The following is a 71778-nucleotide window of genomic DNA, read 5'->3' on the forward strand; positions in this document are numbered from 1 at the left end:
TTTGATGTGGATTACAAGATTTCTCAGCCTACATAAAAGTCCAATCTAGAAGCATGGGAAGACCTAAAGATACCTTGATGTGTATTTTCTTCACCTTTTTTAAGGCGAGAGTTATTCTGGATTTAAGAGTTACACCGTTGCAAGACAGAGGGGCCTATTCATCAACACTAAAATAATGTTTTTAAGGAATTTTCCTTAATTACCGTTATTTTAGTATTCATGAAGAGATTTAACACAGGAGCAGGGGCATATCTACACATTGGCCAGGATGGCAGTCGCCAGGTGTGCCGTCTGAGGGGGAGGGGGGGCGCCACACAGCGGTGCCATCCACGGCCAGGGGGTAGATATGCGCCTGTACATGTACACGCCGGTATAAGTACAGAAGGAAGAGTCCCTGCTGCGCTCTGAATCATCCCTCACACAGCGGCGATTATTCTCTTTCCTCCAGTCCGCCAGGGGGAGCCCAGTGGACACAGCAGACAGTTGGAGGAGGTGGGTCATGTGGTGCGAAAGAGACGCGCGTGTGTGGGCACCAGGTAGCTGCGTGCGGGAACAGGCGGCGGTCGGAGACCCGGGCATTGGTGAGGCTGGCACTGTGCTGCGAGGATCAGGCGTCCATATGGAAATTATGGTATTCATCAATTTCCGAAAATTGAGGTGGCGAATAGCAGGTGACACCTGTGTCAGCGTGTGCAGGTCCCCCGGCGTCTTCCTCCTGTGCTTTGTTCCCTCCTCTGGCTCCGGTGTCTGCTCGGACGCTGTGTTCTCCCAGTAGAACACAATAAAGTTTAGAAAAAATAAAATTTTTTTTTTTTTTTCTAAACTGTACTGTGGTCTGCTGGGAGAACACGTGTCCGAGCAGCCACCGGAGCCGCTGCAGCGGGCAGGCAAGCGCAGGACGGACACACACACACACAAAATTACCGCAGCTGTAGGAAGTGCTGCGCATGCGCTGGTTTTATGAATGTAACAGCACATGCGCAGCACTGATTACAGCTGCGTTAAGTTAGTGTAGATAGGGAAAAGTATCTATTTCCCGAAAAGCTGTCATCGCAAAAATTACAGCTTTTCGGAATAGATAGTTATGGAGAGGAGGAATGAGGAATTCCTCCAGTAATTAGGTAGCACTCCATGCGAGTTCTAAACCTACTTACCTCCAGAGAAATTTAAGTTATGATGAATAGGCCCCAGTGTTACTACAATTACAAATTACCTGTTTTATATTTTCTATCTTTTTTCCTATATATGAGAGCCTATATATCAGCGCTTGGTGGCCTTCCCCTACTTCTTGTATGTATGTTTAAAAGGTTTGGTGTTCCTAGCTGCTGAATCTGGAAGTGCAGGATACACTTCCAGTTTATACTATGGGCCGTATTCAATTTGAAGCGAAAAGTCTGTTTTCGCGTGGTTTTGGCGGAAACTTTTCGCAGATGACGTCATTTTCGCCTGTTTTGACTTTACTCCGTATTCAAATTGAAAGACTTTCCGCCTAGGCGGAAAGTCAATGCAATGTAATAGGCGGAAAAGTATCGCCTATGAATAGGAGGCGGAAAAAAGTGCAGAATTGGGGTTTTGGGGTGCAACATTGCGGGAACCCCCGTGCAGCCTTCAGACAGTCCCTCAAAGGTAAACTGTGTAAAAAAAAAAAACACTTAAGAACACCCCAGAAAAATCACTTTGAATTTGGGGGCAAAGAAAAAAAATGTTGGGGGACAAAGTTAAAAACTAGCGAACTTCACTCTGGGGGAGTCCCCAAGTATGCCCCAGGTATTTTTTTTTATTGCAGGGGCTTGCGGCAGGTGGATTTTTCATGATTTTTTCAACTTAACTTTAGCAACTTTAAAATATGTTGACCCCCATTTTCAAGTACCCCAAATTTGCTGGGATGTTATTTTCTGCAAAAAAACCTCCTAAATACTATTCTGCACCACTTATACAAAACCGCTATTTAGCAGCTATTGAGCCCGTTTAATAACAACAAATACCTTCAGCAAGCCAAATCGGGGAGTACCATAGCTAACCTCCACGTCAGAGTATCTTTAGGGGGGTCTCAGGCTGATTTCCCCAAATCTGACAGTACTTTCCGCTTGTTTAAGTTTCGCCGGGGCTCGTTTTCGCGTACTTTCAAATTGAATACGGGGAAAAGCGGGCACGCGCGCGATACTTTTCTGCCTACAAAACATGCGATGTAGGCGAAAAGTCTGGGAGGCGAAAAAGTATTGCGGGTCCGCTCAAATTGAATACGGCTCTAAAATGTTAATTTTCCATTTTAACTACTTACAGCTAATACTAAAGCTGCCCACACACATAGCGATATTTTACCCGATCTGGCCGATTCTGACACATTGGAACGACAAATCGTGTAAAATATGGCCAAATCCTCAGTAAATCGTGAGTCCCCACTCACGATCAAGATGCGATGCGTGTCCCCGCTGGTCGCCCATCGCATCTTCAGATCTGCCGTGCAGTAGGGCAGATCTGACAATCTAGGAGGCGATGCACTGTGAAAGTCTGACTGCAGGAGAGATCGTTTGAAGATTGGACACCAAATTGTGTGCAGATCGTGTGAAGAGCTGCCGGGGAGTTTCAAGGGAAATCGTACACAAATCGTACACATCGGCTGATCGTGTGCAGATCGCTATGTGTGTAGGCACCCTAAGACCAGCCTGCCTCATATTAAAGTAGACAAGGGCTGTTTAAGTTTGAGACTAGATAAGATGGTTGGATATTATGAATCCCTGTTACTAGGTAGATTTACATTTTTATTTTTTCTGCTATTGGTGTTTTTTAGCCTATAGGAATCTTGGTAGGTGTTGTTTAGCTGTGTTTATAATAGGGGGTACTGTACTTCAGCAGTCATCCACCTTTTTAGTTTGGTGGCATAAAAGCCATTATTTAATGTTATAATGTTGTTGTTGTTTTTAATAAATATTTGCTCTCGGGTGAGGCACAGCTAGGCGGAAGGCGCTGCAGATCAGCGTCCACATGTGACACAAGAAGTCGCTGTGGGGCACTTGCCCCTTCAAAATAAGATTAGGTGTCCTACTCAAGCGGGGGTGACCTGGGCTCTTCTGTGCGGGGGCGCTCAGTCTGTGCCTGAGCAAGGGGAGGTGGGTCCTTCGCAGTGCAGTTGCATCATTAGGAGGGGCATTTCAGTAGTCCCTCACCTTATGTATATTTGACTGGAGCTGATACGGCAGCATTTTCTTTGCCACCTCTCCGAAATATAATGCGGTCATAATTAATAAAAGCTGTGACCTTTTAATCCAAGCTCTTGTTGTCCATCTGGTTATTTCAATTAGAGTTGTAAGGGTTATCTCTCTAGGTTATTTGCAATAATGAATGGACGCGTTAAAGATTTTTTACTGTATAAAATGTATAATTTTTAATTGCCCTTGACCCCTTAAACGGTGCTTTGGTTGAGGCAATTCCAACATTTCTTGTATTGAGCAGAATTGGTGAGCAGCACATTTCATTAGGGTGTGCACCCAGAGATATCTAGATAACAGGTGCTGAGACTAGAAGCATATTTAGCGCTCACCAAGCGCTGTCTAACCTGTCTAGCACTATATTCCTGTCAGTTTGGGGCCCATCCATCAGCGATGAATTGCCGCGATCCCGCGACGCAGCAACCCGGCATTGCAGAAATCCAACATGTTGGATTTTCCTGATTTGACGATCGCAATCAAAAAATGATCGCGATCGTCAAATTGCCGACATTTAACGTGGAAAATGTCTGCGATCCGGCGACGGATCGCAGAACATCGATGGTGGGAGGTCGGCGTTTCCACCCGGAAATGACGGCACTTCCCATCGCTGGATCGCAAAATCCGGTCTCTGATGTATGGCCACCTTAACCCTCTCTCATCATTATGTCCTCCCAATCTGCCCCTTAATCATGTCCTGCTCAGTATCATCCTTTACTATCGCTTAAGGTGGCCATACATCAGAGATTGGATTTTGCGATCCGGCGATGCGATGGGAAGTGCCGGCGTTTACACCCTTAACCCTTTCTCATCATTATGTCCTCCCAATCTGCCCCTTAATCATGTCCTGCTCAGTATCATCCTTTACCATCGCTTAAGGTGGCCATACATCAGAGATCGGATTTTGCGATCCGGCGATGCGATGGGAAGTGCTGGCGTTTCCGGGTGGAAACTCCGACCTCCCACCATCGATGTTCTGCGATCCGTCGGCAATGTCGGCGATTTGACGATCGCGATAATTTTTTGTTGGATTTCTGCAATCCCGCGATGCCAGTTTGCCGCAATCGATCGCTGTTGGATGGGCCCCATTATCTGTGACCATATTGTGCCACACAGTAATGCACCAAAATCATATTAAAGCATCCGAATACTTAGCATAAGTCTGAGGATAAATAAGCACCTGTTTTTTTTATGGAATCTTGTGCAGTCAGATAAGGGTTAGGGTCAGGGTGGGTAGCTGTCAATAATTATGGCCCGCCTATCAGATCCTTTTTCACCCATATCCTCCACTGCTATCGCTATGCCTTGTCCCGTCCCCCCCACTCCTTTCTTCCAGCCCTGTCATCATGCCCCATGCACGTCACTCCGTGCCCGACCCCTCTGCTTCAGCGGCCCCTTACATGTCCGTCCGCGCTGCCTGGGCCTCCCCTGCCTGCGCACATGATCCGGTCCCCCTGCAGCCAGCCCTGCTGGCTCTCCATCTGTGCTAGCATCCTGGCTGACAATGGCCTCTGCACCGGCACAACAACAGCCCGCAACCTCCTCTTCCCGGGCTACTTGCAGCTCCACTGCCCCTGCCGTTAGCCCCGCCCCCTGTTATGCGGCAGCCATCTTCTCAGGCAGGAGCCTTTTCCAGTCCCCTGGCCCTATGCACACGCCCCCACTGGTCCAGGATCAGGGCAGCCCCCACTGCCTGCCTGCAGCTCTCCTGCCCTCTTTAGTACGGAGGCAGGGATGCCATGAGGTCTGTTGTGCCCCCCAGGTGTTGTTTATTCCACCCCCTGGACTGATTCTCCCACTCACTGCTCAGCAGATGGCTCCCGTTGCACAGTTTGCAGTCCGCCAGCCTCAACAGCAGATGGGCTGGTCCCCTTATTTTCCTGCACCAATACAGAGCCAGCACATTCTGCCACAGCACCTCCACCTCTGTTAGTGTCGTTTTGCAGGTATGAAGTTCCTGTTTTTTGCCCTCATTAAATACGAGTTTTTTTTGAGGTTTTCACCTTCATTCTGGGTCACCCACCACTTGTCTCTATTCCTTTTCTTTTCTAGCCACAGTTTCTTTGATTTATTGTATTTTTCTGACTATTAGACATCTCTTGCAGGTTGGACCGAGGTTACGAATCGGGTGTGGATTGTAGGCCACTCTTATGGAGCATACACACGGTCGGATGTGTCAGATGAACGATTGAACGATTTGACCAATGATTTGAACTATGAACGATTTTTGACTGCATTAAAATGAATGGAACCGTCCAAATCTGACTGCAAACACATCAGATATCGTTATCTGACCATTGGGAACGTTCATCGTTCAGAAGTGTCCGATTTTCCTTCAGATATGAACGATTGAACAATTTTTTAAATCGTTATCGTTCAGATCTGAAGAAAAATCTGACCACACCATTACATTTACTGGGCTAGTGTTCATCCCTTAGCAGCTCAGGTGCAGGGGAGGTCCGTTGGTTAGGAGTTCGGGGAATGAAATGGAAGAGTTTATAGACTTCCCTTTGGAAGCCCGAGGCTGCTTGGGGGTTACTGACTTGGTTAGTTATTCATTTAGGAGGTTACGACCTTAGTACATGTAAAGGTGTGGAGCTGATTAATGCCATTAAACGTGACCTTCAGACTCTGGCAACAAGGTGGCCATGTCTTACATTAGCTTGGTCTGATATGGTCCCTCAGCCTTTATGGAGGGGTACCCAACGGGGAGCAGCACTGGATGGGGTCCGTAAGAAGGTAAATGCAGAAGTGGCCCATTTTGTATCTAGTTTAGGAGGGTGTGCTATTAGACACCCCTGACTGCAATACGAGGAAGTTCATTTTTATAGGCCTGATGGGGTCCATCTTCAGGGTGAGGGGTTGGAGATTTTCATTAGGAATTTATTTTCCTTCCTGTAGTTTGGCTGTTGTGATGGCGGCAGGTGTTCTGTAAACCTGGCTGTAGTGGATGGCAGTGCTTCTCTGCGGCCTGTTGATGTGCAACAGTGATTGGGGGGCATTTCCCCTATGAGAGCGGCAAGTTGGTCATTGCCTCATAATGGCCCTGCTAAACAATGTCACCATTATCGGCATTGTGAGGCACATGGCCGCAATGACACGATTCAGTGCGAATCGCGTCATCGGCCACCTGGACCACCCACTTTACCAGGTAATTGGGCGGCGGTAGCAAGCTCCTGGGGACTTACCCACTCTTCCGGGCAAGCAAGATCACCACCCAATTTTTGGGAGCCTCCTGGCCTTTCCAGGAGAGTAGGAAAATATGCATAGTATTCAAAGCAACTGGAAGGTGTAATTTATATAGTACATGTACATCTCACTACACTGCTCTGTCCTCTTTGTGCAGAGATAATTAAGGTGAGAAGCAAAAAGGAGGACGCCACTGCTTTGCTACTTTTTGTGAGTCATTCAGTGATCCTGTCATCATCGGATTGCCAGCGGAATAGGCAATTTTGCTGATCAGCATTAAGGATATTGAATTAGAACCTCTATACACTCTTGCCTATACCTTCTAATATCCTGCCTATAAACCTCTAAGGATGACGCTATTTTGCGTACGCAGTCATATAGTAAATAAAGACTCCAGACCTTTTACCTGTGGTTCCAAAGCACAAAGTATTATTTCAAGTAGAAGTACAGTCGGTTACACGCTATGATCTAAGTACAATTTAGCGCAAAGAATTATACAGACCCAAGTACAGTTATACATACGCAGCGCTCTGCACCAGATGTAGGCTTCAGCAAGAAACCCCCGTCTATCAGCATTCAGCAAGAAGACTCAGACTGGGGTCACAACACACACGTTTATACTCTCACAGAAACAGACAACACAATAGAGAGGCTTGTCGCTGATGCCATTGGTTCCCAAGGAGGATCCATCTGTTGCAGAGCATTTAACAAGTTGATTCAAATAGACACAGTCCAGCCTCTAACAACTGGTTGTCTCTGGTTTCCTGTTCATGCACATCCTAACAGTTGGTCATATAATGTACATTTCGGTGCTTTAAGTCTCTGCGGTCCTTAAGTTGAGAATGCATGTTGCGATCTTCACACTGACGATACCAGAATACTGTTGAAAGAGTGCAGATCAGTATAATATCAAACATGACTTACTTATCATGTGTATTAAACCTTAGCTACCAAATAACCTTTATTTCACAGCAATTATAATAAATGAACAAACTTGAATCTTACACAGTAGATATTCACATAAAAGGTCTCATAAGCTTTAAAGTATAAGTATTTGGGGTTTGATATAAAGACGCTAGTTAACTTGGGGCAGATGCGTGCGCATGAAGCTAATAAACAGCGTTTTCATACAGGATCTTATGCATTCGCTAATATGCAACTAGTTAACAGCGCAATTGTGCGTATTAATGTGTGTATGAGAAATGGTGAAAGATGCAATCTCATGATGCTAATAGTAATATCGCCATATGTACTTAAGTGTGAGTTTACCTAAAATGGCGCTTGGGCGGCCATTCGCAAAATGGCATCTTGCGATCTCATTTTCTAAAATGACGTCTTGCGGCCAGTCGCAAGATGGCGTCTTTACGATCTAATTTTAAGCTGATCTTGTCTCAGCCAATTATTCAGCTTCGACAGCATGGAGATAGCGTCCAACATTAGGGTGACATGCATATGTTGAACCAACACTTACATAGTGACCTTATAACATGCACATCTATTTCATATAATATTTCATATAATACATTGCAATTTTACTGATACATATATTTTGCAAATCATTTTAATATTTGTTGATAATTTGCATCTGAAATATTGTTTACTTTTGTCACTAATTAACATAATGGACTAGATGCATCAAGCCAGGGGTGGCCAAGCCGCGGCTCTCAAGCAGCGTGCGGCTCTTTTGTTTAAAAAAAATGCGGCTCCCATCACTGGAACTGGGATCGCTGGTCTCTGAAGCGATCAGAGACAATTAAGAAGCCTATGATCGCTTCAGAGGCCAGCGTTCCCAGTGATGCTGACGTCACCCGCGCAATGCATGTGAGGAGCCTGCCAAGCACGCCGGCTGGAGTGAAACATTAGGGGCCGCTGCAGTGGCATGGGAGGCTGCAATGACACTTTAATGTGGGCTGGAATGTAGGAGCTGAAGTGTGCGTTATGTGGATCTGGCTTGGTTCGGTGTATTTTATGTGGATCTGGCTTGGGTCAGTGTATTTTATGTGAATCTGGCTTTTTCTTTCACTGCAACAGTTACCTCCATGGCGAATGTGTGCGTGAGCTAACAGCTTGAATTACTGTGAAGTCAGAATACTGTGACGTTTTGAAGAATCCTCCAAGAGTTGACACTGCATCAAGGTAAGAGCTGTGGTTGTTTCTTTTCTTTTATGTGGAAGTGGCTTTTCTTCAATGTATTTTATTTGGATCTGACTATTTCCAATGTATTTTATGTGGAAGTGTCTTTTTCCAATGTATTTTATGTGGAAGTGGCTTGTTGCAGTCTATTTTAAGCTGAAGTGGCTTTTTCAGTGTATTTTATGTGGATCTGGCTTATTTCTGTGTATTTTATGAGAATGTGGCTTTTTTCAATGTTTTCTATGTTGCTCTGGCTTTTTCTTTCACTTCAACAGTGAAAAATGTATATTGAGAAGATTATGTAAAATGTGTGTTTTCAATGTCCTGGGCTCGCCCCCAGCGTGACTAAAACGGGGTGTGACACAAGGTCATGCTCCTGCAAATGTCATACCAAAGGCGTGCGCACAAAAATTTATTTTCGTCCACGCCTACGGCGCACGCATGCTATCTGCTCTTTCGCTTGACTACATATATTTTTTGGCTCTTTGCCTCTGACTGGTTTCCCACCACTGCATCAAGCATTGCATTTTACAGCATGCATGCTGGCATAGATAACACCGGTATGCATGAACAAAATCGCAAAGGACAGCTCTCCCAGTAAGAGCTGCCCTTTGCGATAGCAGGACTCCCGGATTTATAACCCAGAAGTCCTTCTGCGCATGCGTCGAGTAACGCACACGCTGCAGGAGATGATGGGAGGGATCCGATTGGTTCCCTCAGGGGGAAGTGCAAATAGAAATAGAAACCCACTGGCTTCTATTGGGCAATGTATCGCACTCCGGAGCTTGGCGCATATGCGGTTAGCGGTAACATTTTCAGAGGTTTGACCGCAAAATCTGCAGTAATATATCCTGCCCCACATATTGAACGTTGTTTTCATTTTCTTACTTCTATGTTCTAGATGAACTATTATGTCTATATAAACATTTTTAAAATAAAACAATGTTTTCCAAAATTAATGTTAAGTCCCAGCGTTTTGGCCCTAGACATGGGAGCCGGTATCCCAAAGTCCTAAATATTTGCAGACATTGATGGAGCTCGTGAGTCTGCATTGTAAATCACAGTGCAGAAACGCTGCTATTTTTCATGCAAATTAATTGATGATAATAAGCAGCTTGTGCGGTGCCAGTTTTGACATCATACACATTATCGCGTTGAGCCGACATCAGATGGCAGTGTTTGGCACTCTTTGGCTTTATGCTAGGCTGATCTTTATGAGAGAAACGTACTGCAGGCACATCTAAGGGACTTCATTATTGTTTCTAATGAAACACTGTTCTGGATTTAGAAAATGCAATGAAAATATTAAACAATCTAATAATTATCACCCGAACACAATTTCCGAGGATTATTACATGAAAATGTTTGCATCTGAGACAAAGGCTAAATGTGCACTCGCTAAAAGAATTAATAAGCAAGTTTCACAGAAAACAAAGTACTAAGAAATAATTGTGCTTTCTTGTTCTATCCACTGTTTAAAAGGGCAAATAAACAAATTGACATCAAAGCGAAGAATTAAATAATGATGTTATAAGTATATCAAGCTATGAGCTATTGATTAAACGTACGGTCACTGGACCTGATTCAAAAATGTTGATGTTGAGGGGTCAGCGCCTGTGCAGAATGGATCCTGCGCTCAGCGTTTGGGGGGCGGAGCAGGGGTGTATCTGGTCTCTGCTCCCGGAAACAGGAGCGTGTCACCCACGTTTTCTGGGAGAGAGGAGGCCAGAGTCTGCGTCGGTGGACCCAGCATCCGGTCAGGCTGCGGGAAGGAGCAACCGATGATCACGATGCAGTGATCTGCGGTCAGGTGAGGCAGAGCCTCTCCTGTCACGCTTCAGAATACTCTATAGAGTTTTGACTATAAAACTTAGTAGAAAAATGTAAATAAAATATAAATGTCTTCTTTGTATTATTGTAATTTTTATAGTCAAAATTCCGGAGTAAAAAGTGTATGGCAGGTGAGGCACTGTCTCCCCTGTCTACCTTTTCAAAACACACCAAATTTCCAACACTATATACTGCTGCACCTTTGTATAATGCCCACATGAACCCTCGAGTTCATATATGTAGCTGTAAATCTTGCTCTGCTACTAACCAATGCCTCCCCAGCCATTTTCCTCACCGCACGTCACTGTTGCGATGGTGATCCCAGCTTGCGACATCGGGCGCAGTGCAGGAATTGCGAATGCAGCAGTGTCTGAGACTTGCGTGCGGCTCTGCAAATCCATCCATCTCTGAAACAGGGTCACTATTTGCACTTTAAAATTGACTTTTAGGTTTAGGTGATTAATAATATTTATATTTTGTTTTGTATAATAACATTTTGGTGAGAGAAGGTAGTTTCTTATGCTGGCCATACACGCTGCAATTATCGGGCGATCCGCCCGATATCGGCGAATCGCCGCGATAATTGTGGCGTGGGGGGCGACCGAGGGTTAAATATTGCTCGGTCGGGCATGCTGGATTGTCCAGCATGCCCGTCCGATGCGATATTTACCTGGTAACTGTCGGCCGCATCGGGCAGTGTATGCCCAGCGCGGCCGACAGACAGACTTCCTGTGTTCCTTCCTACGGAAGGAACAGGGAAATGTCTCCTCCCCCGGGGGCGGAGCGCAGATGTCGGGCTATACACTGTGAGATTTCTCTCACAGTGTATGCCGCGGACATCTGCGGCTGGCAGCCGGCCAGATAAAATGTCTGTCGGTCTGACAGACATTTTATCTTGCCGTGTATGCCCAGCATAACACAGTATCTGTGATTGTGCTCCTGCTTCCTCCGCTTCTTTGATTTCTCTCAGCCTCCTATTATACAAATGTGTGTTTACGAGCAAGTTAATTCCATCTGCAGTAGGGAAGAGAAGTGGTGCAGATAGAAGTCTTGGCAGTGTGAGGGTAGGAAGTTAGCGCAGACTTTACTTACTACAATGAGATCTGATTAGCGATGCCTTCTACATGGGTAGACGGTTGCACTCTAGCATAAAGCAACCAGTCAAAGCATAAAAGTCCAGTTGTCTGGTACAACTAATGTAGCCTCAGCTAGTTTTATTAAGTAGTAAAATAAATAAAACATCAAAGTAAGATCTATCCTGCCAGGTACTTATTAACATAAATCATCCATATCTATATGTGTAAGGACCAAGGGCAAAATTTACAAAGCGGTGCACTGAAAAGACCCTCTCTGCCTGTTGGGATCAGCAATGGATCAGCTCAAAAGCACAGTATTTACTAAAGGTAATTTTGACCTACAAACTGAGCTTGCCATTGAACGTCATTTGTTTTCCAAATGGCAGATCCCATCTGTTCTGTTTTTTTGGTAAAAATAAAATAAAGAAATGTAGAAAATGGTTGGGATTCCTCCTCAAACTTGATACCAGCAACAGCGCCTAAGCCTAGGTTGGAAGTGTAACATTTTGAGGGACAAAGAGCGTGTGTTCACCCTGTATTTTCCATGACTGGTGCCTCTATATTAGGGGAACACATAGCATGGGGTCCCCCTGCCACAGTGCCAACCAGCTATGGAGCTGTATACCCTAGGGCAGTGGTGGCGTAGTCCCACAGCAGCTGGAGTGCCAGGGTTCGCCACCACTGCCCTAGGGGGATAGGGCCCCCAAAATAATGTTTACCACCCCTCCTAGAAGAAACCAGCCACTTGCTGATAGCACTAGCGCTCTTCCCACACCTCTAAGCGATGATGGATGTGGTATTATAAATGGTGAAAAATTAGAAGAAATTAATTTTTTTCCTAGCATACTACAAGTCCCAGCAAGCCTTCTTATTCCCAATTTTAATGGCTGCCAGAGTAAGCCCTGACACGCACACAAGTGCCAGGGCCTGGTAGTCCTTAATACATTAGAGCAAATTTTATCTCTAGTGTTTGTGTGCAAAGCTGGGTACACACTAGACGATATCTTGAGCGATTTGGCCGATTCCGAGGCATCGGAATGACAAATAGTTCAAAGCGTACACTGTGTACACACGATGCAGACACGCAGGTCTTCCGTCGAGTCCTCAGATCTTTTGTACAAGCAGAACAATCGAAGCATATCGCTAGCAATGCAATGCTGCTGAATGCAGCATGGCCCCTGCGACCCCCCTGCCGACGCTCTGACGCTGCAGGCAGCAGCAAGTGTGTATGTACTTGCCGATGCCGGCAATCCCACAGAGTCTGTTGCGAACGATGTTGTGCTGAGTACACTTCGTCTAATGTGTACCCAGCATAAGTAAATGAGAAAATAAAACGGAATGAAAATAATTTCTCACTACCTATGGTCTTCACTGTACAGTCACTGTCATAAAGACGACACGGTACTGGGAGCAAACTCTCAGGTAGGTGTACAGGAAAGAGTAAAGTGTGGGCACAGTGCACTTCTGGAGGGGAGTCAGGTAAAAACAAGGAAGGAGTAGTGGAGACAGTGCTGGGAGACCAAGGAAAAGGAGTCAGGTGAGAGTGCAGGAAAGGAGTAGTGGGGACAGTGCTGGGAGACCAGGCAGAGGAACATCAGGTGAGAGAGAAGGGAAGATTAGTGGGGACTGTGCTGGGAGACCAGGCAGAGGGGAGTCAGGTGAGCGTGCAGTGAAGGAGTAGTGGGGACTGTGCTCGGAGACCAGGCAGAGTAGAGTGCAGGAAAGGAGTAGTGGGGACAGTGCTGAGAGACCAAGGCATAGGGGAGTCAGGTGAGAGTACAGGGAAGGAGTAGTTGGGACAGTGCTGGGAGACCAGGCAGAGGGGAGTCAGGTGAGAGTGCAGGGAAGGAGTAGTGGGGACAGTGCTGGGAGAGCAGGCAGAGGAGCATCAGGTGAGAGTGCAGGGAAGGAGTAGTGGGGACAGTGCTGGGAGAGCAGGCAGAGGGGAGTCAGGTGAGAGTGCAGGGAAGGAGTAGTGGGGACAGTGCTGGGAGAGCAGGCAGAGGAGAGTCAGGTGAGAGTGCAGGAAAGGAGTGGTAGGGACAGTGCTGGGAGACCAAGCAGAGGAGAGTCAGGTGAGAGTGCAGGAAAGGAGTAGTAGGGACAGTGCTGGGAGACCAGGCAGAGGAGAGTCAGGTGAGAGTGCAGGAAAGGAGTAGTGGGGACATTGCTAGGAGAGCAGGCAGAGGAGAGTCAGGTGAGAGTGCAAGGAAGGAGTAGTAGGGACATTGCTCGGAGACCAGGCAGAGGAGAGTGCAGGAAAGGAGTGGAGAGGACAGTGCTGGGAGACCAAGGAAAAGTGGAGTCAGGTGAGAGTACAGGGAAGGAGTAGTTGGGACAGTGCTGGGAGACCAGGCAGAGGGGAGTCAGGTGAGAGTGCAGGGAAGGAGTAGTAGGGACAGTGCTGGGAGACCAGGCAGAGGGGAGTCAGGTGAGAGTGCAGGGAAGGAGTAGTAGGGACAGTGCTGGGAGACCAGGCAGAGGAGAGTCAGGTGAGAGAGCATGGAAGGAGTAGTAGGGACAGTGCTGGGAGACCAGGCAGAGGGGAGTCAGGTGAGAGTGCAGGAAAGGAGTGGAGAGGACAGTGCTGGGAGACCAAGGAAAAGTGGAGTCAGGTGAGAGTACAGGGAAGGAGTAGTTGGGACAGTGCTGGGAGACCAGGCAGAAGGGAGTCAGGTGAGAGTGCAGGGAAGGAGTAGTGGGGACAGTGCTGGGAGAGCAGGCAGAGGAGCATCAGGTGAGAGAGCAGGGAAGGAGTAGTAGGGACAGTGCTGGGAGACCAGGCAGAGGAGAGTCAGGTGAGAGTGCAGGGAAGGGGTAGTGGGGACAGTGCTGGGAGACCAGGCAGAGGAGAGTCAGGTGAGAGTGCAGGAAAGGAGTAGTTGGGACAGTGCTGGGAGACCAGGCAGAGGGGAGTCAGGTGAGAGTGCAGGGAAGGGGTAGTGGGGACAGTGCTGGGAGACCAGGCAGAGGGGAGTCAGGTGAGAGTGCAGGGAAGGGGTAGTGGGGACAGTGCTGGGAGACCAGGCAGAGGGGAGTCAGGTGAGAGTGCAGGGAAGAAGTAGTGGGGACAGTGTTGGGGACCAGGCAGAGGGGAGTCAGGTGAGAGTGCAGGGAAGGAGTAGTGGGGACAGTGCTGGGGACGAGGCAACGGGGAGTCAGGTAACAGTGCAGGAAAGGAGTATCTACCCCTGAACACAACCATGATTGTGTGGCAGAGGACCCAAGGGGCGGTGTGTTACTGGTGCCCCCTGGCGTTACAGAGGTCCGGCCGTGCTTGGGAGGAGGGCCTGAGAAGGCATCTATGTGATATATAACGGTTGCCCGGAGTATTGGAGGTGTGCTTCTACAGGGAGGGAGAAAAGAATTACCACCTACCTGTGCCTAGGGCGGGAGCCTTGGCGCACTTAGGGCCTCATTTACTAACGAGTTTTATCACCAAAACGAGTGATAAATTTCACTGTGTATGATAAATGGTGCTCCAGCCAATCAGCTCCCAACTGTCATCTGTTAGAAAAATGACAGTTGGGAGCTGATTGGCTGGAGCACCATTTATCATACACAGTGAAATTTATCACTCGTTTTGGTGATAAAACTCGTTAGTAAATTGGGGCCTTGGGACGCTGCCGCCGGGGAGGGTAGTGCCGAGGAAGTGACCGGACCCCTTCCCCTCTTGTAAGTGAGCTGAAGAATCGTCTGAGGAGGGCTGCCAGCGCTGAGTGTACTGCTGCTTTTGGCAGACTGGGGAAGGAGGCTGTGGAAGAGTGGAAGCCGCCCTCTGTTCTGCCGCTGAGGACCGCTGGGAGGGCCGAAGGTCCCAGCAGTAAGACCCCACTCATCGTCGGCTGCCTGGAGCAGTGCCCGGAAACCGGAGGACCTTGTCAGCACTTTTCATTGATGTTTGGACGGGCAGCGAAGAAGACAACCTCCGCTGAAAAGAAGGCCGCAGCTGTTGGAGAGGGCCCGTCGAGGACTGCCCCTGCCCGGAGAAAGAGGGTGTGCATGTGCCTACTGGAGGAAAGACCAGGAGAAGACTGCCGCCGAGGACGGCTGGGAGGACCGAAGGTCCCAGCCTGAAGAAGACCCCACTCACCACGGGCTGTGCCTGAAGATACAGAAGACTGGCGTGGAGGATCTGTATACTGAGATCAAGGGAAGGAGCCCGCACCACGACTCTGCCTCCAGCATTGCCCGGAGGGACACCCTCCTGGAGGAAAAATGTAATCGTGGACGGCCCCTAGAGGAGATCCGGAAGCCGCAGGCAGAAAAGGGGACAGCCCCTAAGGAAAGATTCAAGGACCTTCAGCAGCAGCTGCTTTCGTACGGAGCCCCTTACTATTGGAGCTCCCTCGAGTAGTGCCTTCCTGGAAGCCATGACACGGAGCTCTGGTGCGATGCTCTGCATCCTGGAGCTCCACAGGATATCGGAGGAGGCTGAACAAGCCAGAGCAAGGGGTGAGATGCTCAAGCCTCCCTGTATATTTCTAACCTCTGCCTTGCCCGTAGCTACTCCCTGCCCACTGGTTGCCCTACCCTGTCACTAGTCAGGTCCTGTTGCCATGCCCTGCCTATGTCCCTGAGGCCCAGAGAGTAAAAGGGTTTTCACTGTCTATTTAGTCCTGCTTTCTGCCGGATAGTGGCTATTTTAGGTAGCTGGGTATTGTGGTGGTCGAGGAAGTCAGGGGGGAAGTTGGTCGTTTTTGGGGGTCAGGACAGTTCACAAGTGTGTGTTATTTAACTGTTTGTGGGAAGTTAGGGATAGCCTTGTACCCCTTGCTTGTTTGTGGTGTATTATTCTTCCTGTGAACCTCTAGCTCATGCTGGGAGGGGACGTGACTTGGTTAATTGTGTCAGATCATGTCTGTTGGAATTGTAATTATTGTAATGTTGGTTTTATTTAATGTAATTTTTATGTTTCCTTGCCGATGTCTCATTTGAATGCTAAATTCCTCTAAGCACTGTGTATTTTTACTGTTATACATTTTAAATGCTGGTTCTGTAATTCAATGTATATGAATGTAATGCTTCTTTAACCCTGTGTAACCCCGGCTGGCAACTTCTGTGGTAATAGCGTGTGGCGTATGTGTTTCCTGTATTTTTCTCAGCAAAGGCTCAACTATTAGCACAGTATTTCATTGCTATAACCTCCTGGTGCACTACTGATACAAACTTGGCCTACATGTTTTTCTCACGTTTCTCAGCGAAAGTTGGAATATTAGCACAGACTGTATTTCATTGCTATAACCTGCTGATGCACTACTGATACAAGCTTGACATGCAGGTTCCATGTTCTTTCTCATTTTTTAGTGAAAGTAAAGTTCTGCATAAAATTGTATTTCTTTTTGTTGACCCTCATTTGCCAGCTGGGGTCACCGGTAGAGGACAGGGAGGGGTTAAGTAATTATCTTGGTATTGAAATTTGCAAGATTTTATTCTGGTGGGGAAGGGGGGGTGGAAGGTGTGCTCGCCCTATGGGTGCGGTGGTTTTGTGAGTGTCTAGGAATTTGTACGTGGTTGCTGGCGTATCGGGTGTAATGTGGCGGGGGAGGGGGGGGGTGAGGTGAGGTATGAGAAAAAGAAGAGGCAGCCAAAGATGAGGGGGCCAAATAGTTTAATAGAGTAGTCAGTGCTTCACCTGTACAGTCCGGGGCACAAGGGGATGGTGTGGTGGTGGGTGTGGGAGAGACTGGGGAGGTTGGTGGACCCTTTCAGGGGGCTCCTTTTCCGTGCGGTTCAATTAACCAGCACATTACCCCTGCTGGACCTTTCGTCGACAGTCTTAGGGAGTCTCGGGTGGTGGTTGTGGGGGGGGGGTTGCAGGTGTAGCGGGTGGGGGTGTGCACCCTGGCGGCGTCCCGTGTGGTGGTCAGAGTCTCGAAGTCAGATACCTACCGGTAGGATTTGGGGTGTGATTGGTGCGGCCGTAGATGTATGAACGTTGCTGCAGGTTGTTGGTGCTTGAAGTGAGCTGCTGCGGTTTCAGAGGTAGGTTGCTGCTGATCGTGGAGGACACCTGGTCTGTTGAGGTCAGCGGCCGAGCGGTGTGTGTGGGGTGCTGGGTCCACTGTCGCTGTGGAGTCTGCTGCTGCCGGGCCACTCGAGCGGGTGGGGGTGCCGCTGTGGGAGCCGGAGGTGGGTGGACGAGTGGTGACCAACCCTGTGGCGAGGGGTGCTCCGTCCGTGACAGGCTGTATGAGGTGCACTCTAGGGGATGCGGTGCTATGCAGAGCCGGACAGTGTGGTGTACTCGGCGCGGCACCAGTGAGTGCGGGGGTGAGAGAGCTTGGGGCGGCTGTAGCCCCACCGATGGTCTATTTTATTCTGTCTATTATTTACATTTTATATCAACTGTTGTTTATCTATTTGCAATAATAAAACTGTGTTGTACCTTCCTTCCTGACTGGTCACTGTGTATGCAAAAGGGGGTATCACTAAGGCTTGCCTCTCTGTCATGGTGTGTCCTACCTCGAAAACGGGGAGATCTTCCACAAGGAAGCCTACCAAACACACCTGAACCTGGTGCTAGTGGTGCATCACTATAGAAACTTTCAGGGCATCACATGTATGCTACCTAACAGCATACTCACTGACTTTCTGGCTGCTCCTTCTGGGAGGGAGCAGCCAAATCGGCAGGATGGGAGGTGTGGCCGGGCAGGTGTCGGGCATTTGTAGGCGCGGTGGCGACACGCGATTGCATCATTTTGGGTCCGCCCCCGCTGCACAATGCTGATAATAAATCGCATCACATGCCCCCTCTGCTGCTGGGGTTTAACTATTAATAGCCGGGGGCGGGGTGGGGGGTTAGAGATCATCCTGCCTAAAAGTTGATTCGACCCTGGAGCTACAGTAAGAGCCAACTCCAAGCTCCAAGACCTGGAACTGGACGGGAGAGGAAGTAGAAATGTGTGCTGGAGCTTAGTTCCTGCAGCTGCTCTGCTTGCTGCCAGCTTCAAGTTTTGAAATGAACAATAAAAGTAGGTGAATGTCTCTATCCAACTATCATTGATTAGGAAGTCACATAAAATGCACTACATTTACTTTAAATAGCCACTAAATAAATAAAAATATCAAATAAAATGTATGTGTAGCCCGTAGCAAGAACATCTCTAAGGCTGGCACTGGATGTATGGAATGGCATAAAGCTGGAAAACTTGTATCACCACAAATGCCACCTTGTAGGATATCTTGAAAAAGTATTTTGCTCCCAGTTTTTTCCATAAATATTTGCAAATGCCTTTTACTGTTTTGCAAACAAATATTTGCCAATAAGCTGATCTCAGGACCCTCTGCAGAGCATTGTTGCAGTGAGAAAATCACAAAACATTGCCTAGTTGAAGCCTGCCCATATACGAGACCTATCAAGCAAAATAATACACCAACCAATTTTATAGAATAGAAACAAAAACATTTTATTGTAAATGCAACGATTATTATAAATCCTGGAACTGATGGTGGAACTTGCAGTTTCAGCGAACAGCCTGGAACTAATGGTGGAACTTGCTGTATCATTGCAAAGCCTGGACCTGATGTTTGAGATGGCACACAGCCTGGAGCCAATGGTGATGCTTGCTGTATCGGCGAAGAGCCCGGAACTGATGGTGGAGTTTGATGGTAGGCTGTCTATGTACTCTCCTGTCCACCCTCAGCTATGAGATCGATAAAGGTCTTGATGAAAAAATGGTGGTCAGTATGGAAGCGCAGCATCTTTGTGCTCATGAAATCAATAATATAGAGGCAACGGTTCCAAAAGTCTCCCTTCGAGCTTTCCACTAAGAATGGCTTCATCGGATAGGAGGTCTCACTACCCACGTAGGCGTAGGATATATAAAGACATGTGGATAGAAATGCCAGTAATTCTTGCTCACTGTCCAACTCTGATAGAACGAACTCTTGGCAGAGCATGTAGAGGAACACTACATTGGTCGGATTGATGAAATCTTCTTCCTGCCAGTATCCAGTGAGAGACATGTCTATGCTTGTCATCCATAGAATTATATCTGTAGGTGACAGATTGTTCAGCTGGTGACACCTTCTACAGATGAACTCTGCAAAACAACTCAGGAGCTGGCTGGTGGATACCAGCATCATTGTGCATTTTGGATTTGTGCACACTTTCTGGTCTTCAGCTGACTCAAAGACATTAGACGCAAGCTTCTTAGCAAAAGTATTGGGTGAGGCCTGTGTGAAGGTTGTTAAATCCACACAGGATAGAGAATGCTTCATACTTTCTCTGATGAGGTGGGTAACATTGGTTTCACCGTTTCTGCATTGTCTCCTTTTAGTCATAAATCGCCTTAAGCGCCAGATGAGCGAGTGTCTGTCAACTGATCTTCCAGTCTCGCTGTTCTCGACAGCAGCGCGATGGGTCCCATTTGATGCATCTTCCTCAGCCTGACCTGCCTTGCGGCAGCATCGGAATGGGATACAATTCCACATTCCTAATTTTAATCCATGGTACCTGCAAGCAGAAATGTCTGCAGGAAGCAAATTTGGATTCGGTCTGTGATCTGTGGTCGCTCTGACTGCAGCAGGCAATCAGATAGGCACGATCCGTTTTCAGCACTTTGTGAAAGAAGCTGCCCGTTTGTAGACTAGGCAGCAACTGAGTCCAGGAGGCTGTTGTCAGAGATGCTCTGCTTACAATGGGCATTGTGACACGGAATGATGACTGTGATGCGTTACTTATGCTAATGAGCTACTGATAACATCTAGGTAATTCAAAAAGTGATGTAATGTGCTGGTCAGGTAGCAGCAGAAAACTATAGTAAACCAATGTCGCACTGATTATCTATGTACAGTGTGTAAATATTAAGTGTCAAATAATTTTCTGACTACGGTAATGGTGCGTACACGCTAGACGATTTTTTAAACGATATTGCCGATAATGTCACATTGTTATGACAATCTTGTTTAATCGTCTAGTGTGGACGTGATATATTGTGAAGGATGAGCGAACGTGCAAGTGATTAACGATATCCCCATTCGTCTTTATTTGCAGTACAATCTGGGGATATATTGTTAGCGATGCCATGCTGCCGAATGCCTGGCCCTGCTCTGCCACCCCCATTCCCCCCCGCGTTCATCGTTGCCGGCATCAGAAAGTGTGTATGTATTTACCGATATGTGTGTACCCACCTTAAGTCTGTGGCCCCCAGGTAGCAAAATCCATTTCAGTAAAACATTATATTATAGTTTTTGAAACCCATTATAGCAATTACCTAAATCATTATCTCTGAGGCTCTGTGTGAGATTTTTATTTAATCCTAATAATTGAAACCCCTTATAACAAACCGCTATTAAACCAAGATCCCATGAAGGAGGAATCTATTTACATTTCACTGACCAATAGAAAATCTCATTTATGTTGGCAGAGATTTGTCCTGACTGTGTTCTGTGTCTGCTTTAGCTTATACAACTGGACCCTTTACTTTAGATATTGGCCAAAGGTGAAGGTAAGTAGTTCTGCTTGCCGGCTAAAACTGCATAATTACAGTGAGTTTTATGTCCAGACCATGCCGTGGCTTTGTCACCATAGTTGGGCAGCAAGATCACCCTTCAGCAGCGTCTGTTTTCACAGAGCCATAATTATACAGCCCTGATGTCTCCTCATCCAGGGGCACAGTTGTAGAGGTGCAAATGAAACTGTCTGCTCTTGGATAGCACCGCTTTTGCTTTTTAGATTCACATTTCCTTATTAGTTTTTTTATTGTTTGCATTCTCCTGAACTCAATACCAAGATGAAGGTTAAATGAATTATAACCAGTGCGTGGTAGATTTTACCTAGGAGCTTCTGGGCCACAACCCTTCCAGTAAAATCCACCACCCATAGTCAGTCACTAGTGAGCCCCCATTCTGTGCACTGGCAGGCTTGAGCATTCCCATTAAAACACTCTTTGTTAATCACAGTTCGGGCAGGCAATCCCAAGGGGAGGTGTTTCCTGGGATGGCAAAGGGAGGAGAGGGATGATGTGGACTGCAGACCCCCCAGCCAGACAGGTAAGGAGCCGCCGCTGGTTGTAGCCCCTGCTGTGTAATCTATTAAATAGCAAGTCGATTTGTTTGACTGTATCTTCACAATCACTACAGATATAATACACACATACGTAGGAATTGAGAAAGGGGTTCTGGATGATGACTTCTTGCATCTAAGAAGCTGTTCCTGTCCGTTGGCTTGTGATAGGCCGATTTAGAAAACTTATTTTCTTCTTCAGGGTCCTTAGGGGGTCCACAGTGTTGACCTTGGGGAATAGCTGAATCTGGATCCACGGGCACCACACAGTTAAAGCTTTAGCTCCCAGGATGCACTGGGTCCATCCTCCTCTATACCCAGCCCCCGAGCCAAAGGCACCTCAGTTTTAGTTAGTGCCCGGCCGGAGTCTGGTCACCGTTAGCACAGGGGGGGCTGATTAGCAGCCCGTAAGATTATTTTGTCAGTTTTTTTTAAATTTTACTTTTAAACTTGTCAGAGCGGCAGCATCGGACTGTCCATAGGACGTCCAAGCTACCGCTCCTCCACCTCTTCGGCGCAGCGACGCCAGTACAGATTTATGAACCTTGGCAGGACCCCAGAATCTGTGCTAGCCGGACTCTGCGGGTCCCCAGGACTGCTGTCGTATCGATGGGGACAGGTAAGGATCGCGAGTCACCGCTTTATGCAGTCTTTTGCCTCCAGTCTCTGGGGACAGACCGGAGGTGCTGGCAGTGGTGGCGGGCCCCCCCCATAACCCTGCGCATCCACTAGGCCACCAGGGAACTTTGCCGGCAGCTGGAGCCAGCGTCCCGGGGGTTAATAGCCAGCCATGAGAGGCAGCCTTCCCTGTTAGCGGCTCATCAGCTCAGCGCGCCTTTCCGCTTGGGTCTGGTATCGCTGAGCAGCTATTATCCTACAGCCACATCTCTGAGTTCTCCGGCGGCCATCTTTGGCGATAGGTGGCAACGCAGATCTCCCAGGCGCATGAGTGGACCGTCCCCCCTGGATACCTCTCCTCTGAAGGGACAGTGTATACAGCACTATAGCCCTCCCAGACACTGAATCTGGGCAGGATGATTGTAGTGGCAAGATGCAGTGAGTATTACTGTCTGCATGGTATGTGACTTTTGCTAGCGCTGACTGTCTGTGTTTTTTCTCTCTGTTTAAACGGTCAGTTTATGCCTATCCCTTTCTCTCCCCTACAGCCCTGACAGGTGTGTGTTGGAAGGGGTTTTCTTTGATCTCGTTTATATAAATTCAAGTATTTGTGAGGCCTGTCACATACAATTGCGTGCTACATGGTACCATATCTGTGGACCTGTGTGTTGCATGCTTGTAGGTTCACCAGTTGTGCGCTACTGAACTTCCCAAAATATATATATATAGCTGCAACATAAACAGCACTCACGAGACTTTAAATCATTTCAAAGAATGACCATAACATCAGTCTGCGTGTAATCAATGTTTCAGGTTTATTATATATATATATATATATATAAACAGGATAACAGCGGCACTCAAGGGACTTCCAACAATTAGACTCAGAACACAGTAGTGTGGTGGATTCAACGTTTCAATTAATGAAAAGAGAGAGAGAGACAGACACACACTGGATAAGTTGTGGATGGCATATATGTGTGTCTCAGATTTCTCAAATATGTCTTTTAAACCCCCAGGAAAAGTCTGTTCTGCCGAACAGATTGGGATATCTGCTTTGGTGAAAAGCCGGAATGGGTTCTGGGGGTGTGGATGTGAGGAGGGGGAGGGCTCCATCCACAGGCCACTCCAGGTGTTGGGCCTTTCAGCCTGGTTGCTCTGAGACACTGTTTTGATACAGACCTGTAAGTACTGTGGACGTGAACTTGTTTATAGTGTTCTGATAGTGAGGGAACCTACTGTCTAGTTAGAGCTGAGACGGGCTAGGATTTTGTTTGTGTTTTGTTTTATTTATGTGCCTGGTACAATAATGACTGGCTCTGACCAGCTTGCACGAGAACCCCAGAATTGTGTCCTGTTTCTCCGGCTGCGGTGTGTAAAGAGGGACCTTTATCCCGAGTCTGTCACAATTGGTGGAGAATGCGGGCAAGCACACACTGAAATTGCAGCAAGGAAACAATTTTCCTTTAAAATTTAAAGGAACAGACACGTAATTGTGGAATTCATGAAAGTGGCGTCAGCTGATGCTTAGAGAGGCCAGATTCAGCTTCCAACCTTCGCCTAAAGACAACATGGAGGACATTGTTAAGGCCTTGCTCCAAGCTACGGCAGCTCAGCAGGAAGCTACTAGGGCTCAGCAGAAAATTAACAAAATTCAGCAGGAAGCTACCAGAGCTCAGCAGGAATCCACCAATGTGCAACTATTGACCTTGGAGACAGCCCGGAGGCAACAACAAGTCACCTTCGAGGAAACCCGCCAGGCCTTTGCGGAAAACAACCAGGCCATAAAATAAGTAGTACAACACCTAGTAGCCCGGTCTGGAGATGCATCCACTGACCCTCCAACCACACTCGCTCCATATGCGCCAGTCAATTTTTACAGAAGATGACTCCAAGTGATGATGTGGATGCGTATCTCACTGCATTTGAGAGAACCGCAGAAAGGGAGAGTTGGCCCAAGGAACAGTGGGCAAGTCTTGTGGCACCCTTCCTGTCTGGAGAACCACAAAAGGCCTACTATGATTTGTGCCTGACTGATGCAAAGGACTATGTAAAGCTAAAACGGGAGATCCTAACTCGCTTGGGGGTCACCTCATTTGTTCATGCCCAACGAGTCCACCGATGGGACTTCCAAATGGAAAAGCCTCCACGCTCACAGATGAATGACCTCGTCCATCTAACACAAAATAACTACAACCCGAGATGCTGACAGGACCACAGATCAGGGAAAGAGTAGTGATGGGCCGGTATCTGCGATCGCTACCTGCAACTCTGCGCAAGTGGGTGAGCCATGCAGACCCTAAGTCCGCAGACCAGTTAGTTGAACTGGTGGTGAGGTACGTGGCGGCTGAGGAGCTGTTTAGTCTGCCCCACCGAGCCCCGATGGCGCATTGGCGAACTCTAATCGACACTGGTAAGACTGTTCCAGGGGAGAAGGGTGCTGAGCGATGGAATGTACTTAAAACTGAGGGTGTGGAACCTGGAGATAGGCCAGCCAGGCCAGGAAGGTTCCTACCCTGTAAAAGACTAGATAATAATGTGATTCAGTGTTTCCGATGTGGTGGTTTCGGCCATATTGCGGCTAACTGTTCTTTTACCTCTGAACCTATGCAATGTAATACTGCTCATGTCAACCGCAGGATGTCTTTCTTTGTACAGCCAGCCTGTACTGCTGACCAGCAGGCTGAGACAGATAAGCACGTGTGTACTCACTGTAGAAGGCAACCGAGTAGAGGCTCTGTTAGATTCTGGTAGCCTGGTTACACTTATGAAAGCTGAACTGGTGAACCCCTTGAAGCATAAGAGGAAAACTGTTGGTGTGACCTGCATATATGGGGATACTTGCTATTATGTTACTGCAGAAGTGAACATAGAAACACCATGTGGTTCAGTGATAGTCTCTGTAGGTTTGGTACAGGGCTTATTGTATTATGCAAAATTGGGGAGAGACTTTGCTCACTTCTGGAAGTTGTTGAAAAGCCGATTTTGCACAGAGGTAAATCACCCTGACCCATTTGAGAAGGTTACTGAGGTAGTAGCAGAGGAAGTTTCTTCAGGGTCAGATGTTCCCTTTTTCTAGTATGAGTGATGTGCCTCCCACTGAGGTGGGAAGTGTTATTGAGCCAGTTGATCGTCTGCCTGATTTAGAGGTCAGAAGAGAGGTCTTTGCCGTGGAGCAGTTAAATGACCCTACTCTGGTAAAAGCCAGGGAGAATGTCAAAGTGATCGATGGTAAACCCCTAGACCCCGATAGTCCTTTGTCATATTCTTACATGGCAGCATGTCAGGATTTTTTGTATCAGGTGACTAAGAAGGGGAAGATATTGTGGAACAATTAATAGTTCCCAAAGCATACAGAAGAACAGTGTTAGATCTGGCTCATGGTCATATAACGGCAGGTCACCTAGGGGTAGAGAAAACCACTGAGCGAATTTTGCAGAGGTTTTTCTGGCCCGGGGTCCATAAAGAAGTATCTGACTATTGTGCATCCTGCCCTGAATGTCGGTATCATGCTCCAAGACCACATTTTAAAAGTCCGCTAGTCCCATTGCCCATTATTGAGGTGCCATTTGAAAGAATAGCTATGGATTTGGTTGGACCCTTAATGAAGTCTGCCCAGGGCCATCAATATATTCTGGTGATAATGGATTACGCTACCAGGTACCCGGAAGCGATACCGTTGCGCAATACGTCACCCAAGACCATTGCTAGAGAGTTAGTCCATGTCTTTAGCAGGTTGGGAATACCTAAGAAAATACTGAATGACCAAGATACCCCATTTATGTCAAAAGTCATGAAAGAGTTGTGCCGCCTGTTCAAAATCGAACAGATAAGAACTTCGGTCTATCACCCCCAAACCGATGGGTTAATGGAGAGGTTTAACAAGACATTAAAACATATGCTAAGAAAAGTAGTCGACAAAGATGGTAGAGATTGGGATTACTTGTTGCCTTATTTGTTATTGGCCATAAGATAGGTTCCTCAATCCTCCACCGGGTTTTCACCTTTCGATTTGTTATATGGGAGACACCCAAAGGGGTTACTAGACATTGCCAAAGAGACGTGGGAGGGACAGTCCAGTCCGTATAAAACCGTTATTGAGAATGTTTCCCAAATGCAAGAAAAAATTGCTGCTGTGGTGCCGATAGTGGGAGAGCACTTTGAACAGACCCAACAGACACAGCAGAGGGTATACAACCGCAATGCTCGGTTACATGTCTTTGCTCCTGGGGACAGAGTGTTGGTGTTGGTTCCAACAGTAGAAAGTAAACTTTTGGCTAACTGGCAAGGACACTATGAAATTTTAGAAAAAGTGGGGCCGGTTAATTACAAAGTCTACCAGCCGGGGAAAAGAAAGCCAGAACAGATATATCATGTAAATCTTATAAAGCCCTGGAAGCATAGAGCAGCTCTGGCAGCTGTCCGAGCCCCTCCAGTAAACCCAGGGCCCTTGGTTTCCGAAGTGACAGTGGCAAAAGCCCTGTAAGCAGTTCAACAGCAGGAAGTTAAAGAATTTCTTATCAGAAATAGGGTGCTGTTTTCTTACATACCAGGGAAAACCTCGGTCATTAAACATGACATAATCACTGACCCAGGGGTTAAGGTTAACCTAAAGCCCTATAGGTTACCAGAAGCCCAAAGAGAATCAGTATCGAAAGAAATTAAAAAAATGTTACAGTTGGATGTAATTAAAGAATCGCATAGTGAGTGGTCAAGTGACATTGTGCTTATTTCAAAGCCCAACGGGCGTGTGCGTTTCTGCAATGACTTCCGGAAATTGAACACTGTGTCAAAGTTCGATGCCTACCCAATGCCTAGGGTGGATGAATTAATTGAAAGGCTAGGGACAGCCAGATATTTAACCACTCTTGACTTAACCAAAGGGTATTGGCAAGTGCCGTTAACTGAGAATGCCAAAGACAGCTTTGTCTGCACCAGAGGGGTTGTTTCAATATAAGATGTTGCCCTTTGGGCTACATGGGGCACCTGCTACCTTTCAAAGAATGATGTATAGGATTCTAAGGCCCCATAGACAGTATGCTGCTGCTTATCTAGATGATGTGGTCATTCATAGTCCTGATTGGCAGTCTCAGTTGCCTAGAATACAAGCAGTGTTGGACTCCATCTATAAGGCAGGTTTAACAGCGAACCCAAAAAAGTGTTGTCTAGGGATGGATGAAGTAAAGTATCTCGGATACACCATTGGCAGAGGTTTGATAAAGCCACAGCTTAATAAAATTGAGGCAATACAAAACTGGCCACGACCCCTGAATAAGAAGCAGGTGAGAGCCTTCTTAGGGATTACTGGGTATTATAGGAGGTTTATACCCAATTGTTCCACCATTGCAGTCCCACTGACTGACCTTACCAAAGGCAAACAGAAAGTCATGGTGGAATGGAGTCCTGAAGCAGAGAAAATTTTTTTTGAGGAGTTGAAAATAGCGTTGTGTTCCCAACCAGTTCTGATGACTCCTGATTTTGACAAGGAGTGTGTTGTGCAAACTGATGCATCAGAAGTAGGAATAGGAGCGGTCCTGTCCCAGAGCAAGGAAGGTGAGGAACACCCTATCTTTTACCTAAGCAGGAAATTAAATATACATGAGAGAAACTATGCTACAGTCGAGAAGGAAGCATTGGCCATAAAATGGGCATTGGAAACTCTCAGGTACTATTTGGTGGGAAGGAAATTCAGGCTGATCACTGACCATGCCCCGTTAAAGTGGATGTCAGAGAACAAAGAGACCAATGGGAGAATAACAAGGTGGTTCTTGGCATTACAAAACTTTACATTTTCGGTAGAACACAGGCCCGGAAGCCAGCTGGCCAATGCAGACACTTTGTCACGCGTTCATTGTTTGGGGGCTGCAGTTGTTCCGCCCCACAGGTCGAATCAAAGGGGGGGGATATGTGATAAAAGCACTGGAAAAGTTTTTGATGGTATATATGTGTGTCCCAGATTACTCACATATGTATTTTAAACCCCCAGGAAAAGTCTGTTCTGCCGAACAGATTGGGATGTCGGATTTGGTGAAAAGACGGAATGGGTGTGGATGCGAGGAGAGGGAGGGCTCCATCCACAGGCCACTCCAGGTGTTGGGCCTTTTGGCCTGGTAGCAGGCTCATTAGGGCTGGCATCTGGAAATGGCTAATATAAGCTGGGTTGTGTTGTGGCTGAGTGTGTCACACCTGGGAGACCAGGCCAGCAGGCTAGCTTGCTCTGAGACACTGTTTTGATACAGACCTGTAAGTACTGTGGACGTGAACTTGTTTATAGTGATCTAATAGTGAGGGAACCTACTGTCTAGTTAGAGCCCAGATGGGCTAGGATTTTGTTTGTGATTTGTTTTATTTATGTGCCTGGTACAATAAAGACTGGCTCCGACCAGCTTGAACGAGAACCCCAGAATTGTGTCCTGTTTCTCCGGCTGCGGTGTGTGTAAAGAGGGACCCCTATCCCGACTGTGTCACAAAATATATATATATTTATTAATTTAGTCAGCCATGTCTGATACGGAGGTTGAGTGTTGAGTGCTCCGCTGCTCCCACTCTGCTCTCCTGCAGGCGCTGCGCTGCAGGGGTCGGTAAGGATTATTTATCGAAGGATGGGCTGTGTGAGGTGCTATGAGCTACCTGGTCCCTCCAACCCCCCAACTTTGGGACAGGGACCCTCCTTGGGTGGTTTTTCAGGTGCTGGCCTCCATCGCGGATTGCCTTGTGGTCCCAGCTGTTCTCCCTCATATGGGGTTACCCCATACAGCCTTTCTTCCCTCTGAGTGTCCTGCAATTATTTCAGTCTACTCCTGGGCCTCTGACTGTTGCTCCCTATCAGGGGTTAACGCTCTATATGCAGTCTCCACCGGTGACTCAACAGTCTGTCATTCCTTTCCAGGGACTTCCACAAGCTGGTCAGCCACCTTGGGTGAATGTGTTCTCCATTTCAGTCCAGAGTTTGGCGGCCTCATCTTCGGCCTTTCAGACTATGCTGCGGAGTGAAAAGCCTCAGAAGGAGTCTAAGCGCCATGTTATGTCATCCCAGTCTATGCAACTGTCAGACACAGATGCGTCCTCGGATGATGGGGAAGTGCCTAAGGGCTCTGACTCTGATTTCCCTTGTTTGGGAAGTATAAACTAAGTCTCCTATTAATGTGCCAGCCTTGGTAAGGGTGGTTCGATCCATTCTTGATATAGAGGATGACGTTCCGGGCCCTATTTCCAAATACCCGACTTTCAAACAGGCAAAAGTGACTTCAGCAGTTTTTCCTCTCTCTGAGCAGTTGACAGACCACATGGCGGAGGCCTGGCAGCCGCAAAAACGTTTAGCTTCTAGTTATCCGTTTACTGCAGGTCATTGCAAAAAGTGGGAATCTCCGTTTGTGGTGGATTCTCACAGTACTCGATTAATCAAGAGTGCTACACTGCCTATGACTTCCAATTCATCCCTAAAGGATTACACGGACAGGAAGATGGAGACTTGCTTAAAATCAATCTATTCTCTCTCAGGGGCTGTGGCCCATCCGTCCCTCCTGGATGGCTAAGGCCATTGAGAGCTGGGCCAATGTGCTGGAGGATACCTTTCAAGATGAGGCTCCTGAGGTTCAGAGAGCTTTAGTGGGACAGATGAGAGATACCGCCGCCTTTATTATTAAGGTGGCTTTGGATGCCAGTCTACTGACTTCCAGAGTCTCGGCCGCAGCTGTGTCCGTCGGCCTCACTTTGTGGTTACCCTCCTCGTGGGCGGATGCTGATTCCAAGAAGGGCCTGGAGGCCTTGCCCTTCCAAGCCGGAGGATAAACCCTCAGCCTGATGGGACGGGCCTACCTCTGGGGGATCCCAGAGTGGGAGGCCGACTTCTTCAAATCGCCCAGTGCTGGTGCAATACCACTACGGATTAGTGTTGACAGTGCTGGGAGACCAGGCAGAGCGGAGTCAGGTGAGATTGCAGGGAAGTAGTAAGGACAGTGCTGGGAGACCAGGCAGAAGGGAGTCAGGTGACAGTGCAGAGAAGGAGTATTGGGGAGAGTGCTGGGAGACCAGGCAGAGGGGAGTCAGGTGAGCGTGCAGGGAAGGAGTAGTGGGGACAGTGCTGGGAGACCAGGCAGAGGAGTTTCAGGGGAGAGTGTAGGGGAGGAGTAGTAGGGACATTGCTGGGAGACCAGGCAGAGGGGAGTCAGGTGGCAGTGCAGGGAAGGAGTAGTAGGGACAGTGATGGGAGACCAGGCGGAGAGGAGTTTCAGGTGAGAGTGCAGGGAAGGAGTAGTAGGGACAGTGCTGGGAGACCAGGCAACGGGGAGTCAGGTGACAGTGCAGGAAATGAGTATCTACCCCTGAACACAACCATGGTTGTGTGGCAGAGGACCCAAGGGGCGGTGTGTTACTGGTGCCCCCTGGACTTACATAGGTCCAGACCGTGCCGGGGATATTTAACGATTACCGGGACTATTGGAGGTGTGCTCCTACGGAGAAGCTGAGGGACGTTTTCAGGACCCTCTGTTGTGGTGGGAGGAAAAGAATTGCCACCTACCTGTGCCTAGGGCGGGAGCCTCGGCGCACTCAGGGCGCTGCCGCCGGGGAAGTGACCGGTCCCTCTCCCCCCTTGTAAGTGGGCTGAAGAATCGTCTGAGGGCTGCAGGCGCTAAGTGTACTGCTGCTGTTGGCAGCCTGGGGAAGGAGGCTGCGAAAGAGAGGAAGCTGCCCTCTGTTCTGCCGCTGGGAGGCCCAAAGGTCCCAGCAGTTAGACCCCACTCATTGTCGGCTGCCTGGAGCAGTGCCTGCAAACTGGAGGAACACTTTTCATTGCTGTTTGGACAAGCAGTGAAGAAGACAGCCCCTGCTGAAAAGAAGGCCGCAGCTGTTGAAGAGGACCCGCCGAGGACTGCCCCTGCCGGAAGAAGAAGATTGTGCATGTGCATGCTGGAGGATGGACCCGGAGAAGACTGCAGCCGAGGGCGGCTGGGAGGACCGAAGGTCCCAGTCTCAAAAAGACCCCACTCTCCTTCTGCCTTTCTGAAAAAGCTGCTGAATGCGGTGAAACGCGTTAAGGACTTACAGATACATGCTCTATCACTTTTGATTCTCTGTTACACGGCTGGTACATCTATTGGATTGATCCCATTACCACGGACTTCCCTTTGCTCCACTTTCGGCTAGTGTCCGCACCGGGTCTGCAATCTAGTTCCAACGGGCACCCTCCAGCTGCGACTCAGCTCTGCATGCTCAAGTTGATGCCGCATTACATACCTGGAGAGGGAAACTCTGCTGCCGAGAGGCAGACAGCCATAGCGGTTATCCAGCAAGCAGGAGCTGTAACTTCACCGCGCTGCCGGTACGGACCAGCTGACAGCCTTACATCATAGACACGGTTGGTGATATATCATTTAAACACCGCACCATTTGCCTCACTTTGGAGCTTCTACTCACGGGTACCCTTACCGCTATGTATATACCAGCAGCTGCCATGTAACATCGACTTGTGGTCTGATGCTTCACTTTGGACACCAGTTGCCATCATACGTTTTGGAGTGAGACATTTTCCCATTGAGCAGATATTGCTACAATTTTGCCATCCTTCTCCATTTGTATCCACTGTGGATGTTTAGCATTTATCACCTATGCTTTAGACTACAGCGCTCATAGAGTGTTCATCATTTGTATCCATTTTATACAACTGACATTTCTTTTATCAATATTTTTACAAATATTTTTACATTTATTTACATTTTGAGTAGTATATTATATATCTTTAATAAATGCTTTCTTATGGTGAATATGTGTGTATAGCGCCGTTCCACCTATTTATATTCTTTCCTCAGGCTGTACCTGAAGACGCGGAAGACTGGCACAGCTGATCTGCATGCTGAGATCAAGGGAAGAGCCCGCACCGTCTCCAGCATTGCCTGGAGGGACACCCTCCTGGAGGAGAAACTTCATCGTGGACGGCCCCTAGATGAGATCTTGAAGCCGCGGGCAGAAGAGGGGACAGCCCCTATGGAAAGATTCAAGGACCTCTCAGCTACAGCAGCAGTAGCTGCTGCCGGATGCAGCCCTTTACCATTGGAGCACCCTCAAGTAGTGCTTTCCTGGAAGCCCCCGGTTAGTGGCCTTTTAGGTATCTGGGTGTTGTGGTGTTCGAGGGAGACAGGGGGGAAGTAGGAATCGTTTTTGGGGATCAGGACAGTTCACAAGTGTGTGTTTTCTTTCTCAGGGTCTATAGGGGGTCCACAGGGTTGACCTTGGGGTATAGGTTGGGAACCAAATCCGGGCACCACGCAGTTAAAGCTTTCAGCTTCCAGGATGCACTGGGTCCACTCTCCCTATAACCCCGCCTCCCCAAGCCAGAGGCACCTCAGTTTGAGTTGGTGCCCGGCCGGACTCGGTCACAGTTTGCGCAGGGGGGCTGATTAGCAGCCCCTAAACTTCATTTTATTTTATGGGTTAAAAGTATTTCTTTTACTTTTGGTGTCTTCAGAGCGGCAGCGTCGGACTGTCCATTAAGACGTCCAAGCTGCCGCTCCGTCCCCACGCTGGCGCCGCAACGCCAGTACAGATCTGAGGATCTCGGCGGGACCTCAGAGACTGTGCTTGCCCAGAGTCTACGGGCGCCGAGGACTGCTGCCGGATAGACTGGGAACAGGTAAGGCGCATTTATGCAGTCCATTGCCTCGCCAGAGGCGTTCACAGTGGCGGTGGGCCCCTCACATACCCCGCCTGTCCACTAGACTACCAGGGACTTAACGTTCGGCAGCTGGAAGCCGGCGTCCCGGGGGTTAATAGCCGACTAGGGGAGCAGCCTTCCCTGTTACAGCAGCTCCTCCCCTCAGCTCAGCGCACCTTTCCAGCGTATGGTCTGGCGTTCCTGAGCTGCTTCCTCCGTGGGCCACGCTTCCTCTGAGGTCTCCATGCAGCCATTTTATCTCTATGGTGCAGCAGAGAACTCTTAGGATGCCAGTTGGTCCAGTCTCCCTGCGTACCTCACCATTTGGGTCAGTGTACATAGCGCTTAAGGCTCCCCAGACACTGAATCTTGGCAGTTGAATGTAGTGACATTTGCAGTATATTATATGTGATGTTTATGTATATATATTTCTGCATTCTATGTGACTTATGCTAGCGCTGACTGTCTCTGCTTTTTCTCTTTCCTGTCAGTATATTTCTATTCCTTTTCTTTACAATCTGCCCTAATACAGGTGTACTTAGGGTGGTTCTGAGACCTCACATATATATAGTTGTCAATATTTGTGAGTTTGGTCACATACTGTTGCGTGCTGCACGTTGCCATATTTTAGGTGGAACCGTGTGTTGCATACGCTAATAGTGGGTCACTGCGGCTAATAGCGCTAATCAGAACCAGTATTGCGCTGCTTGATATTGCCACAATGATTGAAAGGTCAGATAGGTCTAACCAGGAAATAGAGCACGATACTGCACCCATTTTTACTATCCTGCAAGTCATGTGCTGCAGTTGTGAGTACGGAGGATTTGACTCGGGAAGGGTTATGTCTAAGGTACCATCAGGTGCTGGACCCCTTAAAGGACCCCCCTTGGGCGGTTTGTTTTTTCTCATGACCTGGCCTCTATTGCGGATCGCCTGGTGGCCTCCATAGTTGTAACCTACTTGGTGTTACTTCAACATGCTACCCTTCCGTCTCAGGGTATCTCGCAGTTCTTGCAGTTTACCCCTGTGACACAGACAATCGCTCCCTACCGGGGTTTTTCACAGTACATGCAACTCCCTCAGGTACCACAACAGTCTGTCATTTCCCTTGCAGGGATTACCATAACAGCCACCCTGGGTGGATGTCGTTTTTACGACACACAAAATGGCGTAATAAATGCCCTGTGGTTACTTCCCAGTCTGCACTGCTGTCTAATAGATCGTCAGCCAAGGGTGAACTGGATGATGTATCGGACTCCTATCCCTCTCACATGAGGGGGAACCTAAATCAAGTATTAATATCCCTGCTTTGGTAATGGCGGTCAAGTCCATCCTAGTTATAGAGGATGTCGAACCTGCACCTAAATCAAATCACCCTCAGTTAAAGCATTAAAGTGTCTTCGGCTGTGTTCTCCTTCTCTGACCAGCGGGTGGATCTCATGGCGGGAGGCTGGCTATCACTAGAGAAGAGGTATCACTAAAGAGTTTGGCCTCATGTTTCCCATTCTCTGAGGGTCATTACAAGTAATAGGAATCACCTACTGGGGTGGATTTTCATGTTACTCGTCTGATTAAGAGCACTACTACGCCTCCCATCCCTGCTCGGACGGATTGTTCGGATCCGTAGGTGGTAACTTTGCCTGAAATCAATATACTCGCTTTCAGGGCTGTTGCCCGTACAACCATGGCTATCGCATGGTTGACTAATGCTATTGAGTGCTGGGCTGATGCATTTGTAGAGCTTTTTCCCTCAAAAACTTCTGGGGATCAGATGTCTTTTGTTGCTCACATAAAAAATGCAGTTTCATATGTTGGAGTAACAACATTGGATGCCAGTTTCCTAACCTTGAGGGTTTCGACTGTGACTGTATCCGCCGCCATACCCTATGGCTTCGCTCATGGAATATCAGAGGTGGACTCCAAGATAGGCCTTAAAATGGATACCCTATATATGGGAGATTTTGTTTGGTCCTGACCTTGACAAGTTTGTAGCAACGTTGGCAGTATCACTAACTGTAAATTTCCACCTTCAGCTACTCCCACTACAAGGCCTCGGACTAAATCTATTAAGTCTTTTTGTCCTCAGGGACAGCTAAAGGCCAGTCTTTTTCTAGGCTATCGGCCTTCACGAGGGCCGCCATACCCGGTACCGAGCAGACCTGGACATCCAGATGCCCTGCTTCTAAACCTTCAGTCTGACAGGGCAGGTCTTCATCTGGGGGATCCCAGAGTGAGATACTGACTTTTTCAGTTCGCCCAGTGCTGGTGTCAAGTCACCACGCATGCTTGGGTAAAAGTTGAAGTCTCTCACGGGTACGCCCTCTCATTGCTCAGATGGCCTCCCCACATGTTTTGCTACACAGGCCCTTCTTCAGACCTGAACAAGGTCTTACAAATCCAGAAAGCTATACAGTCCTTGCGGTAAGCAGAGATAATTATGCCAGCCCCACTATCTCAGCGAGGGACTGATTATTCTTTCATTCTTGCGCAGAGGCCGAATGGTCCTCATTGGCCTATCCTTTATCTCAAATCCCTGAACCAATTCCTAAAGGTGCCTAGGTTCAGGAGGGAACCCCCTACACTCCATCATCCGAGCTATGGAACCTGGGGACTTTATGGTATCGCTGGATATTCAGGACGCGTACCTATAGAGCCCTCTCATCAACGTTAGCTCAGGTTTGCTGTGCCACAGCAACACTTCCAATTTTCGGGGTCTGCCCTTTGGACTGTCCACAGCCCCACCGGGATTTACCAGATTTATGGCTTTTATGACAGCCGACATGTTCAGGGTATCTGACTGCTCCAGTAGCTGGACGGCCTCCTGCTCTTAGCAGGATCACCAAGGTTCTTTAAAGCCATTTCCAGTTAACCATTGCTTTCCTTCACAAGTTCGAATGGTTAATCAACTGGGAAAAAGTCCTCCCTGAATCCCTCACAGGGTATGATTCATCTGGGAGCCCTGCTGGATTCTCAGAATCTGAGAATCCTTCTGACGTCAGACAAGATCTCCACTCTTCTCCTACGAGTGCGCGGGTACAGTATCTCCACAAGTCGACAAGTGTCATTACACTCTGTAATGCGGGTTCTGGAATCCAGGGTGTCTACCTTCGGAAGGGTGTAATATACTCAGTTCCATTCCAGGCCTTTGCAAAAACTGATCCTCTCCACATGGAACGGGTTTCTCCATCGGATCACTGTTCAGACGATGATGTTCTCTCCGGAGGTGCGTATGTCTCTATCTGGGTGGCTATGGCCATCTCATCTAGCGTAATCCTTTCAAAGGATGCCAGTCTATGGGGCGCAGTGACCGGTCCGCTCTACTTTCGGGGCAGTTGGACGTCTGTTGATTGTGCCCTGCCAATCAACTTATTGGAACTTCAAGCTGTTTTGGGCCCTCGCTCTGGCCTAACACATACTTCACGGTAAACCTGTAAAGGTTCAGTCCGACAATGTCACAACAGTGGCTTACATCTAGCAGACACTCGTAGTTGGGCAACAATGACAGGAATGTCACACATTTTGACTTAGACCAAGGGTCTCCTCCCGGCCATCTCTGCAGTGTTCATTCCTGGAGTTCTCCATTGGGAAGCGGATTTCCTCAGCTGGCACGACGTGCATTCTCTTCTCCAAGAGAGGTTTCAACTCCTGGTGAGCAGAGGGGGCCTTCCAGAGGTCGTCCTCATGGCCTCCTGACTCTATCACACACTGCCGGTGGTAGGGTCCAGTACTAGTGGTACTGAAGCAGCCTTCAGGGATGCGTTGTCAGTGAAGTGGTCCTTCCAATTTGTGTACCTGTTTCCTCCGGTCTCCCTTTTTCCTTGAGTTCTTCGGACGTTCGATCGAGACAGAAGTACTGTCCTGCTGGTGGCTCCAGATTGACCCAGACGTCACTGGTACTTAGATTTTCGGAGTCTCTCCATCGACACTCTGTTCCTGCTGCCTCAATATCCGGACCTGCTGTCTCATGGGTGCTTGCCTTTCCCTGGACCTGGATCGTTTGTCTTTGACTGCGTCCCTACTGTTGTCCTAAGGCTTCTCTGGCTCTGTCATCATCGGGATGTTTAGAGTGCATAGGCCAGCTTTTGCTGGGATCTACCACAGAATGTTTGATACATAATTCTTATGGTATTGTACCTGTAGCTACGATCCTCAGGTGTTTAGGATTTCCAGAAGTTCTGGCATTCCTTCCAACTGGCTTGGGTCTAGCCCTCCACCTGGCCTCCCTGATAGTGCGGGTCTCTGCACTGTCAGTATGGTTCAGATGTGGAATTGCTCCACTCTCGGGTATCCAGACCCTCCAGGGTGTTTTCTGGATTCTACCTCCCTTTATCCCCCCTAGGGGCTCCTTGGGATTTGGCAGTGGTTCTTCGTGCTCTCCTGGGGCCTCCATTTGAACCACTAGTTTTGATAGCCCTTACGTGGTTTATGGCTTAGACTCTTTCTTATGGCGTTTGCATCTGCCAGGAGAGTGTCGGAATTGGGAGCGTTCTCATGTGGCTTCCTCTTCTGGATATTTCGCCAAGACAGAGTTGTGAGTCGCACTTGCCCTGTGTTTCTTCCTAACGTGGTTTTTAAGTTCCATATTATTCAGGAACTTATTGTACCAACATTTCAGTCTCCAGTCCTCTCGGCTGGGGTGGCCTCATTGACTGACTGACTGGTCCGGCCTCTCAGGATTTACGCAGTCCGCTCAAGTTCCTTCAGGAAATCTGGCTTTTTATTTGTGGTCTATGGGTTTCACAGGAAAGGATTGTCGGCCAATAAACAGACATTGGCTAGATGGCTATGTATGACTATCTCTGGGGCCTACACATAGGAAGGCCTTTCTCTTGATGCTTACTCTACTCGGGCTGTTGGCCCCTCGTGGGAGGCTCGCTGTGGCGCCTCGACTGTTCTGCCTTGCAAGGTGGCCACATGGCCTTCTGTCCAGACCTTTTTAAGGTTCTATGCATTGGATTCGTTTGCCTCTCAGTATGCTTCCTTTTGGGCGTTGGATTCTCCTCTCTGCACAGGAGCGTCTCCACCCTTATAAGGACTGCTTTGTGACATTCCCAAGGTCAACCCTGTGGACCCCCTATGGACCCTGAAGAAGAAAATGAGAGATATGGTAAGAACTTACCCTTGTTATCTCTTTCTTCAAAGTCCATAGGGTCCACAGGGCACTCGCCCTGACACACCTGGCTTCATATGACCTGAGTTACTGGTCACGGGTTTCCCGTCTCCTTCTCTGTGAGTGTGATTCTTGAATGTTCCAGTCTTCTCTCTCTTTCTTTCTTCCTCCGGCCTTTGGCTACTTACAAACTGAGCTGCCTCTGGCTTGGGGGCGAGGTTATAGGGAGAGTGGACCCAGTGCATCCTGGGAGCTGAAAGCTTTAACTGCATGGTGCCCAGATTTGGTTCCCAACCTATACCCCTAGGTCAACCCTGTGGACTTCTAAGAAAGAGAGATAACAAGGGTAAGTTCTTACCATATTTCTCATTATTTAACTGTTTGTGGGAAGTTAGGGATAGCCATGTCCCCCTTGCTTGTTTGTGGTGTATTATTCTTCCTGTGAACCTCCAGCTCATGCTGGGAGGGGACGTGACTTGGTTAATTGCATCAGATCATGTCTGATGCAATTGTAATTATAATGTTGGTTTCTATTCAGGGTCCATATGGGGTCCACAGGGTTGACCTTGGGGTATAGCTGGATCTGGATCCACGGGCACCACGCAGTTAAAGCTTTTGCTGCTCCCAGGATGCACTTGGGTCCATCCTCCTTTATACCCCGAGCCACAGGCACCTCAGTTTTAGTTGGTGCCTGGCCGGAGTTGGCTCACAATGGCGCAGGGAGGCTGCATAAGCAGCCCTTAAGATTATTTTTATAAAGAAGAAATTTATTTTTACATCTTCAGAGCGGTAGCATGAGACTGTCCATCTGGACGTCCACGCTGCCGCTCCAACAACCTCGCTGGCGCTGCAACGCCAGTACTGATCTGGTTATCGCAGTGGGACCCCGGAGTCAGTACTAGCAGGGCTCCAGGACCTCCCACAGACTGCTGCCGGATTCGCCGGCGACAGGTAGCTGCAGGCAGCGCATTGCGTTGCCCGCGGGGAAAATGCAGTCTTTAGCCGCCGGTCTCTGGGGACAGACTGGCGGCGCTAGTTAGCGGCGGCGGGCTCCCCCTATCATGAATACCCCGCGTCTCCGCTAGACCACCAGGGAGTAAAGGCTGGAGCGGGAACCAGCGTCCCTGGGGTTAATTACTAGCCAGGGGAGTGCGCCTTTCCCTGTCTAGCGGCTCCTCCCCTCAGCTCAGCGCGCCTTTTCTCATGTGTATTGGCGTCGCTGAGCTGCTCCTCCTGCGGCCACTCCTCCTCTGAGCTCTCCGGCCGCCATCTTCTCTGGCAGCAACGCAGATCTGGTGCATGGACCGGTACCCCTGCGTACCTCTCCCCTGCTAAAGGACAGTGGGTGCTGATTCAGAGCCGGACGCTCTGAATCAGGGCCCTTCTACCTCAACTTGGAGCGGCCTTTTGGACGCTCGCATAGCTGTGGGTTACCACCCACAGCTTATGCGAGCGTCCATGATGATGGTCGCGATGGTCAAGACCATCGCGACCATCGGGCTTGAGACGAGACCCTGCGGTAGGGTCTCGCTGCCACAAGCCCTAGAGTAATTTTGGCTGTATCAGAGCCAAAATCACTCCCAGTGACATCACAAATGATGTCAGTGGGGCCGGACCCAGACGGTAGGTGTTCCCATGGGAACGCCTCCGTCTGGCAGGCACGCCCACCAAAGGGGGCATGCTGTCACTCACCATCGACAGCACGCCCCCTTTGGTGTGAGACCCCGAGCGACGGATTCCCCGTAGCTAGCCGGGTCTCGCGCACGCGCACGACGGAGCTCCCTCCATCGTGCGCATACGCACTTGGGCACCATCGACCCGCTTGCGACGCACAGCGCTCGCGAGCGGGTCAGAATCTGGCCCAGTGTTCACAGCGCTATAGCCCTCCCAGACAATGGATCTGGGAGGTTGATTGTAGCGAAAGGTGCAGTGAGTATTATCTTTCTTCATGGTATGTGACTTTTGCTAGTGCTGTCTGTCTGTGCTAATTTCTACTAACTGTCAGCTTATACCTATTCCTTTCCTTCTCCTACGGCCCGGCAGGTGTGTGGGGGAAGGGCGTTATTCTGTGAACCTCACTTATATAAAACAAGTATTTGTAAGGTCAGTCACATACAGTTGTGTGCTACACAGTACCATATTGTGGGCTGTTTGTGTTGCATACTTGTGAGTGTGCAGGTGTTATACGCCACACTTCTTCTTTGTGATACATATTTATTGAAAATGTATTATGTCATGTCTGATAAGGAGATTGAGCACTCCGTGGCTCCTGTGTTGTTTTCCTGCAGACGCTGTTCTGCAGGGGTTGATAGGGAGTATTTAACACAGGATGGTCTGTGCGGGCGGTCGCAGGATCCTCCTTGGGCGATGTTTCCCAGGTGCTGGCGTCAATCGCGAACCGTTTAGCGGTCCCGACTACAGTCTCTACTAAAGCGTTACCCCATCCTACCATTCCCCGGGTATTCCGCAGTTATTGCAGTCTCCTACCGGGTCTCAGACTGTGGGTCCTTATACGGGGTCTCCCCCAGTGACGCAGAAGTCCGTGGTACCCTTTCAGGGGTTTCCTCAGGCGGTTCCTCCACCCTGGGTGGATGTACTCTCCAGCTCTGATCAGAGTCTGGTGGCCTCGTCTTCGGCTTTTCAGTCAATGTTACAAAGTGACATGCCCCCGAAGGCATCCAAGTGCCCTGTAATGGCTTCACTGGCTGCCCAGTTAACGGACACGGACGTGTCTTCAGATGATGGAGAAGTACATGAGGACACTGACTCGGATGCCATGGCCCAGGAGGTGGAGACTAAGTTCTCCATTAATGTACCGGCATTGGTTAGGGCGGTGCGGGCCATCCTTCACATAGAGGATGATGCACCGGCTCCTAGGTCGAAGTATCCTAATTTAAAAAAAGCTAAGGTAACTTTGAATGTTTTTCCCCTGTCTGACCAATTGACGGATTATATGGCGGGGGCCTGGCAGTTGCCCAGTAAGAGATTCCAACCACAGAAACGGTTGGCATCCAATTATCCTTTTCCTGAGGCTCATTGCAGGAAATGGGAAACCCCACTTGCGGTGGATTCCCATGTCACCCGCTTAATTAAAAGCGGTACACTGCCATTACTGTCTATCTCCTCTCTGAAAGATCCCACGGACAGGTAGGTGGAAACTTGTTTAAAGTCTATCTACTCTGTCTCAGGGGCAGTGGCCCGTCCGTCCATGGCCATCTCTTGGGTGGCTAAAGCCGTTGAGTTCTGGGCTAACGCATTAGAGGATACTTTTCCAGACAATGCTCCGGATATCCAGAGAGCGTTAATAGGAAAGATGAGAGATGCAGCTTCCTATATTGGGGATGTGTCGTTAGATGCCAGTCTGCTGACCTTTAGGGTTTCGGCTGCAGCTGTGTCTGCTCATTGGTCCTTGTGGCTGAGGTCCTGGAGAGCAGACGCAGACTCTAAAAAGGGCCTGGAGGCCTTACCTTTTTATGGGGAGTTGCTATTTGGTCCAGACTTGGACAAAATAGTGGATATTCTGCCAAGTCAGCCATTCGGCTTCAGTACCTGCTAAGGTGAGGAGCTCTGTCTTTCGGTCCTTTCAGGTTCAGGGTAAGGCCAAAGGTCAGTCCTTCCCGAGGCAGTCGGCGACCAAGGCCGCCTCTAAGCCCAAGAAGCAGGTCTGGAGTGCTAGGCGCCCTTCTTCCAAGCAGGAAGATAAACCTTCTGCCTGATGGGAAGGGCCTCCCTCTGGGGGACCCCAGAGTGGGAGGCCGACTTCTTCAATTTGCTCAGTGCTGGCACAATACCACCACGGATACCTGGGTTCGAGAAGTGGTCTCCCACGCCCTGTCTTTTCGGCACAGACCGCCCCACCAGTTTTTCTGCAGGAGTCCTTCTCAGGACACAACCAAAGCTTTGCAGATTCAGGAAGCTATAGAGTCCTTGCTGAAAGCAGGGGTCATTGTTCCCATTCCTCAATCACAACGAGGGACGGGGTACTACTCTACTCTGTTTCTGCTGCAGAAACCAAATGGTTCTCATCGCCCTATCCTCAGTTTGAAGTCTCTGAACAAATTCCTCAGAGTTCCCAAGTTCAGGATGGAAACGTTCCGTTCCATTATTCTGGCGATGGAACCTGGGGAGTACATGGTCTTCCTGGATATCCAGGACGCCTACCTCCATGTTCCGATAGCACCTTCACACCAACGGTATATGAGGTTCGCTATCCTACAACATCACTACCAGTTTCGGGCGCTACCCTTTGGCCTCTCCACAGCACCAAGGGTATTCACCAAAGTGATGGTGATCATGGCCGCCTATCTTCGGAGCCAGAATGTACGGCTGCTGCCGTATCTAGACGACCTACTTTTGCTGGCGAGCTCTCCAGAGGTGCTGCTTCAACATCTCCACCTGACGATCACTTGTTTTCAAGCGCACGGGTGGTTGATTAATTGGAAAAAGTCCTCCCTAATTCCATCACAGCGGATGGTTCATTTGGGAGCCCTGCTAGATTCTCGTCAGCAAAGGAATTTCCTGACTTCGGAGAAGGCCTCCTCCCTACAGCTGCGGATACACAGTTGCCTGAGCAGTTGCCAACTGTCGGTCCATTCGGCAATGAGAGTTCTGGGGTCCATAGTGTAGGCATTCGACATGGTGGAGTTTGCCCAGTTCCATTCCAGGCCCCTGCAGGGGCTGATTCTATCGGAATGGAACGGGTTACCTCACCAGATCCGGTCTCAGATGCTTGTGTTGTCCCTGGAGGTTCGGCAGTCTTTAGCTTGGTGGCTTCAGACAGCTCATCTAGTCGAGGGGTGCCCCTTTTGGATCCCGGACTGGGTCCTGCTCACAACAGATGCCAGTCTCCGGGGTTGGGGGGCAGTGACAGGCTCGTTGTCACTTCAGGGACGTTGGACTGCGAAAGAAGCACTTCTCCCCATCAACATTCTGGAACTGCGGGCCGTGTACAGGGCCCTGCAGTCATCCGGCACCGCTCTTCAAGGAAGGGCGGTTCAAGTTCAATCCAACAACGCCACCACGGTGGCATGCATCAACCACCAGAGAGGAACTCTCAGTCGGGCTGCGATGTCGGAGGTGTCTCGCATCCTTCCTTGGGCAGAGTGCCACATTCCAGAAATCTCGGCTGTCTTCATCCACGGAGTCCTCAATTGGGAAGCGGACTTCCTCAGCCGTCACAACGTGCATCCCGGGGAATTGTCGCTTCACCCAGAGGTATTTTAACTACTCGTGGTCAGATGGGGGCTGCCGGAGCTGGACTTGATGGCCTCCCGTCACAATCACAAGTTGCCCGTGTACGGATCAAGGACAAGAGACGCAGGTGCAAGTCTGGTGGACCCGCTGTCGGTGAAATGGACGTTTCAACTGGTGTACCTATTTCCTCCGATATCCCTGCTGCCTTGGGTCCTGCGGAAATTCAAGCAGGACGGCGGCACGCTCGTGCTGGTGGCTCCAGCGTGGCCCAGACGTCCTTGGTACTCCGATCTGAGGAGCCTCTCCCTTGATGCTCCGTACCTTCTTCCTCAGCGTCAGGACCAATTGTCTCAAGGGCCCTGCGTTTTCCCGGATCTGGGTTGGCTGTCTTTGATGGCATGGCTCTTGAGACAGCCGTCTTATGGTCTCGGGGCTTCTCGGGTTTGATTATTAGTACCTTGCTCAGGGCCCGCAAGCCTGCTTCCGCACGGATTTACCACAGGGTGTGGCCCACTTTACTTTCAGTGGTGTGAGTCCAGAAACTATGATCCTCAGGTGTTCCGAGTTTCTAGGATTTTGATATTTCTTCAGTCAGGTTTGGACCTAGGTTTACGTCTTGCCTCCCTGAAGGTTCGTGTGTCCGCACTGTCTGTGTCGTGCCAACGAAGGATCTCTACACTACCAGATGTTCACACTTTTTTCCAAGGTGTTCTCCGAATCCAGCCTCCCTTTGTGCCTCCTATGGCTCCTTGGGACTTGGCGGTGCTTCTTCGGGTCCTGCAGGGTCCTCCTTTTGAGCCTCTTGAATCGGTGGAACTCAAGTGGTTAACGTTTAAGACTGTTTTTCTCCTGGCAATTGCTTCTGCCAGGAGGGTGTCAGAATTGGGGGCGCTTTCCTGTCGTCCCCTTTTTCTAATTTTTCACCAGGACAGAGCGGTGATTCGCACTCGTGCTGACTTTTTGCCTAAAGTGGTTTCTAAGTTCCACATTAATCAGGAACTTGTTGTGCCAGCTTTTCAGTCACCTAATCTTTCAGCTGGTGAGGCTTCCTTGGATGTAGTCCGTGCTCTGAGTTTGTGGACCGGACTACTTCTGTTAGCAGGTCTGATTCCTTGTTTGTCCTCTTTAGTTTTCACAGGAGGGGTTGGCCTGCCAACAAATAAACTTTAGCCCGTTGGCTTTGTTCTGTTATTTGTGAGGCTTTTGCACAGGAGGGTTTACCTGTTCCAGCCTCCGTTAAGGCTCATTCCACTCGGTCTGTGGGTCCTTCTTGGGCTGCTAGACGTGGTGCCTCTGCTGTTCAGCTATGTAAGGCGGCCACCTGGTCTTCCATTCAGACATTTTTGAGGTTCTATGCGTTTTACACCTTTGCCTCTCAGGATGCATCTTTCGGGCGCCGGGTTCTACTTTCTGCACAGGAGCGTCCCCGCCCTTAGTTGAACTGCTTTGGGACATCCCCAAGCTCAACCCTGTGGACCCCCTATGGACCCTGAAGTAGAAAACAAGAGATGTGGTAAGAACTTACCTTTGTTATCTCTGTTTCTACAAAGTCCATAGGGTCCACAGGGCTCCCGCCCTGACGCACCTGGCTTCATATGGGCTGTGTGGCTGGTCACCGGTTTTCCGTCTCCCATTTCTGTGAGTATGGTTTCTTGTGTGTTCCAGTCTTCCTTCTCTCTGTTTAGTCTCCTCCTCCGGCCTTGGCTGCTTACCAACTGAGGTGCCTGTGGCTCGGGGGCAGGGTATAGAGGAGGATGGACCCAAGTGCATCCTGGGAGCAGCAAAAGCTTTAACTGCGTGGTGCCCGTGGATCCAGATCCAGCTATACCCCAAGGTCAACCCTGTGGACCCTATGGACTTCGTAGAAACAGAGATAACAAAGGTAAGTTCTTACCATATCACTTGTTTTTATTTAATGGAATGTATATGTTTCCTTGCCTGTGCCTCATTTGAATGCTAGATTCCTGTAAGCACTGTGTATTTTTACTGTTATATATTTTTAAATGCTGGTTCTGTAACCCCGGCTGGCAACTTCTGTGGTAATAGCGTGTGGCATATGCATATGTGTTTCCTCTATTTTTCTCAGCAAAGGCTCAAGTATTAGCACAGTATTTCATTGCTATAACCTCCTGGTGCACTACTTATACAAGCTTGGCCTATATGTTTTTCCCACGTTTCTCAGCAAAAGTTGGAACATTAGCACAGACTGTATTTCATTGCTATAACCTGCTGGTGCACTACTGTTACAAGCTTGACCTGCAGGTTCCATGTTCTTTCTAATTGTTTAGTGAAAGTAAAGTTCTGCATAAATTGTATTTCTTTCTACTTCAGGGTCCATAGTGTTCCACAAGATACATTGGGTATAGGCCACTGGTTCTCAAACTCGGTCCTCAGGACCCCACACAGGTCACCCAGCAGGTGCACAGGTGTAATCATTACTCACTGACACATTTTAAAAGGTCCACAGGTGGAGCTAATTATTTAACTTGATTCAGTGTGGAGACCTGGAAAACATGCACTGTTTGGGGTCCTGAGGACCGAGTTTGAGAACCTGTGGTATAGTCGATGGCGGTAGAGTTAATTTTCATTTCCCAGGATGTACTGTTGTCCCTCTCCTATACCCCGCCCTCGAGCCAAGGCACCTTCAGTTTCGTAGGTGCCCGGCATGGAGTTGGGTCACTTTTCAGAGGGGGGCTGTTTAGAACAGCTCCTGCAGATTTTCTACGGCAGCAGACACTGCAGAATATGAGCAGATAGCACGGACAGTCCAGTAGGACATCGGTGCTATCGCTTCTTCACCCTGCCGGACCAAGACGCTGGTACTGCAAAACTTATCTCTGAGGTGCCCGGATGACTGCCGCCATCCACCTATACCCCCAAGGTATCCTGTATAACCCTATGGACTTCGTAGAAATAGAGATAACAAAGGTAAGTTCTTACCATATCTCTTATTTTTTTTGTTGACCCTCATTTGCCAGCTGAGGTCACCGGTAGAGGACAGAGAGGTTTAAGTAATTATCTTGGTATTGAAATTTGCAAGATTTTATTCTGTCTATTATATACATTTTACATCAACTGTTGTTTATCTATTTGCAATAATAAAATTGCGTTGTACCTTCCTTCCTGACTGGTCACTGTGTCTGCAAAAGGGGGTATCGCTAAGGCTTGTGTCTCTGTCACGGTGTGTCCTACCTCGACGACGGGGAGATCGGCCACAAGGAAGCCTACCAAACACACTTGAACCTGATGCTAGTGGTGCATCACTATAGAAACTTTCAGGGCATCACATGTATGATACCTAACAGCATACTTGCCGACTTTCTGGCTGCTCCTTCCAGAAGGGATCAGCCAGATCGGCAGGATGGGGGGGTCGAGGCCAGGTGGGTGATGGGCATTTGTGGACAGGACGGTGCCACGCGATTGCATTATTTTGGCCCCGCCCCCACTACACAATGTCGATAATACAGGCATTGTGAAGCGGGGCAGGGCCAAAATGAAGCGATTTAGTGTGAATCGCATCACCTGCCCCCTCCGCTGCTGGGGTTTAACTATTAATAGCGCGGTGGGAGGTCGGGGGATCAGCGGCTGCCGGGAGGCTTGCCTGCCTTTCTGGGGGGGCCGGGAGCTGCACCAGATTTTCGGAAGGCACCCCGCCAAATCGGGGGAGGGGGAAGGAGGAGGCAAGCATGCCTGACAGTTGATCTGACCTTGGAGCTACAGTAAGAGCCAACTCCAAAACCTGTAACTGGAGGGGAGAGGAAGTACAAATGTGTGCTGCAGCTTAGTTCCTGCAGCTGCTCTGCTTGCTGCCAGCTTCAGGTTTTGAAATGAACCATAAAAGTAGGTGAATGTCTCTATCCAACTATCATTGATGAGGAAGTCACATAAAATGTACTACATTTACTTTAAATAGCCACTAAATCTAAAAAAATAAAATAAAATGTATGTGTAGCCGTAGCAAGAACATCTCTAAGGCTGGCACTGGATGTATGGAATGGCATAAAGCCGGAAAACTTGTATCACCACAAATGCCACCTTGTAGGATATCTTGAAAAAGCCTTTTGCCCCAGTTTTTTTACATAAATATTTGCAAATGCCTTTTGCAAACAGATAATATTTGCCAATAAGCTGATCTCAGGACCCTCCGCAGAGCATTGTTGCAGTGAGAAAATCACAAAACATTGCCTAGTTCAGTGGTTCTCAAACTCGGTCCTCAGGACCCCACACAGGTCACGTTTTGCAGGTCACCCAGCAGGTGCACAGGTGTATTCATTACTCACTGACACATTTTAAAAGGTCCACAGGTGAAGCTAATTATTTCACTTGATTCAGTGTGGAGACATGCAAAACATACACCGTTTGGGATCCTGAGGACCGAGTTTGAGAACCTGTGGCCTAGTTGAATCCTGTATATATTCGAGACCTATCAAGCAAAATAATACACCAACCAATTTTAAAGAAAAGAAACAAAAACATTTTATTGTAAATGCAACGATTATTATGAATCCTGGAACTGATGGTGGAACTTGCAGTTTCAGCGAACAGCCTGGAACTAATGGTGGAACTTGCTGTGTCATTGCATAGCCTGGACCTGATGTTTGTGATGGCACACAGCCTGGAGCCAATGGTGACGCTTACTGTGTCGGCGAAGAGCCCGGAACTGATGGTGGAGTTTGATGGTAGGCTGTTTATGTGCTCTCCTGTCCACCCTCAGCTATGAGTTCGGCAAAGGTCTGGATGAAAAAATGATGGTCAGCATGGAAGCGCAGCATCTTTGTGCTCATGAAATCAATAATATAGAGGCAACGATTCCAAAAGTCTTCCTTCGAGCTTTCCACTAAGAATGGCTTCATTGAATAGGAGGTCTCACTACCCACGTAGGCATAGGATATATAAAGACATGTGGATAGAAATGCCAGTAATTTTTGCTCACTGTCCAACTCTGATAGAACAAACTCTTGGCAGAGCATGTAGAGGAACACTACATTGGTCGGATTGATGAAGCCTTCTTCCTGCCAGTATCCAGTGAGAGACATGTCTATGCTTGTCATCCATAGAATTATATCTGTAGGTGACAGATTGTTCAGCTGGTGACACCTTCTACAGATGAACTCTGCAAAACAACTCAGGAGCCCACTGGTGGATGCCAGCATCATTGTGCATTTTGGACTCGTGCACACTTTCTGGTCTTCAGCTGACTCAAAGACATTAGATACAGGCTTCTTAGCAAAAGTATTGGGTGAGGCCTGTGTGAAGGTTGTTAAATCCACACAGGATAGAGAATACTTCATACTTTCTCTGATGAGGTGGGTAACATTGGTTTCACCGTTTCTGCGTTGTCTCCTTTTGGTCATAAATCGCCTTAAGCGCCAGATGAGCGAGTGTCTGTCAACTGATCTTCCAGTCTCGCTGTTCTCGACAGCAGCGCGATGGGTCCCATTTGTTGCATCCTCCTCAGCCTGACCTGCCTTGCGGCAGCATCGGAATGTGATACAATTCCACATTCCTATTTTTAATCCATGGTACCTGCAAGCAGAAATATCTGCAGGAAGCAAATTTGGATTCGGTCTGTGATCTGTGGTCGCTCTGACTGCAGCAGGCAATCAGATAGGCACGATCCGTTTTCAGCACTTTGTGAAAGAAGCTGCCCGTTTGTAGACTAGGCAGCAACTGAGTCCAGGAGGCTGTTGTCAGAGATGCATCTGCATACAATGGGCATTGTGACACGGAATGATGACTGTGATGCGTTATTTATGCTAATAAGCTACTGATTACATCACTTTTTGAATTACCTAGATGTTATGTGCTGGTCAGGTAGCAGCAGAAAACTATAGTAAACCAATCTATCACTGATTATCTATGTACAGTGTGTAAATATTAAGTGTCAAATAATTTTCTGACTACGGTAATGGTGCATACACGCTAGACGTTTTTTTAAACGATATTGCCGATAATGTCACATCGTTATGACAATTTTGTTTAATCGTCTAGTGTGTACGTGATATATTGTTAACGATGAGCGATCCTGCGAGTCATTAACGATATCCCCAGTAGTGTTTATTTGCAGTACAATCTGGGGATGTATTGTTAGCTATGCCATGCATGGCCCTGCTCCCCCCTGCTGTCGTTCATCGTTCCTGGCATCAGCAAGTGTGTATGCATTTACCGATATGCGTGTACCCACCTTAAGTCTGTGGTACCCAGGTAGCAAAATCCATTTGAGTAAAACATTAAATTATAGTTTTTGAAATCCAATATAGCAATTACCTAAATCATTATCTGTGAGGCTCTGGGCCTGATTCAGACCCGGTCGCCAGCGCTGAGCGCTCGCAACCTGGTCGATGGTGGCCTACAGTGCATGCACATGACTGAGTCGGCTCCATCGTGCGCATGCGCGAGACCCGGCTAGCGACGTTGACTCCGTCGCTTCGGGTCTCGCACCAAAGGGGGCGAGCTGTCGATGTTGAGTGACAGCTCGCCCCGTGTGGTGGGCGGGCCAAGGGGGGGTGGCTGCCCAAACGGAGGTGTTCCCATGAGAAGGCCTGCCGTTTGGGGGCGACCCCCACTGACATCACAAGTGAGACCATCATCCTGGCTGCTCGCAATTGCTGTGGGTGGTCACCCACAGTTATGCGAGCAGCCAAGAGGCCCCAAAAAAAAGGCCCGCCCTGATTCAGAGCGAGCAGCTCTGAATCAGGCCCTCTGTGTGAGATTTTTATTTAACTCCTTATAACAAACCGCTATTAAACCAAGATCCCATGAAGGGGGAATCTATTTACATTTCACTGACCAATAGAAAATCTCATGTGGCAGAGATTTGTCCTGACTGTGGGCCTGATTCAGACCCGCTCGCGAGCGCATTGTGCTCGTAAGCGGGTCGATGGCCGGGCAGTGCGCACGCGCCACGTACTCGAGCCCTAGAGCGAGTGAGAACTTTACTCGCTCGGGGCTCGCAGCAAAACGGGGCAGCTGTCGATGTTGACCGATAGCTCGCCCTGTTTTGTAGGCGGGACGGGGGGGGGGGGTGTCTTGCCAAACTGACATCATTCGTGTTGTCCGTAGTGAACTTCCTGCTCTATTAGAGCAGGAAGTTCACTGGGGCTTGCGACGGATGAGACCCTACCACAAGGGTCTCGTCGCAAGCCTGATGGTCGCGATATTAGCGACCATCGCCTGGCCGCCTGCTAAAGCTGTGGGTGGTCACCCACAGCTTAGCGAGCGGCCAGGAGGCCGGTTTAAAAAAAAAAAGCGGCCGCCCTGATTCAGAGCGAGCGCTCGCTCTTTGCGAGTGCCTCTGAATCAGACCCAGTGTTATCTGTCTCTACTTTAGCTTATACAACTGGACCCTTTACCTTAGATATTGGCCAAAGGTGAAGGTAAGTAGCTCTGCTTGCCGGCTAAAACTGCATAATTACAGTGAGTTTTATGTCCAGACCATGCCGTGGCTTTGTCACCATAGTTGGGCAGCAAGATCACCCTTCAGCAGCGTCTGTTTTCACAGAGCCATAATTATACAGCGATGTGCCCTGATGTCTCCTCATCCAGGGGCACAGCTGTACACAGTAGAGGTGCAAATGAAACTGTCTGCTCTTGGATAGCACAGCTTTTGCGTTTTAGATTCACATTAAGACCATTAATTTGTCGTTCATTGCTATGCAGGGGTTTCCTTATTCATTTTTTTATTATTTGCATTCTCCTGAACTCAATACCAGGATGAATGTTAAATAAATTAGAACCAGTGTGTGGTAGATTTTACCTAGGAGCTGCTGGGCCACAGCCCTTCCAGTAAAATCCACCACCCATAGTCAGTAACCAGTGATCCCCCATTCTGTGCACTGGCAGGCTTGAGCATTCCCATTAAAACACTCTTTGTTAATCACAGTTCGGGCAGGCAATCCCAAGAGGAGATGTTTCCTGGGATGGCAAAGGGAGGAGAGGGATGATGTGGACTGCAGACCCCCCGGCCAGACAGGTAAGGAGCCGCTGCTGGTTATAACCCCTGCTGAGTAATTATTAAATAGCAAGTCGATTTGTTTGACTGCATCTTCACAATCACTACAGATACGATACACACGTACATTGGAATTGAGAAAGGGGTTCTGGATGATGACTTCTTGCATCTAAGAAGCTGTTCCTGTCCGTTGGCTTGTGATAGGCAGAGGTAGAAAACTTATTTTCTTCTTCAGGGTCCATAGGGGGTCCACAGGGTTGACCTTGGGGAATAGCTGGATCTGGATCCACGGGCACCACACAGTTAAAGCTTTAGCTCCCAGGATGCTCTGGGTCCATCCTCCTCTATACCCAGCCCCCGAGCCACAGCCACCTCAGTTTTAGTTGGTGCCCGGCCGGAGTCGGGTCACCGTTAGCGCAGGGGGGGCTGATCAGCAGCCCCTAACCTTATTTTATGAGTTTTTTTTAAACTTGTCAGAGCGGCAGCGTCGGACTGTCCATAGGAGCGCAGCGACACCAGTACAGATCTGGGAATCTCGGCAGGACCCCAGAGTCTGTGCTAGCCGAACTCTGCGAGCTCCCAGGACTGCTGCCAGATCGACGGGGACAGGTAAGGATCGCGGGTCACTGCTTTATAAAGTCTTTTGTCTCTGGGGACAGACTGGAGGCGCTCGCAGTGGCGGCAGGCCCCTCCCCATACCCTGCGCATCCACTAGACCACCAGGGAACTTTGCGGGAGCCAGTGTCCCGGGTGTTAATAGCCAGCCATGGGGGGCAGCCTTCCCTGTTAGTCGCTCCTCAGCTCAGTGCGCCTTTCCGCTTGGGTATGGTATTGCTGAGCTGCTCTTCTCCTACAGCTACACCTCTGAGTTCTCCGGCGGCTATAGGTGGCAGTGGAGATCTCCCAGGCGCGTGAGTGGACCGTCCCCCTGTATACCTCTCCTCTGCAGGGACAGTGTATACAGCACTATAGCCCTCCCAGACATTGTGGACCTCATTCAGAGTCGGTCGTTGTGGCCGCTCGGTCGTACGCCACCGATGTTCGCTAAACTGCGCATGTGTATAATTCGCAATGCGCGTGCGCAAACTAGCTATTACGATCAGAAATTGCTCTCTCCTTGAACACAGTCAGGTTGTTAGTTTGAGTGACAGGATGAGGCGTTTGTGGGTGGTAACAGGGGAAGGTGCTTGTGAATGGGGGAGTGGAGATCCGAACGCAGGCGTGCCTGACTATGCAAATGGCGTTTTATGGGAGTGCATAATTAACTAAGTAGTATCATGGCACATGTGACATGGGTGGTTTTTACACTGACTAGATCGTAGTGCTTAAGAGAGGGTATGGTCAACCTTAAGCTCTACGAGCAGCTCCGATGGTTTCGATTAATCCTTATATGCCTGGAGATGACGTGTAATGCGAACGAGAAGGGGGCGTATTTTTAGTCTTACGGCCGCATCCTCCCCTTGCTCGTCCAGCTAACGATCCCATCTTAACGACGCAACTTGCGAGCACTTCATTTGCATATCCGGCCCCTTTTACCTTAGGACCGTGCGGTCGCATCGACCGACTCTGAATGAGGACCTGAATCTGGGCAGGTTGATTGTAGTGGCAAGATGCAGTGAGTATTACTTTCTGCATGGTATGTGACTTTTGCTAGCGCTGACTGTCTGTGTTTTTTCTCTCTGTTTAAACGGTCAGTCTATGCCTATCCCTTTCTCTCCCCTACAGCCCTGACAGGTGTGTGTGGGAAGGGCTTTTCTTTGATCTCACTTATATAAAATCAAGTATTTGTGAGGTCTGTAACATACAGTTGCGTGCTGCACGGTACCATATCTGTGGACCTGTGTGATGCTTGCTTGTAGGTTCACCAGTTGAGCGCTACTGAACCACCCTATATATATATATATATATATATATATATATAAATATATATATATATTCGAAGCTGAATAATTGGCTGAGACAAGTTCAGTTTAAAATTGAATCGCAGTGACACCATCTTGCGACTGGCCGCAAGACGCCATTTTGCGAAATGGCTGCCTAAGCGCCATCTTAGATAAACTCACATTTTAGTACATGTGGCGATAATACCATTAGCATCATATGAATGCATCTGTGACCATTATCATATGTTACGGTGATTCACTAAAAGCCTATTTCGTTACTTTACGTATTATAAAGGATATATTCCAGAAAGCAAGTGGCCAGGTGACAAATGGCTTGTGTAGATAAGTTTCCTGCATAGTGTTTGCTCAGTACGGGTGGTCTGGCTAGAATGTCTCTTGTAGTTTGCGTTTTCACACAAGAAACCGACAGAGGTATTTTCCCTTTGAACACAGGAAAGGTGGGTGGGGGGGGGCTGCTGACAAGACATGTAGAACTATCTAACCCAGCATGCCACACTGCTAAAATGTTCACTCAGTTAGAGACAAATGCATTTTCATACACACATTAAATATGTCTTTATACCAAACCCTGAATACCCACACGTTTCATATTCATACATAAGGTCCAATAAGCTTTAAAGTGTATGATTCAAGAAGGTTCAGTTAGTTTAAATGCTAAGAAATAAAGATATTTGTTAACTAAGGAATTATACAAGATAAACACGTAATTCTTGGAGCTGTTCTGATGCATACTCTTTCCACAGTTTCCCGATGCTATCGGTGAGGAGATCGCATTATGCATTCTCGAGTTATGGACCGCAGAACCTACAAGCAACCAAAATGTATATTTTAGATTCAACTGTTAGGATGCTGAAGTAGGCGTGAGGAGGAAGACCCCTAGCTGTTAGAGGCAGGGAAAGTCTGTTTAAACCAGCCTGTTAGATGCACTGTAACAGATGCTTCACCTCTGAGAACCAATGACATCAGCAACAGACATACCTTTTGTCTTGTTTATACTGGGGGGGGTATAAGTATGGGTGCACGGACACTATTTGGGAGTCTTTGTGCTGAATGCTGAATGACGAGGGGTCTCTTGCTGAAGCCTATCTCTGGGTCCAGAAGGGCCTGCGTACGTATACTGTACTTGTGGTCTGTATGATTTACTTTTGCGCCTAAATTGTGTCTTGATCAATTGCGTGTAACTGTCTGAACTTTTTCCTGAATATCACTTGTGCTTTGGAACCACAGGTTCTATGTCTAAGTCTTTATTTATGGTGTGACTGCGTACGCAAATTAGCGTCATCCTTAGAGGTTTATAGGAAGGATTTTAGAAGGTACAGGCAGGGGTACATAGAGGTTCTGATCCAATATTGTTAATATATATATATATATATATATATATATATATATATAATCTACAACATAGACGGCACTCACAAGACTTTAAATAATTTCAAAGAATGACAGTTACACCAGTCGGCCTGTAATCAATGTTTCAGGGATATGACCCTTTTATCAAGATTTACATATATACTGAAAAAACAGAGAATAAATACCTGTGTGTAGCACCCAAGTGAACCAGTAAACAGCCGCAGCACCCGAGTGGAGACCCAATGACTTAACTGGTGCGACCATGCGCCCACGTTCCAGAGGTCTCCAGGGGGCGTGGCTGGACTCCGTGCACCTTCACCATAGTGATGACATAAACAATAACACTGCAATGAAAAAGGAGCATGCTGAAAACCTCATGATATAAATAGTGTGCTATATGGCAGCAGAAAATAGAAAACAATAAGCATACCTATAACAAATGTCAGTGGTCTGTAAAAATGAACCAATGACACAATAAAGTAAGCGTACTGCTATTCACAAAAACTCAACATTATCTGAGATAAAGGGTAAGAGCCAATATAAAATATAACAGATGAACTGTAATAAAAGGAATGGGGACTAGTAAAACTAGAGACCTAGGAGCTGTAGGACACAAGCCAATGCTGAATAGATGGCACCTCAAGGAAATAATTGAGAAATGCTTATAAAAAGCACATTAGAGTTGTTCCTTCATTGAGTCCAAGTGGATGAATGGTTTATAATGTATGAATCCATTTGGCCTCTCTCTGGAGGAGAACACGTCCGCGATCACCACCTCTGGTATTGGGGGGGATCCAGTCGATCATTTTGTATTGAATAGTGGATAGATTATGTTGATGTTCACTAAACTGCCGGGCAACTGGTAAATCAGTACCCTTACCATCCAGGGCCGCACGTATGCTCGATCTATGGAGCGCCATGCGCTCCTTCATCTGTCTAGTGGTCTTGCCCACATACACCACATAGACCACATAACGACTGGAACAGGTAAGGGGATAATGGATGTCGTACTGTTTCCCTGACCTAGGGTGATGGAAATGACTACCAACTTCCAGGTAGCTGCAAGTAATGCAGCCTATACATCGGTAGTTGCTGGCCTTGTGGGTAAGGAAGTGTGTTGGTCTTGTAGCTGTATGATTGGATACATCATTCTGTACAACTATGTCTTTGATATTCCTACCACGACGATATGATGGTAGGATGCTTGAATTGTGTATTGTGCCATGGGAGGCAGGCTTCCCTGTTAGCGGCTCCTCAGCACAGCACGCTTTTCCGCTCGGGTATGGCGTCGCTGAGCTGCTCTTCTCCTACAGCCACACCTCCTCTGAGTTCTCCGGCTGCCATCTTTGGCTATAGGTGACAGCGCAGGTCTCCCAGGCGCGTGAGTGGACCATCCCCCTGTATACCTCTCCTCTGCAGGGACAGTGTATACAGCACTATAGCCCTCCCAGACACTGAATCTGTGCAGGTTGATTGTAGTGGCAAGATGCAGTGATTATAACTTCCTGCATGGTATGTGACTTTTGCTAGTGCTGCTGTCTGTGCTAATTTTTCTGGCTGACTGTCAATTTATAACTATCCCTTTCCTTCTCCTACGGGCCGCAGGTGTGTGAGGGAGGGGTGTTCTTTCTGTGTACCTCACTTATATAAATCTAAGTATTTGTGAAGTCAGTCACATACAGTGGTGTGCTACTCAGTGCCATATTGTGGGCTGTTTGTGTTGCATACTTGGGAGTGCGCAGGTGTTATATGCCTCACCTAGTTTCGGTGATACATAGTTGTTGCAAAATTATTGTGTCATGTCTGATGAGGAAAATGAGCACTCCGTGGCTCCTGTGTTGTTTTCCTGCCGACGCTGTTCGGCAGGGGTTGATGGGGTGGATTTGTCACAGGACGGTCTGTGCGGGCAGTGCCAGCTGGTACCTGGTCCCTCTAAACCCCCGGTGGCGCGGGATCCTGCTTGGGTGAAATTTTCACAAGTACTGGCGTCAATCGTGGACGGTCTTGCGGTCCCTTCTAGGGCTTTGCCCCAGCCTACCATCCACCATTCACCGGGTGTTCCGCATTTGTTGCAGTCTCCCCCTGGGTCTCAGACTGTGGGTCCTCATTCGGGGTTGCCTGTGTACGTACAGTCTCCCGTAGTGACGCAGCAGTCAATGGTACCCTTTCAGGGGTATCCTCAGGCGGTACCCCCTCCCTGGGTGGATGTACTCCAGCTCTGTTCAGAGTGTGGCGTCCTCGTCGTCGGCGACAGTGACTTGCCCCCAAAGGCGTCCAAGCGACCCGTTCCAGCTTCACTGGCGGCGCAGTTCACGGATACGGACGTGTCTTTGGATGACGGAGAGGTACATGAGGACTCTGACTCAGATGCCGTGGCCCAGGAGGTGGAGACTAAGTCCTCCATTAATGTGCCGGCATTGGTTAGGGCGGTGCAGGCCATCGTTCATATAGAGGAAGATGTGCCGGCTCCCAGGTCGAAGTATCCTAATTTTAAAAAGGCCAAAGTAGCTGCGACTGTTTTTCCCCTGTCCGACCAGTTGACAGATCATATGGCGGGGGCCTGGCAGTTGCCCAGCAAGAGATTGCAACCACAGAAACGGTTGGCATCCAACTATCCTTTTCCTGAGGCTCATTGCAGGAAATGGGAATCCCCGCCTGCAGTGGATTCCCATGTCATCCGCTTAATTAAAAGCGCTACTTTGCCATTACTGTCTATCTCCTCCCTGAAGAATCCCACGGACAGGAAAGTGGAGACTTGTTTAAAGTCTATCTACGTCCATGGCCATCTCTTGGGTGGCTAAGGCCATTGAGAGCTGGGCCAACGCTTTAGAAGATACATTTCCGGACGATTCTCCGGATATCCAGAGAGCGTTGATGAGACAGATGAGAGATGCGGCTTCCTATATTGGGGAAGCATCGTTGGATAGAAGTCTGCTGACCTCTAGGGTGTCGGCTGCAGCTGTGTCTGCGCGTCGGTCCTTGTGGCTCCGGTCCTGGAGGGCTGACACAGATTCTAAAAAGGGCCTGGAGGCCTTGCCTTTTAATGGAGAGTTGCTATTTGGTCAGATTTGGACAAAATAGTGGATACTCTGGCTAAATCAAAGTCTGCCTTCCTCACTTCGGCTTCAACGCCGGCTAAGGTGAGGAGCTCTGCCTTTCGGTCCTTTCGGGTTCGACTTCCTCAGCCGCCACGATATGCATCCCAGGGAATGGTCGCTTCACGCAGAGGTGTTTCAGGTACTCGTGGACAGATGGGGGCTGCCGTAGCTGGACTTGATGGCCTCCCGTCACAATCACAAGTTGCCCGTTTACGGGTCAAGGACAAGAGACGCAGGCGCATGTCTGGTAGATGCGCTCTCAGTGAAATGGACGTTTCACCTGGCGTATCTGTTTCCTCCGATATCCCTACAGCCTTGGGTCCTGCGGAAGTTCAAACAGGACGGCGGCACACTCGTGCTGGTGGCTCCGGCGTGGCCCAGACATCCTTGGTACTCCGATCTGAGGAGCCTCTCCATCGATGCTTCGTACCTTCTTCCTCAGCGTCAGGACCTATTGTCTCAGGGGCCCTGCCTTTACCCAGATCTGGGTTGGCTGTCATTGATGTCGTGGCTCTTGAGACAGCCGGCTTAAGGTCTCAGGGCTTATCGGATTCGGTTATTAGTACCATGCTCAGGGCGTGCAAACCTGCTTCCGCACGGATTTACCACAGAGTGTGGCGCACTTTCTTTCAGTGGTGTGAGTCCAGAAACTATGATCCTCAGGTGTTCCGAGTTTCTAGGATCTTGGAATTTCTTCCATCAGGTTTGGACCTAGGCTTACGCCTTGCCTCCCTGAAGGTGCATATGTCCGCGCTGTCCATGTGGTTCCAACGAAGGATCGCTACACTGCCAGATGTTCACACTTTTTTCCAAGGTGTTCTCCGAATCCAGCCTCCCTTCGTGCCTCCTGTGGCTCCTTGGGACTTGGCGGTAGTTCTTCGGGTCCTGCAGGGTCCTCCTTTTGAGCCTCTTGAGTCGGTAGAACTGAAGTGGTTAACGTTTTTCTCCTGGCAATTGCTTCTGCCAGGAGGGTGTCAGAGTTGGGGGCGCTTTCCTGTCGTCCCCCTTTTTCTTATTTTTCACCAGGACAGAGCGGTGCTTCGCACTCGTCCTGAGTTTTTGCCTAAAGTGGTTTTGAAGTTCCACATCAATCAGGAACTTGTTGTGCCAGCTTTTCAGTCACCTGATCTCTCAACTGGTGAGGCTTCCTTGGATGTAATCTATGTGGACCGGACTGCTTCTGTTTGGAAGTCTGATTCTTTGTTTGTCCTCTTTGGTTTTCACAGGAGGGGTTGGCCTGCCAACAAACAAATGTTAGCCCGTTGGCTTTGTTCTGTTGTGAGGCTTATGCACAGGAGGGTTTACCTGTGCAAGCCTCTGTTAAGGCTCATTCCACTCGTTCTGTGGGTCCCTCTTGGGTTGCTAGACGTGGCGCCTCTGCTATTCAGCCATGTAAGGCGGCCATTTGGTCTTCCATTCAGACGTTTTTGAGGTTCTATGCGTTTGACACCTTTGCCTCTCAGGATGCATACTTCGGGTGCCGGGTTCTCCTTTCTGCAGAGGAGCGTCCCCGCCCTTAGTTGAACTGCTTTGGGACATCCCCAAGGTCAACCCTGTGGACCCCCTATGGACCCTGAAGTAGAAAACAAGAGATATGGTAAGAACTTACCTTTGTTATCTCTGTTTCTACAAAGTCCATAGCGTCCACTGGGCGCCCGCCCTGACGCACCTGGCTTCATATGGGCTGTGTGGCTGGTCCCCCGGTTTTCCGTCTCCCATTTCTGTGAGTATGGTTTCTTGTGTGTTCCAGTCTTCCTTCTCTCTGTTTAGTCTCCTCCTCTGGCCTTGGCTGCTTACCAACTGAGGTGCCTGTGGCTCGGGGGCAGGGTATAGAGGTGGATGGACCCAAGTGCATCCTGGGAGCAGCAGCAAAAGCTTTAACTGCATGGTGCCTGTGGATCCAGATCCAGCTATACCCCAAGGTCAACCCTGTGGACCCTATGGACTTCGTAGAAACAGAGATAACAAAGGTAAGTTCTTACCATATCTCTTGTTATTGTGCAACGTAAAAGGAAATCAAAACATTAAAGTAAACGCTAGCCCGTCTGGCCGCTAACTAGACAAGAGGTTCGCTCTCTAAAAAAAATAGTGGGGCCTACTGCCTCCACCATCAACACAAGTGTATGCTCAAGACTTACAGTAGTTTTCAGCAAGTGTCTCTGAGCCAGCCAGTCTGCTTGCTCTCCCAGGTATGAGACACAATCATACACAGCCTATCAGCCAGTAACAGGCCAAAACCTGGAGTGGCCTGTGGATGGAGCCCTCCCTCTCCTCACATCCACACCCCCCAAGACCCAAACCGGCTTTTCAAATAGCCGACACTCAAATCTGCTTCACTGCAGACTTTTCTCCTGGGGTTTTTTAGAACACATAGGTCAAAAACCTAGGACAAATGTACCTACCACGGACCACTTTACCAGTGTTCCTATCACACTGTATATATATATATATGTATGTGTGTGTGTGTGTGTGTATGTGTATATATATATATATATATATATAGTAAATGGAGATGGCACTCACCAGTTTAATGCAGCTTATTTATTCCAAACAATTCATTAGTAGGCTTACATACAGGTAGCGACATTTCGGTCCCCAAGTGGACCTTTTTCAAGCAATCAGGCCTTTACTTGCATAATGGCAAACGGGTATGACTCCCCTCAGTGTAAGATCCTACTTACCTGGTGCCCGCCTCGCCCTTAAATACCGTCCTCATGGTGCTCTTGCCGCTCACACATCGCGTGCGTTCCACCCGGTGGAACGCATCACCCGGAAGTCGCTCCACTTCCGGACATGTGATATCCAGCTGACAATGCTGGATTAGTCCACATGCGGTGGAACGCATCACCCAGAAGTCACCTTGCTTCCTATCAGGTGATCAGCGTGAGTGAGCTCAAACTATGATACAGGGCAACTACTGGCCACGCCCTTTTAGCGATCCTAGGGCTAACACTTATTAAAGCAAAGTGTCACTGTACAAACATCCATAGAGAAAGATATAATACATCATACTTATTTGGAGTGGATAGCATAGCGCACACTGGGGAATGGTAATTCAAGGGGTTAGCGGACATCAGGGCCCTTGTAATCCTTCTTCAGCATATATTATATAATGGACAAATACTACAATATACATAACAAACAAACATATATATTAGAAAAGACTAAGTGGAGAAGAAAAACCTACACATACAAAGTGCATTTAGTGGAGTACTGTATTAGCCCAAAGAGAGAATTATTATGAGGAACCCATATAGAGATTCCTTAAGAGATTCTTATAATGCCTACTATAGAATCAAAAGTCAATGTGGTAAAAAAGAACGAAGAGCATTGTGTTCATTCAATCCCCTAGGTGAGATCGTGTCCAATCGATATATCCAACGTGCCTCCAGTCTTCGTAGCATAAGCTCCCGATCACCTCCTCTTGGAGGGGGGGGACCCAATCGATTAGTCGACATCTCAGGGCTGATAGCTGATGGTTGTTAATCTGCCAATGTCTGGCTACTGGTTTATCAGATGTGCCTGTTGCAATAGCTGTGCGGATTGAGCTTCTGTGATTCGCCATCCTTTCTCGGAAGTTTCGGGTAGTAAGACCCACGTATGTAAGCCCACATGGACATATAATCATATATATGACATGATCCAGTGTACAATAAAGATTATGCAAGATTTTAATGGATTTGCCACTATGTGGGTGTGGAAATGTTGCACCAGTCATCATCGAGCGACAGGTCACACAGTTGGGACATCTGAAGCAGACCTTCCTGGTTGATTTCAACCAATTATCACTGGATACATCATCAGGCTGGCTGAGTGGGCGCATCAAGAGTTGTTTTAGATTAGGGCCCCGCCTGTAGGCCATCATAGGTGGATGCTGCATGTTCTTCTTTAGTGCGGGGTCCGATGCCAATATATTCCAATTCTGTCTAATCTATTTATTTATCTTATTAGACTTGTTATCATATCTACTGGTGTAAATCATCCTTTTGGGCTTAGTGTGTTCGTCAGCCACAAATATATGCTGAAGAAGGACTACAAGGGCCCTGATGTCCGCTAACCCCTTGAATTACCATTCCCCAGTGTGCTCTATGCTATCCACAAATAAGTATGATGTATTATATCTTTCTCTATGGATGTTTGTACAGTGACACTTTGCTTTAATAAGTGTTAGCCCTAGGATCGCTAAAAGGGCGTGGCCAGTAGTTGCCCTGTATCATAGTTTGAGCTCATATACTTCACTCACGCTGATCACCTGATAGGAAGCAAGGTCACTTCTGGGTGATGCATTCCACCGCGTGTGGACTAATCAGGCATTGTCAGCTGGATATCACATGTCCGGAAGTGGAGCGACTTCCGGGTGATGCGTTCCACCGGGTGGAACGCACGCGATGTGTGAGTGACAAGAGCACCATGAGGACGGTATTTAAGGGCGAGGCGGGCACCAGGTAAGTAGGATCTTACACTGAGGGGAGTCCTACCCGTTTGCCATTATGCAAGTAAAGGCTTGATTGCTTGAAAAAGGTCCACTTGGGGACCGAAACGTCGCTACCTGTATGTAAGCCTACTAATGACTTTTTTGGAATAAATAAGCTGCATTATACTGGTGAGTGCCATCTCCATTTACTATATATTTGCTGAAGAGCCCTGGACCCAGGAGGAACAGCTGGTGTGCACCCCATTGCTGTATTGATGTTTGATGTGAGTGCTGGACATTGGACTTATATATATATTGTGATAGGATCACTGGTAAAGTGGTCTGTGGCAGGTACATTTGTCCCAGATTCCTGTCTTATGTGTTCTAAACCCCCAGGAGAAAGTCTGCAGTGTAGCAGGCTTGAGTCTCGGCTTTTTGAAAAGCCAGTTTGGGACCTGGGGGTTGTGGATGAGAGGAGAGGGAGGGCTCCACCCACGGCCACTCCAGGTTTTGGTTCTCGCAGCCTGGTAACAGGCTTGTTAGGGTTTCCACCTGAGAGTGGCCAATATAAGCCTAGTGTGTATAGGGCTGAGTGTCTCACTTGGGAGAGCAGACAGGGAGTTTGCTCAGAGACACTTGGAAAACCTATCTGTGAGTGTTGTGCCTTTGTTGCTGGTGAGGGCATTAGGCCGTGCCAGGTTCTGGTAGTGAGGGAACCACCTGTGAAGTTAGTGCCCCGACAGGGCTAGGATTTATGTTTTGTTTTCTTTGTTATTTCTGACATTGTACAATAAAGACTGGCGCCGACCAGCTTGTACTCGAATCCAGTCTGGCGTACTGTTTCCCAGCTGCTGTGTGTGTAAGGAAGGAGTCCTCTACCCAGGAGAGGGACCCCCTAACCGGACTGTGTCACAATATGGTGGAGAATGCGGGCACCCACACACACTGAAGTTGCAGCAAGAGGAAAACTTTCCGTTTAAAAATTAAAGGGACAGACACCCAATTGGTGAGTGTGGAAATAACACTGTGTCCTTGGAGTCCCATAGAGGAGGCGTCAGCCAATGCTCAGAGAGGCAAGGTTCAGCTTCCAACCTACACCCCAGGACAAAATGGAGGACATTATTAAGGCCTTGCTCCAAGCTACAGCAGCTCAGCAGGAGACAAACAAACTTCAGCAGGAATCTACCAGAGCTCAGCAGGAGACTAACAGACTTCAACAGGTCGCCATTGAGGAAACCCGCCAGGCCTTAGCGGAAAACAGCCAGGCCATAAGAGAGGTGGTAAAGCACCTGGTCGCCCGGCCCAGAGAGGTTACTGCTGGTCCTCCCACCCCCTCTCACTCCGTACGAGCCAGTCACTTCCTCCAAAAGATGATTTCGGGCGATGATGTGGAGGCCTATCTCGCCGCTTTTGAAAGAACGGCCGAAAGGGAGAGTTGGCCCAAGGAGCAGTGGGCAAGTCTGGTGGCACCTTTTTTGTCTGGGGAGCCACAAAAGGCCTATTTCGACTTATGCCTGGCTGATGCCAAGGACTATAAAAAACTAAAACAGGAGATCCTAACTCTCTTGGGAGTCACCACCTTTGTTCGTGCCCAACGGGTCCACCGCTAGGAGTTCCATAGGGACAAGCCTCCACGTTCACAGATGCATGACCTCGTCCATCTGTCCTCAAAATGGCTACAGCCCGAGACGCTGACGGGACCACAGATCGTGGAAAGGGTCGTGATGGACTGGTACCTGCGATCATTACCTGTGACTCTGCGCAAGTGGGTGAGCCATGCAGACCCTAAGTCCGCGGACCAGTTGGTCGAGCTGGTGGAGAGGTACGTGGCGGCTGAGGAGCTGATGAGTATGCCCCACTGAGCCCCGATGGCGCACCGGCGAACTCCCACAGACACTGGTAAGACTGTTCCAGGGGAGAAGGGTGCTGGGCGGTGGAATGTACCTAAGACTGAGGGTGTAGAACCTGGAGACAGGCCTGCCAGGCCAGGAAGGTTCTTGCCCCATAAACGACTAGACATTAATATGACTCTGTTTCCGATGTGGTGGCTTCGGCCATATTGCCGCTAATTGTTCACTTACAACTGAACTTATGCAATGTGATACTGCTCATGTCTACCGCAGGGGGTCTTTCTTTGCACAGACAGCCTGTACGGCTGACCGGCAGGCTGAGACTGATAAGCACATGTGTGTACTCACTGTAGATGGCAACCGAGTAGAGGCACTGTTAGACTCTGGTAGCTTTGTGACACTTATAAAAGCTGAGCTGGTGAACCCCTTGAGGCGTAAGGGGAAAACTGTTGGTGTGACCTGCATACATGGGGATACTCGATATTATGTTACGGCCGAGGTGAACATCGAGACACCATGTGGCTCTGCTTTAGTTTCTGTGGGTTTGGTGCATGGCCTGGGGAGAGACTTTGCTCACTTCTGGAAGTTGTGGGAAAGCCGTTTTGTTCCAGAGGTGAGCAACCCCGATCCATTTGAGAAGGTTGTCGATGTAGTGGAGGAGGGAGTTTCTTCTGAGTCAGAGTTATTCCCTTTTTCTACTATGATTGGCGAACTAGAGAATGCGGAGCGTGACGGTGGCCCGCCAACTGATGTGCCTCCCATTGAGGTGGGAAGTGTTGTTGGGCCAGGTGATTGTTGGGCCAGGTGATCGTCTGCCTGATTTAGAGGTCAGAAGAGAGGTCTTTGCCGTGGAGCAGTTGAATGACCCTACTTTGGTAAAAGCCAGGGAGAATGTAAAAGTAGTTGATGGTAAACCCGTAGACCCTGATAGTCCTTTGTCCTATACCCACATGGCAATGTGTCAGGATTTGTTATATCAGGTGACTAAGAAGGGGGAAGATATTGTGGAACAACTAATAGTTCCCAAAGCCTACAGAAGAACAGTGTTGGATCTGGCCCATGGTCATATAACGGCAGGCCATCTAGGGGTAGAGAAAACCACTGAGCGAATAATGCAGAGGTTTTTCTGGCCCGGGCTTCATAAAGCGGTGTCCGACTTTTGCGCATCCTGCCCTGAGTGTCAGTATCATGCTCCCAGGCCACATTTTAAGGGTCCACTAGTTCCATTGCCTATTATAGAGGTGCCGTTTGAAAGAATAGCAATGGATTTGGTTGGACCCTTAATGAAGTCTGCCAGGGGACACCAGTATATTCTGGTCATAATGGATTACGCTACCAGGTACCCGGAAGCGATCCCGTTGCGCAATACGTCAACCAAGACCATTGCCAGAGAGCTAGTTCATGTCTTTAGCAGGCTGGGTATACCCAAGGAGATACTAACTGACCAGGGTACACCGTTTATGTCAAAAGTCATGAAAGAGTTATGCCGCCTGTTCAAAATTGAACAGTTAAGAACTTCGGTTTATCACCCCCAACCGATGGGCTGGTCGAGAGGTTTAACAAGACATTAAAACACATGCTTAGGAAAGTGGTCGACAAGGATGGTAGGGATTGGGATTACTTATTGCCGTATTTATTGTTGGCCATAAGAGAGGTTCCCCAGTCCTCCACCGGGTTTTCACCCTTCGACTTGTTGTATGGGAGACACCCAAGGGGGTTACTAGACATTGCCAAAGAGACATGGGAGGGGCAGTCTAGTCCTTACAAAACAGTGATTGAGTATGTTTCTCAAATGCAGGAGAGAATTGCTGCGGTAGTGCCGATAGTGAGAGAGCACCTGGAACAGGCTCAACAGGCACAGCAGAGGGTATGCAACCGCAATTCCCGGTTACGCAGCTTTGCTCCTGGGGACAGAGTGTTAGTGTTGGTTCCCACTGTGGAAAATAAACTTTTGGCTAAATGGCAAGGGCCCTTTGAAATCTTAGAAAGAGTGGTACAGGTCAATTACAAAGTTTACCAGCCGGGGAAAAGAAAGCCGGAACAGATATACCATATAAATCTGTTAAAGCCCTGGAAAGATAGAACGGTACTGTCGGCCGTCCGAGCCCCTCCAGTAAATCCAGGGCCCTTAGTTCCCGAAGTGACAGTGGCAAAAACCCTGTCGGCAATTCGGCAACAAGATGTCAAGGAGTTTCTGATCAGAAATAGGGTGCTGTTCTCTGACGTACCTGGGAAAACCTCGGTCATTAAACATGACATAATCACTGACCCAGGGGTTAAAGTTGATCTAAAGCCCTTTAGGTTACCAGAAGCACAAAGAGAATCGGTGTCGAAAGAAATTAAAAATATGCTAGAGTTAGGGGTTATTGAAGAATCACATAGTGAATGGTCAAGTCCCATTGTGTTGATTCCAAAGCCCGACGGGAGTGTGCGTTTCTGCAATGACTTCCGAAAGTTGAACAGTGTTTCAAAATTCGATGCCTACCCGATGCCAAGAGTGGATGAACTGATTGAGAGACTAGGGACGGCAAGGTATTTAACCAATCTTGACCTAATCAAAGGGTATTGGCAAGTACCGTTAACCGAGAGCGCCAAACAAAAGACAGCTTTTTCAGCGCCAGAGGGCTTGTTTCAGTACAAGATGTTGCCCTTCGGGCTACATGGGGCACCTGCTACCTTCCAAAGAATGATGGACAGGATTCTAAGGCCCCATAGACGGTATGGTGCTGCTTATCTGGATGACGTGGTCATTCATAGTCCTGATTGGCAGTCTCACTTAACCAGGGTACAAGCAGTGTTGGACTCCATCTATAAGGCAGGTTTGACAGCCAACCCAAAAAAGTGTTGTCTAGGCATGGCGGAAGTAAAATATCTGGGATACACCATTGGCAGAGGCCTGATAAAGCCTCAGCTCAATAAGGTTGATGCCATACAAAACTGGCCACGGCCTCTGAATAAGAAGCAGGTGAGAGCCTTCTTGGGAATTACGGGGTACTACAGGAGGTTTATACCCAACTTTGCCACCATGGCAGTCCCACTGACTGACCTTACCAAAGGCAAACAAAAAGTCATGGTAGAATGGAGTCCTGAGGCAGAGAAAGCTTTTCAGGAGTTGAAAGTAGCGTTGTGTTCCCAACCAGTCCTGATGACTCCTAATTTTGAAAGGGAATTCATAGTACAAACCGATGCATCAGAAGTAGGTATAGGAGTGGTGCTGTCCCAGAACAAGGAGGGTGAGGAACACCCTATTTTCTATCTAAGTAGAAAGTTGAATGTACATGAGAGAAACTATGCCACAGTGGAGTAGGAGGCGTTGGCCATAAAGTGGGCATTAGAGGCTCTCAGGTACTACTTGGTTGGAAGAAAGTTCAAATTGATCACTGACCATGCCCCTTTGAAGTGGATGTCCGAAAATAAGGACAGTAATGCGAGAATTACGAGATGGTTCTTGGCGTTACAAACTTGTAAATTTTCAGTGGAACACAGGCCAGAGGCCAGCTGGCCAATGCAGACGCGTTGTCACGCGTTCATTGTTTGGGGGCTTCAGTTGTTCCGCCCTACAGGTCGAAACAAAGGGGGGGGATTTGTGATAGGATCACTGGTAAAGTGGTCTGTGGCAGGTACATTTGTCCCAGATTCCTGTCTTATGTGTTCTAAACCCCCAGGAGAAAGTCTGCAGTGTAGCAGGCTTGAGTCTCGGCTTTTTGAAAAGCCGGTTTGGGACCTGGGGGTTGTGGGTGAGAGGAGAGGGAGGGCTCCACCCACGGCCACTCTAGGTTTTGGTTCTCGCAGCCTGGTAACAGGCTTGTTAGGGTTTCCACCTGAGAGTGGCCAATATAAGCCTAGTGTGTATAGGGCTGAGTGTCTCACCTGGGAGAGCAGACAGGGAGTTTGCTCAGAGACACTTGGAAAACCTATCTGTGAGTGTTGTGCCTTTGTTGCTGGTGAGGGCATTAGGCCCTGCCAGGTTCTGGTAGTGAGGGAACCACCTGTGAAGTTAGTGCCCCGACAGGGCTAGGATTTATGTTTTGTTTGCTTTATGTTATTTCTGACATTGTACAATAAAGACTGGCGCCGACCAGCTTGTACTCGAATCCAGTGTGGTGTACTGTTTCCCAGCTGCTGTGTGTGTAAGGAAGGAGTCCTCTACCCAGGAGAGGGACCCCCTAACCTGACTGTGTCACAATATATATATATATATTTATTTAGTCAGCCATGTCTGATACAGAGCTTGAATGATCCGCTGCTCCCACTCTGCTCTCCTGCAGGCGCTGCGCTGCAGAGGTCGGTAAGGAGGATTTATCGAAGGATGGCCTGTGTGTGAGGTGCTATGGGTTACCTGGTCCCTCCAACCCCCCAACTATGGGACAGGACTCTCATTGGGCTGTGTTTTTTCAGGTGCTGGCAGTGATCGTGGTGAGTGACGAAATTTGTGGGTCCCAGGGACCCACCACTTCAGAAAAATGGGGTCGTACCTGACCATTTCTGGGTCCCATCATAATTTATGCTTTAGAGCTCCCCATATGCCTCTCAGACCTCCCCACATTCCCCTAAAATGCCCATCTGATACCCCCAACAGCATCAGATATCCCCACAAGCCCCTTAAATGCATGTTTTAATGCCTCCACGATCTTTCAGGTAATATGACTTGTCTGTTCACAAAACCCATAGTGAATAAGTAGGTTTACCATATCACCACTTTAAACTGGGACACTCATGGATTACACAGGTTCTGTGGCTCATTAAAACCAGATGAAATCCAGGCATGAAGTCAGCCAGTCACAGAACCTTTGTAATTAATTCATGTGACCCGTTTTAAAGCGATAGTATGGTTAGCCTATGAATAACGCTTTAGGTAATAGGCATATTTATCAAAGGATAAATGTCCGGTATTTATACATTATGCTGCACATTAATGCCCTTTACACATTATGCCATACAGCAATGCCCAGCCTTCACACATTATGCCACACATTAATGCCCAGCCTTTACACATTATGCCACACAGCAAAGCCCAGCCTTTACACATTATGCCATGCAGTAATACCCCCTTACAAATAATGCCGCACATTAATGCCCTTTAGTCCCCCTATGCATTGCCCCCAGTAGTAGTCCCCCTATGCAGTGCCCCCAGTAGTAGTCTCCCTATGCAGTGCCCCCAGTAGTAGTCCCCCATATGCCTCTCAGACACCCCTATGCAGTGGAGGTAGCTGCCCCCCCAAAAAGGAGTGACCTAGGCAGTAAGCCCAAAAGGACAAATTGGTCAGTCAACTACTGGGGACCCACCTAAGGACAAATTGGTCGGTCAACTACTGGGGGATGGTCGAGACCATCGCGACCATCGAAATTGCGAGCCGGAGCCTGCGGTTGAGGTTTTCAACCGCAAGCTCCGGAGTGATTTTGGCTCTATCAGAGCCAAATTCACTCCCACTGACATCACTAGTGATGTCAGTGGGCCGGCTTCTGACGGGAGGCGTTCCCGTGGGAACGCCCCCGTCAGGGAGGCACGCCCCCGGCACGCCTACCAAAGGGGGCGTGCTGTCAATCAACATCGACAGCACGCCCCCTTTGATCAGACACAACGAGCGAAGGACTTTCCTTCGCTCGTCGCGTCTGGCGCATGCGCACGACGGAGCTCCCTCCATCGTGCGCATGCACAGTGCAGAACATCGACCCACTTGCGAGCGGACAGCCGCTCGCGAGTGGGTCTGAATCAGGCCCTATGTTCTGTGTCTGCTTTAGCTTATACAACTGGACCCTTTGCTTTAGATATTGGCCAAAGGTGAAGGTAAGTAGCTCTGCTTGCCGGCTAAAACTGCATAATTACAGTGAGTTTTATGTCCAGACCATGCCTTGGCTTTGTCACCATAGTTGGGCAGCAAGATCACCCTTCAGCAGCGTCTGTTTTCACAGAGCCATAATTATACAGCAATGTGCCCTGATGTCTCCTCATCCAGGGGCACAGCTGTACACAGTTAAGGTGCAAATTAAACTGTCTGCTCTTGGATAGCACCGCTTTTGCGTTTTAGATTCACATTATGACCATTAATTTGCTGTTCATTGCTATGCTGGGGTTTCCTTATTAGTTTTTTTATTGTTTGCATTCTCCTGAACTTAATACCAGGATGAAGGTTAAATGAATTATAACCAGTACGTGGTAGATTTTACCTAGGAGCTGCTGGGCCACAACCCTTCCAGTAAAATCCACCACCCATAGTCAGTCACTATTGAGCCCCCATTCTGTGCACTGGCAGGCTCGAGCATTCCCATTAAAACTAGGGGTGTGCACCGGCCACTTTTCGTGTTTTGTGTTTTGGTTTTGGATCTGGAACTTTCTTCGTGTTTTGGATCTGGATTGGTTTTGCCAAAACCACCCTTCCGTCTTTTGGGTTCTGGGTTTTGTGTTTTGGATCTGTATTTTTTTTAAAAAAAGCATAAAAACAGCTAAAATCACAGAATTTGTTGGTTTCTCTGCTCCTATGCTATTATTAACCTCAATAACCTTAATTTCCACTCATTTCCAGTCTATTCTGAACACCTCACACCTCACAATAGTGTTTTTATGTCCAAAAGGTTGCACCGAGGTAGCTGGATGACTATGCTAAGCGACACGAGTGGGCGGCACAAACACGTGACCCATCTAGGAGTGACACTGCAGTGGCAGACAGGATGGCAGTTTGAAAAACTAGGCCCCAAACTGTACATAATGCAAAGAAAAAAAAGAGGTGCAAGATGGAATTGTCCTTGGGCCCTCCCACCCACCCTTATGTTGTATAAACAGGACATGCACACTTTAACAAATCAATCATTTCAGCGCCAGGGTCTGCCACACAACTGTGGCTGAAATGATTGGTTCGTTTGGGCCCCCACAAAACAAGCTGGCAATTAATGTGTCCCTGCACAAACTGGCTCTACGGAGGCAAGATGTCATCCTCATCCTCCTCATCCACCGATTCCTCACCCTCTTCAGTGTGTACATCCTCATCCTCACAAAGTATTAACTCGTCCCCACTTGAATCCACCACCACAGGTCCCTCTGTACCTTCTGGAGGCTGGTCTCCCTGGAAGAGCTGATAATTCATTTTGATGAACATCATCTTCTCCACATTCTGTGGAAGCAACCTCCTACGCCTTTCGCTGACAAGGTTCCCGGCTGCACTAAACACTCTTTCGGAGTACACACTGGAGGGGGGGCAACTCAGGTAAAATAGAGCCAGCTTGTACAGGGGCCTCCAAATTGCCTCTTTTTCCTGCCAGTACAGGTATGGACTGTCTGACATGCCTACTTGGATGCTGTCACCGATGTAATCCTCCACCATTCTGTCAATGGTGACAGTATCATATGCAGTGACAGTAGACATGTCAGAAATTGTTGCCAGGTCCTTCAGTCCGGACCAGATGTCCAAACTTGGTCCTGCCTGCCCTGCATCACCGCCAGCGGGTTGCTTAGGATACCTAAGTTTTTTCCTGGCAGCCCCAGTTGCGGGAGAAAATGAAGAAGGAGCCGTTGACGTGTCACGTTCCGCTTCAGCTGACAGTGTGTTCACCAGCAGGTCTTTGCACCTCTGCAGGCTTGTGTCGGCCGGAAAGAGAGACACCACATAGGCTTTAAACCTAGGATCGAGCACGGTGGCCAAAATGTAGTGGTCTGATTTCAACAGATTGACCACCCTGGAATCCTGGCAAAGCGAATGAAGGGCTTCATCCACAAGTCCCACATGCCGAGCGGAATCGCTCCGTCTTAGCTCCTCCTTCACTTTCTCCAGCTGCTTCTGCAAAAGCCTGATGAGGGGAATGACCTGACTCAAGCTGGCTGTGTCTGAACTGACTTCACGTGTGGCAAGTTCGAAGGGCTGGAGAACCTTGCACAACACGGAAATCATTCTCCACTGCGCTTGAGTCAGGTGCATACCCCCTCCTTTGCCTATGTCATAGGTGGATGTATAGGCTTCTATGGCCTTTTGCTGCTCCTCCATCCTCTGAAGCATATAGAGGGTTGAGTTCCACCGCGTCACAACCTCTTGCTTCAGGTGATGGCGGGGCAGGTTCAAGAGTGTTTGCTGGCGCTCCAGTCTTCGGCACGCAGTCGCTGAATGGCGAAAGTGGCCAGAAATTTTTCGGGCCACCCAAAGCGTCTCCTGCACGCCCCTGTCGCTTTTCAGAAAATTCTGCACCACCAAGTTTATTGTGTGAGCA

General features: G+C 48.6%; 2 protein-coding genes across 2 annotated transcripts; both read right to left on the reverse strand.

Annotated features, from left to right (window-relative positions):
• Positions 1-17773: 17773 nt before the first annotated feature.
• LOC148518932 (cyclin-dependent kinase 5 activator 1-like) lies at positions 17774-19870 on the reverse strand. Its single transcript, XM_088476804.1, has 2 exons — positions 19063-19870; positions 17774-17793 (listed from the first exon to the last, which is right to left on the reverse strand). The coding sequence occupies exons 1-2, from the start codon at positions 19868-19870 to the stop codon at positions 17774-17776; spliced, it is 828 nt and encodes a 275-aa protein (XP_088332930.1).
• Positions 19871-47703: 27833 nt separating this feature from the next.
• On the reverse strand, positions 47704-48519 carry LOC148518933 (cyclin-dependent kinase 5 activator 1-like). The gene has a single exon (XM_088476805.1). It carries the CDS (start codon positions 48517-48519, stop codon positions 47704-47706), a length of 816 nt encoding a protein of 271 aa, XP_088332931.1.
• Between the last annotated feature and the right edge of the window lie 23259 nt (positions 48520-71778).

The sequence above is a fragment of the Taudactylus pleione genome, unplaced genomic scaffold (genome assembly GCF_031769625.1).
Source record: "Taudactylus pleione unplaced genomic scaffold, aTauple2 ptg000195l, whole genome shotgun sequence".
Taxonomy (NCBI): Eukaryota; Metazoa; Chordata; class Amphibia; order Anura; family Myobatrachidae; genus Taudactylus; species Taudactylus pleione.

Bases quoted from the DNA above. Each gene is read 5' to 3' on its own strand.
- LOC148518933 (XM_088476805.1), bottom strand. From the start codon at position 48,519: ATGTGGAATTGTATCACATTCCGATGCTGCCGCAAGGCAGGTCAGGCT.
- LOC148518932 (XM_088476804.1), bottom strand. From the start codon at position 19,870: ATGTGGAATTGTATCCCATTCCGATGCTGCCGCAAGGCAGGTCAGGCT. The intron at 17,794-19,062 runs GTACATAGACAG...TATTGCAAATAG, and splicing joins AGCTGAGGGTGGACAGGAGA to ATAAACAACAGTTGATATAA.